This window comes from Rutidosis leptorrhynchoides, chromosome 5 (genome assembly GCF_046630445.1).
Source record: "Rutidosis leptorrhynchoides isolate AG116_Rl617_1_P2 chromosome 5, CSIRO_AGI_Rlap_v1, whole genome shotgun sequence".
Lineage (NCBI taxonomy): Eukaryota > Viridiplantae > Streptophyta > Magnoliopsida > Asterales > Asteraceae > Rutidosis > Rutidosis leptorrhynchoides.
The window spans coordinates 34785175-34857263 of NC_092337.1; the positions used below are offsets into that span (position 1 = coordinate 34785175).

The window sequence follows — 72089 nt, forward strand, 5'->3', positions numbered from 1 at the left end:
TAAGTAGCAATCACAACAGCTTTCATTTTTTGTTGTTCCTGTACAACAAAAATAAATTTGCTTACTAAGGTTTTCGTTTTGTCTTCCTTCTGGGGATATAGGAAATTGAGGGGTGCTATACGTCATTTTTCCTAGGGATTTTGTTTTATTAAAAGACTTTCCATAGGAAACTCAAAAATGAAAAAAAAATGAAAAAAATAAAAATAAAAAAACAACACGTTAGGTCCATGAATTGTGAATAAAATAGTATCACTTGCCTACGTTGAATGTGAAATGTCACCGGATGATTCAGAAAGCGGCATGTTTTTTGACAAATTTGATGCACCTTATCCTGTTATCCACTAGACCACTAGGCATAGTGGTGGAGAGACCAACTTAATTGTTGGATGCAGATATAAGCTCGAGCCTTATGTCTGAAGAAGATGATGATGATGGGGCCTGAGTGGCCTACTATTTTATGTTAGAAAAAGGCCTACTATGTTGCTTCAGAAGTTTGAAATTATTTTATCTTTTTGAATAATTAAATTTTGTCATGATTTATAAAATTTGGGATTTAAAACTTAAAAAATAAATAAAGATGAAAATGAAAGAAATGAAGAAGGGTAGAAAATGAAAGAAGGTGAAGATTGAAGAAGGATGAATGATGTAATTTTGTTCAGAAAAAACTAATTAAGCAATATCTGACAAATATGGGGGGCCAATGATGTAATTTAGTAATTGAAGTAACCTGAAAGTTACATGTTATCATAAGTTAAACGCATACAATAGCAGAGATTTAAAAGTTAAATGCATACAATATGATATCTAAAAGTTGAATACATATAATAGGAATTTGGTGAAAGTTCGATACATTTTCAAATAATTATCCCTATATATATATATATATATATATATATATATATATATATATATATATATATATATATATATATATAGGGGCAGGATCAATGGGGAAGTAACCAATCGGGGGAAGAAAAAAAAATTCGTTTTTTTTGGAATTTTTTTTTTCCGACATCAAGATCACACGAAAATATGAACATTTAGAAGAGACACTTCGTGATGAATGTCATTATTTAGGCGGAAAAACGATCGATAAAAATTACATTCAAGATAATATTGTTCGTGAAGAATATGAACGTCTTTTTTTTTCTTCATGTTTTGTGAAGTAAAATTTAGCCCGATTTAGAGTTTAGGGGTTAGGGTTTGGTGTTTTGGGTTTATTCCATAAACCCAAAACACCAAACCCTAAACCCTAAACCCTAAACTCTAAACCGTTCGTGTTAAAAACTCAATCTAAATCCTAAATCTAAACCCTAAATTTAAACCCTAAACCTTAAATTTCTAAACCCTAATATCTAAACCCTATAAACCTTAATATCTAAACCCTAATATCTAAACCCCAATAGCTAAAAACTCAACATATGCTCGAAAAACACGATAATTGTTATATATTACTTCTTCGAGCGTTTTCCCGCCAAAATAAAAACATTTATCACAAAGTGTCTCTACTAAATGTTCATATTTTCATCTCATCTATAATGTCCGTCCTCTTAGCTAGTTTACGTTCAACATATGGAGTAACCGGTGAAGTAAGACTAACTGATTTGTTGCGATGTTTGAAATACCAATCCTGTATTGAACAACAAAAAAATTCGAACAACATGCAAACGGGTAGTTTACGAGCATGTCTTGATAGAGAGATTATAGACTCTACACTGTTGCTTGTAAGGTATGTGTGACGATCACTCCAAATCCATATGGACAATACGTCATTCATTGATTTCATTGCGAGGTATTTGACCTCTATGTGATACGTTTTGTAACATTGCATTCGTTTGAAAAGGTATTTCATAAATGAATATATAAATTCTAGGTTTTTAACATCTGATGATTCCTACGTATAGACAATCACTATTTAAATGGTTTACAATAATACATCTATTGACAATACAGTCAAAATAAGGTACATGGTAATGGTTTAGTGAATGCAATTTTCTTGTATATAGCATGTATGACTCCCAGCACATATCTTGTATCACGTATAAGCAAACAGCGGAAGACTTCTAGAAACCTGAGAATAAACATGCTTCAAGTGTCAACACAAAGGTTGGTGAGTTCATAGTTTTAATATTAAACATAATCCGTATATCAATGTGGATTACAAAAGTTCAGTTGTTTCATTCAAAACGTTTATCAATATGTTTTAAATAAAAGGTGGACCACAAGATTTCAGTTGTTTCATCCAGAAACGTTTATCAATCGGTTCTACAAAGTTGAGCACCCTGGTAACCAAGCCTTAACATTTATAATAAGTACCCCTCGTTTAACATGCAACCAACATGTACAATACACGCAATCCAACGTGTACTAACTTCAAATAGCATACGCCTGTTTTATAGTTCAGGCTAGAGTTTCTTTCTATACCTGGAACAGACGAGGATGTCAAACCCTATGGATCCATATATAACTACTCGCGCCCACCAGTTCTTATAACCGGCAGTTACTAGTTACCAAAGCTAAGGGATTTTCGGTTCAAACTCGGTGTAGAATTTAGTATGTACTTGTATCCATTGCGTTTAAAATAAAGTGCATGTATTCTCAGCCCAAAAATATAGATTGCAAAAGCAATTAAAAAGGGAGCAAATGAAACTCACGCATATAAATATTGTAAATCAGTTTATAAAGCATTTGCATGTATTCTCAGCCCAAAAATGTAGAGAGTAAAAGGGATCATATGAAACTCACTGTTTAATATTGATATACAATATTGCAGGAAAGCATGTAGATGCATCGGAGATGATAAACACGAGGTTTGATTCCCAAAAATACCCCCGAAAATTACCCATAACCTTCTTGGCAATAACCCATAATTTCCTTAGCTCTAGCTTGCTCGAAAACTTGTTTTGAAAATTATTTGGACAGCACTCCGTCGTAATATTTTATGTACATTATTATTTTTGTATCGCAAAAATAATAACACTAATAATAAAAATAATAAGATTAATAATAATCTTATTAATAATATAATAATAATAATAATAATAATAATAATAATAATAATAATAATAATAATAATAATAATAATAATAAAAAATAATATTACGGAGTATATCTATATTTGTATATGTGTGAGTGAAAATATAGCCAGAAACTCGATCAATTTATAGAACTTTTTCTGAAAAAGCACCCCATGCGATCGCATGGGATTTGTGCTTCAAGGCCATGCGATCGCATGGCACCCTGGGACAGCTCACAAATTTTTAACTTCTTGTTTGTCGACATAATTTTATATTATATATAATAATATAATATATTTAATTTATATAATTAATTATATATTATATTAAATTCACGTGCATAGTTAACTTGTAATTTTTGTTCCGATAAGTCGTATGTCGTCCCTCGACTTATGTCCCGGTTCCGGTTTTTCGAACGTGGTTTCGTACACTGAGAAAACTAGCATTTTACGTTTTACCGCCTATACCTTTGTCAATAATTAGGCTTATTCTTCACTAAATTATATTCTATGAAATATAACTTATACATTTAAGTATCGTGGTCATTCTTCACTAAAATAGTGTTTACTGTAGCAAAGTTACTGTAGTAAAGTCAATTTTTACTGTAGCAAAGTCAATTTCACTGTAGCAAATAGTGATTTTCGAAAACACTGTAGCATTTTGAGTAATGTGGCAAATTGAAAACACTGTAGCAAATTAGTGTTTTACTGGTTCATCTTAAACGCTTTAGTTAACTTATCTAAATATCAATCGAATCAATAAACGAATGTTACTATCGTTTACTAAATAACTTGAAATCATATATATTCAAATAGATATATAAACCAATAAGTTTAATGTACGGTATCATGCAATTAATACTTTGTTACGTTTTCAAGTTATAGTATATATATGTATCTATTTACATATAATGGTTCGCGAATCGTTTAGAACAATCGAAGAGTATTTGAATAGTTTAAAATTTTGAGATTCAACTTCATAGACTTTGCTTATCGTGTCGGAAATGTTAATCATACAAAGATTAAGTTTAAATTTGGTCAGAAATTTCCGGGTCATCACAGTACCTACCCGTTAAAGAAATTTCGTCCCGAAATTTGAGTGAGGTCGTCATGGCTAACAATAAAAATGTTTTCACTTATAAAATTGCGGAAATTAGGATTTTCTTTGATTAAATGCGTAATCTGCCTCGATTGCTATGTCTGATATTTCGCTTATAAATTGACCACTTCCGTTTCATTTATTTTCACCATTCCTATAATCTTCTTCCTTATTTCATACTTACAAAAGATTTGTGAAAATGCTTCATCCAGTTCTGATTCTTGATATTTTCTTGGCTATCATATCATTCATTCTTCTTTTTTATCTGCCACCAGAGGAGGTTATCTTCTTCTACTATTACCTTGGGGTTATATTGTTTTTCATTCTCCCGTGTCTTTATATTGCTATACGCATTGATATACACGGTTTGTAATTTCGGGGTTGTTTTCGGGCTTTATATTTTCCATTATATTTTGGAGCTTCATGCTTTCGTTCTCTTCCCGACTTTAAGTCAAGCGAATAATGGTCCAGAATTCGTAGCTATACATTTCGGAATGAACATAGTTAATGTTCTAAGAAAGAAATTGTAATGGCATGATATTGATTTGTCAAATTACCAGAATATCTGGAAAAGACCGAATCATCAAGAAAAATATTTTCTTGATATGTTTAGAGGTTAAATAGAATGAAAGAGTTATGTAACATGGTTCATGATGAAGGTATGATCTGGAACCTTTATCACGTTCCATTAGAAACTCAGCATGACTTACTGTAATATAATCACGTTGATCAAGTGTCATTATATTATACTAATTCATGCTTCAGTTCCCAACACTACTTCAAAACATTCAAATTTTAAACTTGAAGGTTTCAGAATTTAGAAACTAAAATAGTTTCTTTTATGATGTAATACAGATAGCACGAAGAGATGAATGATTTCAGATAAGAATGCTTATGAAAATATCTTCAGAAATATCGAGGATATTTATAATAAAAGATACGATGATATCTTAGAATTTCTAATATCGAAGAATGATGAAGAAGATTTGTTCGTAACGGATTTTGAGTTAGTAGCAAGGTATTCGTTAATGACTTCAGCAGATACTGAATCATTTGTATTCTTTGAAGGCAGGTTTAGTCTTTGTGATTTATCCACAGCCCTCCTTCATACTTTGCTCAATCCGTTTTCCAGTTTCAAACCTTCTCTTTTTCTCAGCTTTACCACTATACTATTCTTTATCATCAAACTTTTGACTGTTAAGGTCGTTTACAGTTTTTGCTGCTTCATCAGCATTGTTCCAATTTCAGAGAACTAGTTTCATAGTTTGGGGTGTTTTTCGGAAACTTCACATTCGAAGTATGTAATTCGAGGAGGTAGACGTTATATGTACACATATAACTGTTGGCGTAGACGTGCTGCAAGATTTCAAAATACTGATTGCAAATTCCCGATAGTTGGAACGGCAACTATTGTTACAAGATGTGGATGAGTACATGATAGGGTTTCAATGTATATATAGTGATTTCTGGAGAGATTTAAATAGCATAGTGACGGAGTCGCTGGTACATTTACTGCTGATATGGTGGAACATAAAAGGTTCCCCAGTAACAAAAACGTATATGCCAAAGTTATAAGTCTGAAAGGTGGTCGTTGACTAGTTGAATGGGTGATAATGCTGGATACTTTTAAAAAGGAATTGCAAGGTTATTTTCAGTAATAATAATGCCGAAGGATTTATCACAGATACGTGTTAAAGTTTTACATAGGTTTCGAGAGCTTTCCAGATATATGATTATAAGTACAAATCTTTCTTCTCGTAGATATCGTGTAGTTGGTTTGTCTTCTCGTTTGTTCATTAGTTGAAGTGTTTCCAAGAATTTCGATGGGTTTGAACGCAAAATGTAATCATATGATGTTCTAGTACTGTTCTGAATTCAAAGCATGGTTTTTGAAGCATGGTTTTGAAAGATGTAGGAATCTAAGAGTGATGTTTTTCGTTTAATCTTGACTTGGATTCTGATCTATCGAAATCAGAATATGAAATTGAATGAAAATGGTTATTCTGCGATGAACAGATACGTATATCTATAGGTTTGAGCAGTATAGTTAATGATTGCTGAATCAGAATTGAAGAATGTATAGTGTAACATATTAATGTGGAATTTATATATTTCTAGGGTATTACCTACCCGTTAAAATATTCTCATCATTAACAGTTTGTACAAAAGGATTTTCAATTACAATCTTTATGAAAATATATGTATGTATATTTCCTTCAGATGTAATATAGATTTAATGAGTTATTAAACTCATTTGATTTTCGGTTGGAACTAGAAACGAATAATCTCTTCTATATTAAAGATTACATAATCGTCGCAGGATATTTCTCTAATGAAGTTATGAATTAATACTTCATCGTTTATGGTTATTAGTATTCTTCGGTGTCTACGGTGCGTATGAGGTTGATACTCGTGGGACAGATTGTGAGGTTAAGGTTTACGGTGCGGATGTTGTTGTTGGTGGTACTGGTACCGTTGTTGGTTGTGCTGCTGGTTCTGGTGGTGCTACCGGTGCTGCCTGTGATGCCTGCAAATTGTGCATCATATTCTCCAAAGCCACAACTCGAGCGCGAAGCTCGTTAACTTCTTCTATTATTCCGGGATGATTGGCGGTTGGTACGAGAGGATGAATAAAGTTTAAAATTCTAGTTATCATATAATCGTTGCGAAATATCCTAGAAATGAGGGTAAAGATAGTGTTTCGAACGGGTTCGCCGGTAAGTGCCTCAGGTTCCTCACTAAGAGGTGAATTCGGTTGGTGGAAAGGATCGCCTTCCTCTTGTCTCCATTGATTAAGTTGATTACGAACCCATCCCCAATTCATCCAGAATTGGTGATAACTGATTGGTTGATTCATTCCGGTTACACTGCTTTCAGAACTCAGGTGGATTTTCGAAAATAGTGATTTTCGAAATAGTGATTTTCGAAAACACTGTAGCATTTTGAGTAATGTGGCAAATTGAAAACACTGTAGCAAATTAGTGTTTTACTGGTTCATCTTAAACGCTTTAGTTAACTTATCTAAATATCAATCGAATCAATAAACGAATGTTACTATCGTTTACTAAATAACTTGAAATCATATATATTCAAATAGATATATAAACCAATAAGTTTAATGTACGGTATCATGCAATTAAAACTTTGTTACGTTTTCAAGTTATAGTATATATATGTATCTATTTACATATAATGGTTCGCGAATCGTTGAGAACAATCGAAGAGTATTTGAATAGTTTAAAATTTTGAGATTCAACTTCATAGACTTTGCTTATCGTGTCGGAAATGTTAATCATACAAAGATTAAGTTTAAATTTGGTCAGAAATTTCCGGGTCATCACAGTATGAATACCTAATATGAGTAGATTGACTTCTGGACCATCTATTGATACCATCCTCACATAGCACTTTATAAGACGCTTTCAATCTCCTTCGAAATACATCAAGATGATCCTGAAAATCTGACGCACGGTAAGCCTTAACCATTTTCCAATAGTGTCATTCGAAGAATTTCATCTTGTTGGATTTAGTTTTGATGTTCATGAATAAATGACGTGCGCAATGAGCGTGAAACGCTTCCGGAAACACATTTGCAATGTCGTGTGCTATTGAAGCAGCACGATCAGAAATAAAAGTAATCTCTGACATACGATAAACCATACCATAACTCATTAAATGATCTCTTAGGTTGCCAAAAAACCATGACCAAACACTGTTTGTCTCGCCTTCACCAATTCCATAAGCCAATGTCAAAATTCCATTATCGCCATCCATCGCAACAGCAACTAAATTAGTACCCAGGTACCCACCCTTTAAATGTGCAGCATCGACGATGATTATCGGGCGAACATGTTGCACAAATGATCGAATCTGCATGAAATTTTCACAGTAAATCAAATATTATCCATGATGACTTACACACCAGGCGCAAGGCGCAAGACACACTCTTCTGTCTTGCGCCTACGAAGCGTAAGTGAAGGCTTGCGTCCTTGCGTCTTTACAGCCAGTCGCATGGTGTGACTTGCATCCTAATGTACTTGTAGGCGCAAGATGTATCTTGCGTCCTTGCGTATGGTGTACATATTAAAATTGGTTTTTCTAATATATATTTACTTACAACTACGCCAATGGACATGTAACACATCACAAATTTATTTTCTTTGTCAGTAACAAAATTGGTGATGGTCCCCGGGTTGTGGATCTTAAGGTTATGAAGGTAAATTGGAAGCATTCTAAAGGAGTCATCACTACTGCCACGTAACATCTCTATTGCTTGACACTTGGCCCTCCATGCTTGATTGTATGATATGCTCACTCTAAACCGATTGGCTACATCATCACGTATATCTTTTGGTTTATACTCTCGATTAGCAGCCTTGAACGAATCCATAAGAATACTACCCAACACCTTTTTAGTAGCATGTTTATTGATTCCCATAATTTGTGTGCGTGAGCATGTGTGTACGTCATGCAACTTCTTAACCATAAAGTTTTCATTGTGTCTTATTTTGTATGCACTACATTTCCACTCACAATTTGGCAACACACATTTAGCGGTGTACCGAGATTTGTCCGACTTTACAGGCTTTATTTGAAAGTTTTTTTCAAGGCATTTTGTAAATAGCTGGTTTAAGAATTCTTCCTTGTTCTAAAACGTTTGACGAACTTTGACCAAATCAGATACCTGATACGTGGTTGGAATTGGGGTTGTAAATTTTGGGTTTTCTTCATCTTGCTGACTGTGTAGAGTTGGCGTATTCCAGAATAAATCTTGTTTTTCTTCATCTTCTTCATCTTCATCTTCCTCGTCACTTGCTTCATCTGATTCACTAGACGCAACAACAGGTGTAAACGGGTTCTCTATTTTTTTTTTATTTTACACACGTTCTCGGCGCCATGGTTGAAGAAGTCAAATGCTTCTGTGTTTGGAGGTGGTATTTCAGCCAGCTGTTGTTCCAAATGGTATGTTTCGAGGTTTGGTTCAGAATTGTGTATTTCATCCTGTTCTTTTTGCAGATGGTGAGTTTGTTTGTTTGGTTGAGACTCGAGTATTCGGAGGTTTTGTTGGAGATAGTGTATTTGTGGATTTTGTTGGGGCTGGAGTGTTTCTAGGTTTTGTTGGAGATGGTGTGTTTGTGGATTTTGTCCGGGTTGAAGCATTCTAACTTTGTCGACAACATAAATATCAATAGGCTCGTTTGTGACAGCGTGTTTTAAAAACTCAAAAAAATCTTCATGATCATCAGTAATATCAAAAATATGATTATTATCAATATATCTTAGCGAAACAGGTGCATTAGGTGGCAATTCAATTTTTTTAAGAATTTTCTTTAACAATACTCTTCGATTTATTGGTTTTTGTGGAGCAAGTGGTAGTTTTAATCTGGTTCTAAAACAATCAAGAGGCAGATACATAGGTATGTTGTTAACAAATTCAAAATTACCCCCACAACATACATGAACAACAAATGCTTCATCATTACTACAGCTCATTAAGATACAAATTAGTGAAAAAATAGATAAAAGTTGGTACCTTAACGATGCTCTAATGACATGATCTTTTTGGAAATGAAGTGAAATGAAATGATTAATCTGGAGTTCTAGCCTCAATAAATACACAGGTACATAATCTTATCCGTAAAGGTACAAAAAATCTAACAAAATCTTATATAGAAATCAGGAAAAATCCATTCTGATATGACGCAAGGCGCAAAGCCGCAAGGACACAAGTCATAAACCTTGCGCCTTGACCTAATTTATTAACACTAGGACGCAAGGGCGCAAGGACTAATGATCCTTGCGACTTGCGCGGGCAAATTCTCAAAAAAAAAAATAAGGGTTCCAGCTCAGAAAGGGGTAAAAAAATGGGCAAAAAGGTGATAAGCCCTACTTTGATCCTAAAATCAAAGAAGCCCGTTCATAAAATTTAACGATTAACATCCGGCCCAAAAGGGCCCAAACTCATTAGATCAAGAAACCCTAGCATTTTAAATAGTTCATTCACCGTTTCTCACGAACCCTAGCTGCATTCATCTTCCAGAAAACCCTTAAAAAAGCATTTCTTCTTGGAAATACTAACGTGTAAAACCATAACCCTTGATTTAAATAAATCATCGGACATCATCGCCGATGTCTAATTTTCGCCGGATTACAACTGGATTTGTTGTCGTGAGTTGGTGAACGACCGATACAACTTATCTCTGTTTCTGTAATGTTTCTATACTTTAATAAATATATATGTCAAAGATATCTAAAGTCCACAATCATTTAAAATCGGATATGAAGGCTGTACTGATTTTTTATGAAATGAAATAATTAACTGTATGCGCATTGTTTTATAGCCTCAATAACAACAACGCATAGTTGTTCCTCATCACTGTGTTAGCATCAAGAATTTTGCTTGATTAGTTTTTTTTTTATCCATTACGGCTACAAATATTTTTTGTACTATTTATAACGACATTTTCATTTTTAGGGATGAATGGGGCATTTCTCCTCTCGTTATGTCACAAGATTTCAGGGATCGAAAATTGCAGAGAGCTGTAGCAGTCTAGCAGAGCTGTTATATGTTTGTGTAAGTATATTTAGTTTTGTTCCTTTTTTTTTTCTTCTTCCAATTTTCATTTTTTAGTAGGTCAGATAATGGGTCAAAACTACTAAGATTGGTATGCATTTAACAAAGTCAAGAACAAGGATAAGCCCAACCACGCACATAAACTTTATTAGATGTGTTACAGAGTAAGGGTTGATCCATGTTTGGTTGAAACTTGAAACTCAAAGATCTTTGTGCACACTTAAATGTTTAGTCGTAACTAATCATATAAACTTGATTACAAGAACAAGTTTATTATATTAGTCTAATCTACTAAAAGCAATGTAGAAGGTCGTATACATCTTATAAAGATTTAGATGGCAAGGTTTCAACAACTTTGACCATTTTATGAATCATGAATTTAAAGCAACATACTTGTACATAAGCGTCATTGTACTTGATTAACAGAAGATGCACCTCATCTTTAACTATATGATAATCAACCGAATCCACACTAGAAATTGCAGTAGCATTTAAGCCAAATAAAGTAATGTTTCAAAACTACCTCTTTGATGTTTTCATGAACATGTAGATTGTAATCGGGAATGCGAGTAAATTTAGTTCAGTTACGTGTGGATTTACTCTTAGAATCCATGTTTTTCTAGTTAGTATATATAATCTTCGTATTTAACGGAGCAATAAGAGTATATATGGACCGTAGACTAAAAGTGTGTTAAAAATATGCTTTACTTCATCAGCTTAATCGATGAGAGACAAGTGGTGAATTACAACAAACTGAGTGATCTAGTTTAGAAAATTAATCCCCCCTTTAGCTTGTCGGTCTCTTCGGTTGAGGTTTTAATCAATGGTTTAGTTTATGAGTTTCAATTACCTACATCAAATGTTAAACGTGAAATTGTAGTTAAGTTTAAGGAAGCTATTCACGTGTGAGAAAACATTGGTGGACGAAGAATCAGGTGTTACCAATGATGGAACAAAATGGAAGCAAACCATGCAGATGTTGATGTCGGAAGTGCGTATGCTAGAAATCTAAATTCTACAATGAAAGCAAAGGTCGTTGTAACAGTCGAGCCCAGGGATAGGGATTATAGGGTACAACAGTCCAACCACTCTGTAGCATGATATTGTTTGCTTTTTCGATCCATCTAGTCAATTCAACTGGGCCTTCGGGCCCACTAAAGGTTTGGGGTTTGAAGCTCATAAAAGTCTTATATGAACACCCGACATAAGCATCCAGTCCAGTATTAGTCTTGCCTTGATTAGTGGCTCCTTTAGTGTTTCCAGGGTTGTTGTTGACTGCGGCTAGTACAACGGCTACACTTGAGGCAACCAGTTGTCGAATTGTTCCGATGATCATGGCTTTTGGAGGCATTGTCCTTCAAAACAATTAAAGTACATGCAATAAGATTTATAATTATAATTATGATGATTAACTTTTAAACGTATATAATAGTGTTAATTCACGCTAAGACATTTTAAGATGATAAACCAAATATCATAATTAAATCCTTTAAATAAAGCATTCATCATACTATAGTCGGGCATAAATGTACCACAAGTTTACATATCAAAATTTTGCCGTACAATGAAAAAAAAAAAAAAAAATACTAATATCCAAAAATATAAATCCTAAATGAAATGTACCACTCCTACTAGCCTCCATTTGGTTGTTGTTGCAAAGTTCTCCTAAAAGAAAATCGATGCGCTCAATTCGAAAGCCTAAAGTGGCTCTACTTAGCAGATTCTCGCTCGGCTTCCGAACTTCTAGCTACCAAAGTGGCTGTATTTAGCAGATTCATCAAAAATTGATAAACTTCTTTGATTTGATAAAAAATGATTGTTTTCAAAGACTCCAGCTCTGATATCACTTTGTTGAACGTATTTCTGGATCTTAGAGACAATCTAAACTCTAACCTAGGGCAGTAAACAAAGGACAAAGTAATTAATCGAATAAACTTAACTCTCGGGATCGATTATATCAGACCTAGATGTGAAAACTACATTACATCGCTGGCTAAAAGCCAATATTCGGTGGGTAAGTGTTGTAGAAAGATTGCAGATCAACAAGACGGACATAGGGTTGTATATGGTGTGTAACATGACAAAGTAACCCTAGACCCGTATATATACTGTTGACAGTAACTGTCGATGTACTGACTTTGTCAGTCGACCACTGTGTTACGTAGTTGAATGATTATAAACTTACACCGACTTACACCAATCTATCGATGGTGTCTTCACTCGATCGACCGACTGGGTCAGTTTAACTATTGATTTCGAACATTCACGATTATAAACTAACATTCGATAGTCAACGCATAATATTACAAGTCCAACACTACATGATTGAATAAACATACCAGTACAATAGCACTAAGGATTACAAATATGCATCAACACATATGACATGTTTAGTTTGTGTATCATACAACTAATATGCATAGAGATAGAGCTTTGTTTGTGGTCCCTATTTACTGAATTTGATAACAAAAACATAATATCTTATTGGTTTCCTTTTTATTTTTTTGATCAAATTTAATTGGAATGGATCCAAAGGAGATGATCGTTCTGATATAATAGTAGACATTTTAGAGAACGAAGTAGAGCATGTGTTTGGTGAACAAGCAACTATGAATGAGAATGTCGCACCAGCTGATGATATGGATGGGGATTCGACATTGGTGATGAGAATGACTTGAGCGTGTTTGATACTGAATTGGACATACAACTTCAACATGTTGATACTCACGACGACGACAATGGCGACGACAACAATGTCAGTCACAAAAGCAAAAACGTTTATGACCATGTTAAAAATGTGATGCAATGCTTTGTCATCGTCCATACCCACATGGATTGATGACTAGACATTATATATTAATGAGTTTTCAAGTTTATTCGACTTTTGAGGATATCTATGCTTAAGTCGGTCAACGAGCTAATTTGATTAATGGTGATTATCATCTCGTGTGGATTGCAGAAGGGGAATTGGAAACTAGGTTGGACAATCCAATTGATTTAATGTAGATGCGACAATTTTCGCATTAACATTCAACTCTTTTCATTAGGCTTATTATTAGGCGTCCTTGACTAGGTAATAGGAGAGGAGAAAAGAGGAGATGAAATGATAGATGTTAAATATTACTAGACTTAGAAAATGATGTTGTTAGAAACTGGTATCAGTTTATTTTTCAAGTATAATTAAATACATATTATCCTCATCTTTATCTAGTTCACTTCCCATTTCTCAACGTGATTAGCGTTAAATGGTTTGGGTTTATAAAATAATATATTGTCCTTTCGTCTAATGCTAATCACGTTGGGAAATGGGAAATGAATTAGATAAAAATGAGGATAATATGTATTTAATTATACTTGGGAAATAATCTGGCACCACTTTCTAACAACATCATTTTCTAAGTCTAGTAAATATTTAACATCTATCATCTTCTCTCCTCTTCTCTCATCTCTTAACAAGAAGCCTAATGAAAAAAGAGAAGTTGATGGGAAAATTTCCGCAAATCTATTGGATTGTCCAGCCAAATATCCAACTCCCCCTCTGCAATCTACACCAGATGATAATCACCATTAATCAAATTAGCTCGTTCCATGACTTGAGCATTGTATCCTAAAAAGTGAATCAGCTTGAAAACTGCCATTGTTGCTGCCTTTGTTATAATGGTCATGAACGTTTTTGCTATTGTGACAGCCAATAGTCACATTGTTATCATGGTCATGAACGTTTTTGCTATTGTGACTGCCATTGTTGCCGTCGTCAGCATGAACATGTTGAAGTTGTATTTTCAATTCATTAGCAAACACAATCAAGTCATTTTCATCACAAATGTCGACATCCTCGTCCATATCATGAGCTGGTGCGACATTTTCATTCATAACTGCTTGTTCATCAAATGTAATCTTTACTTCGTTCTCTAATACGTCTACGATTATATCGGAATGATCATCTCCTTCTGGATCAATTTCTATTATATTTGATAAAAAAAGAAACCCAGTAGTATGTTTTTGTTATTAAATTCAGTAAACAGGGACCACAAACAAAGCTCTATCTCTATGCATAGTAGTTGTATGATACACAAACTAATATGTGATGTGTTAGTGCATATTTGTAATTCCTAGTTCTATTGTATTTATAAGTTTATTTCAGCCATGTAGTGTTGGACTTGTAATATTATGCGTTGACTATTGAATGTTTAAAATCAATAGTTAAACTGACCTTCCAGTTGAGCGAGTGACAGTCAATCGATCGACTGAAGACACCGTCGATAGATTGGTGTACGTAGGTGTAAGTTGATAGTCGTTTGACTATGTAAGACAGTCGACTAACAGAGTCAGTCGACCAACTGTCGCTGCAGGCAATATATATACGGGTTTAGGTCCAACACACACCCTACGTCCGTCTTGTTGATCTGTAGCCTTTTACAACACTTACTAATGACACGCATAGCGTATCACATGTGCACCACGCGTGCGTCGTACATAACGATATCCCAGCAAGTATTCGAGCGCAAGTAAAATTGCGCTGGATATATTCGGCGCAAGAAACACGAAATGAGGAAAAAGACAGCCGACATAAAGTACCTAGTACTGTTCCTGGGTCCCCTTTTCAAATAGGCAGGCCTGCACAGACAGGAAAGGGTGATACATGATACGTGGCACCAATAAGCAAAGAGTTCTGTTGCTATACTATTTTTAGTATCAAGGTGCGACAAACAGAATCCTCTACGCTACTCATATAACGCAATATCTATCCGTGCTACCAGAATCATAGCACATCATCTCGTCTATTCACGGTTACAAGTAACGTTCCACGAACATAAACCTTAAGTACTAATCCCGAGCCATAAATAACCGGAGAGTTTAACTCAAATGACCCTTAAATCCTCCTTTATTGTTGTCAGGCATGGACCGAACCTGCCACTTCTATTCTATGCTTGATCATTTTCCCACTGAATATTCGCTTTTAGGCGTCGATCTAATCTAGTTTTCACATCTACGTTTGATATAATCAATCCCGAGAGTTAAGTTTATTCGATTGTCATTTGTTTTTCGTCCTAGGGTAGAGTTTAGATTGTCTCTAAGATCCAGAACTACGTTCAATAAAATGGTTTCAGAGCCGGAGTACATACGTTCCTAGATTGTCAAATTCGTGCTTTTATACATTCCTAGGTACATACGTTCCTAACGTAAAGGTTTGAGTTTTTTGGTCAAAACAGGCGTTTAGATCAATTTAGGCTCAAAACTCAAATTTTTCTGATCTGCTCGTTAAGAACACAATCGACCAACAGACTAACACAATCGACCAACAGACTGCCCAGTCGATGTATGGATTTGTTTGTTGAAACTCTATGTATGGATTTGCCCTAAAATTATGAGTTAATAGTTGGATTACTGTGTTTGATTGAAAGATCAATTGCTATGCTTTTGTTTTAAGCTTATTTTAATTACAAAGGTTGTTTGACTAATCTTAGTGATTTGATTTGTGGAATGATTTTTGCTTCAGCATCATAAGGTTATCTAGACAATTGATAAAAAGATTTCAAGTGATTGCATCTTGGTTTCAATTGGTTTTCAAAAGGCTTTTAGTTAAACATACACGTGTTTAGTCATTTCAAGTGATTGTTTTGATTGAAGAGTTTATGTAAATCCAACTTAAGGTCAAATATCAATGATTTACCTAAACATAGTTTGATCTTTTAAGGAAGCATACATTAGTTAATTACTTTAATCGATTAAGGTTTTGTGAAGATTGACGAATCAAATTGGAACTTTATGTTTTTGAATAATTAACGGGTAACAAAGTGTTAAAGGGCAATCCAATACTAAGAGTGGATCAAACAAGTGGAGACGTTTAGTTAATTGATAATTCTCGTTTACTCTACTTTATTTGTTAATTGCAAGATTAGTTTAATATTAAATCCCTATCAAAACCCCCTTCAATTTAGGATAATTGTTAAGTGTTAATCTTGTTTTTATTAGTGTGTATCGCACACACATTGAAACTTTTTGACGCCACTATCGGGGAGGGGTTTCAAATCGAGGATTTTAAAACGTTGCTAGTAGTTGTTCGATCCTTTTGTGAGAATTCATTCTTACAAAAGTTACTTTTATTTGCTATTTTTGTGCGGAAACCGTTTGTTTGTGTTGTTGTGATTGAAGGTTATGTACGGTTTATGAAACTTCGTTCCAACAACGAAGAAGATATAACTAGTCCATTATTCGAACCGGAGAAAGCATATCACGGGCATTATCGATTAAGGGTAGAGAGAACCATATCGGAGAATTTTGAAGAGTCACCAATCTATTTTCGTTGACACTGAGCCAATTATTGAAGTTGAGAATCTACCACCACCACCACCACCACCACCACCAATGGACGATTCAGATAATACTCCAATGTGGAGTGCAAGGTTGGCGGCACCACCGCCCGTTTTACCTTCTATTACAAGACCCCAAATCGTGGCAGAGTCTCAAGAGGTTAAGGGTCAATTCATGACAATGCCTAGAGATGTTATTATGATGTTTATTAATATGATATGCATTTGCATGATTACTTACATCAATTTTGATTCCAAAAAACTAGGGCTCTTCACAATTTAGATAACACTCCAATGTGGAGTGCAAGGTTGGCGGCACCACCACCCGTTTTACCTTCTATTACAAGACCCCCAATCGCTGCAGAGAGTTAGGAGGTTAAGGGTCAATTCATGACCATGTTTAGAGATGTTATTATGATGTTTATTAATATATGATTTGCATGATTACATACATCAATTTTGATTATAGAAAATTAGGGTTCTTCACAATTTGGGGTTTTTGCTTGTGATGTTTAATTGAGATTATATTGATGCCAATGATGATTGAATGATAGTTTAACATGTCTAGATTGTTTAGAATTCAACCTTAGTGTTCTTATGCGTTGAAATCAAATTATATCTGTATTTTATATATATATATATATATATATATATATATATATATATATATATATATATATATATATATATATATATATATATATATATATATATATATATATATATAAAATAAATCAACAGGGACCAACGGATTCAACTTTTATATTGTATGCATAAATATATTTTTATATAATACAGATATAATTTAAAAGAGGGTACAAGAAGATGGTCATGAATTGATTTGTAAGTAGCAAGAAGATGAACACTTTTATATTTGTAAGTAGCAATCACAACAGCTTTCATTTTTTGTTGTTCCTGTACAACAAAAATAAATTTGCTTACTAAGGTTTTCGTTTTGTCTTCCTTCTGGGGATATAGGAAATTGAGGAGTGCTATACGTCGTTTTTCCTAGGGATTTTGTTTTATTAAAAGACTTTCCATAGAAACTCAAAAATGAAAAAAAAAATGAAAAAAATAAAAATAAAAAAACAACACGTTAGGTCCATGAATTGTGAATAAAATAGTATCACTTGCCTACGTTGAATGTGAAATGTCACCGGATGATTCAGAAAGCGGCATGTTTTTTGACAAATTTGATGCACCTTATCCTGTTATCCACTAGACCACTAGGCATAGTGGTGGAGAGACCAACTTCATTGTTGGATGCAGATATAAGCTCGAGCCTTATGTCTGAAGAAGATGATGATGGGGCCTGAGTGGCCTACTATTTTATGTTAGAAAAAGGCCTACTATGTTGCTTCAGAAGTTTGAAATTATTTTATCTTTTTGAATAATAAAATTTTGTCATGATTTATAAAATTTGGGATTTAAAACTTAAAAAATAAATTAAGATGAAAGTGAAAGAAATGAAGAAGGGTAGAAGATGAAAGAAGGTGAAGATTGAAGAAGGATGAATGATGTAATTTTGTTCAGAAAAAACTAATTAAGCAATATCTGACAAATATGGGGGGCCAATGATGTAATTTAGTAATTGAAGTGACCTGAAAGTTACATGTTATCATAAGTTAAACGCATACAATAGCAGAGATTTAAAAGTTAAATGCATACAATATGATATCTAAAAGTTGAATACATATAATAGGAATTTGGTGAAAGTTCGATACATTTTCAAATAATTATCCCTATATATATATATATATATATATATATATATATATATATATATATATATATATATATATATATATATATATATATATATATATATAGGGGCAGAATCAATGGGGAAGTAACCAATCGGGGGGAAGCAAAAAAAAAAAAAATTCGGTTTTTTTGGAATTTTTTTTTCCGACATCAAGATCACACGAAAATATGAACATTTAGAAGAGACACTTCGTGATGAATGTCATTATTTAAGCGGAAAAACGATCGACAAAAATTACATTCAAGATAATATTGTTCGTGAAGAATATGAACGTCTTTTTTTCATGTTTTGTGAAGTAAAATTTAGCCCGATTTAGAGTTTAGGGGTTAGGGTTTGGTGTTTTGGGTTTATTTCATAAACCCAAAACACCAAACCCTAAACCCTAAACTCTAAACTCTAAATCGTTCGTGTTAAAAACTCAAATCTAAATCCTAAATCTAAACCCTAAATTTAAACCCTAAACCTTAAATTTCTAAACCCTAATATCTAAACCCTATAAACCCTAATATCTAAACCCTAATATCTAAACCCTAATATCTAAACCCCAATAGCTAAAAACTCAACATATGCTCGAAAAACACGATAATTGTTATATATTACTTCTTCGAGCGTTTTCCCGCCAAAATAAAAACATTTATCACAAAGTGTCTCTACTAAATATTCATATTTTCATCTCATCTATAATGTCCGTCCTCTTAGCTAGTTTACGTTCAACATATGGAGTAACCGGTGAAGTAAGACTAACTGATTTGTTGCGATGTTTGAAATACCAATCCTGTATTGAACAACAAAAAAATTCGAACAACATGCAAACGGGTAGTTTACGAGCATGTCTTGATAGAGAGTTTATAGACTCTACACTGTTGCTTGTAAGGTATGAATACCTAATATGAGTAGATTGACTTCTGGACCATCTATTGATACCATCCTCACATAGCACTTTATAAGACGCTTTCAATCTCCTTCGAAATACATCAAGATGATCCTGAAAATCTGACGCACGGTAAGCCTTAACCATTTTCCAATAGTGCCATTCGAAGAATTTCATCTTGTTGGATTTAGTTTTGATGTTCATGAATAAATGACGTGCGCAATGAGCGTGAAACGCTTCCGGAAACACATTTGCAATGCCGTGTGCTATTGAAGCAGCACGATCAGAAATAAAAGTAATCTCTGACATACGATCAACCATACCATAACTCATTAAATGATCTCTTAGGTTGCCAAAAAACCATGACCAAACACTGTTTGTCTCGCCTTCACCAATTCCATAAGCCAATGGCAAAATTCCATTATCGCCATCCATCGCAACAGCAACTAAATTAGTACCCAGGTACCCACCCTTTAAATGTGCAGCATCGACGATGATTATCGGGCGGACATGTTGCACAAATGATCGAATCTGCATGAAATTTTCACAGTAAATCAAATATTATCCATGATGACTTACACACCAGGCGCAAGGCGCAAGACACACTCTTCTGTCTTGCGCCTACGAAGCGCAAGTGAAGGCTTGCGTCCTTGCGTCTTTACAGCCAGTCGCAAGGTGTGACTTGCATCCTAATGTACTTGTAGGCGCAAGATGTATCTTGCGTCCTTGCGTATGGTGTACATATTAAAATTGGTTTTTCTAATATATATTTACTTACAACTACGCCAATGGACATGTAACACATCACAAATTTATTTTCTTTGTCAGTAACCAAATTGGTGATGGTCCCCGGGTTGTGGATCTTAAGGTTATGAAGGTAAATTGGAAGCATTCTAAAGGAGTCATCACTACTGCCACGTAACATCTCTATTGCTTGACACTTGGCCCTCCATGCTTGATTGTATGATATGCTCACTCTAAACCGATTGGCTACATCATCACGTATATCTTTTGGTTTATACTCTCGATTAGCAGCCTTGAACGAATCCATAAGAATACTACCCAACACCTTTTTAGTAGCATGTTTATTGATTCCCATAATTTATGTGCGTGAGCATGTGTGAACGTCATGCAACTTCTTAACCATAAAGTTTTCAGTGTGTTTTATTTTGTATGCACTACATTTCCACTCACAATTTGGCAACACACATTTAGCGGTGTACCGAGATTTGTCCGACTTTACAGGCTTTATTTGAAAGTTTTTTTCAAGGCATTTTGTAAATAGCTGGTTTAAGAATTCTTCCTTGTTCTAAAACGTTTGACGAACTTTGACCAAATCAGATACCTGATACGTGGTTGGAATTGGGGTCGTAAATTTTGGGTTTTCTTCATCTTGCTGACTGTGTAGAGTTGGCGTATTCCAGAATAAATCTTGTTTTTCTTCATCTTCTTCATCTTCATCTTCCTCGTCACTTGCTTCATCCGATTCACTAGACGCAACAACAGGTGTAAACGGGTTCTCTATTTTTTTTTATTTTACACACGTTCTCGGCGCCATGGTTGAAGAAGTCAAATTCTTCTGTGTTTGGAGGTGGTATTTCAGCCAGCTGTTGTTCCAAATGGTGTGTTTCGAGGTTTGGTTCAGAATTGTGTATTTCATCTTGTTCTTTTTGCAGATGGTGAGTTTGTTTGTTTGGTTGAGACTCGAGTATTCGGAGGTTTTGTTGGAGATGGTGTATTTGTGGATTTTGTTGGGGCTGGAGTGTTTCTAGGTTTTGTTGGAGACGGTGTGTTTGTGGATTTTGTCCGGGTTGAAGCATTCTAACTTTGTTGACAACATAAATATCAATAGGCTCGTTTGTGACAGCGTGTTTTAAAAACTCAAAAAAATCTTCATGATCATCAGTAATATCAAAAATATGATTATTATCAATATATCTTAGCGAAACAGGTGCATTAGGTGGCAATTCAATTTTTTTAAGAATTTTCTTTAACAATACTCTTCGATTTATTGGTTTTTGTGGAGCAAGTGGTAGTTTTAATCTGGTTCTAAAATAATCAAGAGGCAGATACATAGGTATGTTGTTAACAAATTTAAAATTACCCCCACAACATACATGAATAACAAATGCTTCATCATTACTACAGCTCATTAAGACACAAATTAGTGAAAAAATAGATAAAAGTTGGTACCTTAACGATGCTCTAATGACATGATCTTTTTGGAAATGGAGTGAAATGAAATGATTAATCTGGAGTTCTAGCCTCAATAAATACACAGGTACATAATCTTATCCGTAAAGGTACAAAAAATCTAACAAAATCTTATATAGAAATCAAGAAAAATCCATTCTGATAAGACGCAAGGCGCAAAGCCGCAAGGACGCAAGTCATAAACCTTGCGCCTTGCGCCTTGACCTAATTTATTAACACTAGGACGCAAGGTCGCAAGGACTAATGATCCTTGCGACTTGCGCGGGCAAATTCTCAAAAAAAAAAAAAAAGGGTTCCAGCTCAGAAAGGGGTAAAAAATGGGCAAAAAGGTGATAAGCCCTGCTTTGATCCCAAAATCAAAGAAGCCCGTTCATAAAATTTAACGATTAACATCCGGCCCAAAAGGGCCCAAACTCATTAGATCAAGAAACCCTAGCATTTTAAATAGTTCATTCACCGTTTCTCACGAACCCTAGCTGCATTCATCTTCCAGAAAACCCTTAAAAAAAGCATTTCTTCTTGGAAATACTAACGTGTAAAACCATAACCCTTGATTTAAATAAATCATCGGACATCATCGCCGATGTCTAATTTTCGCCGGATTACAACTGGATTTGTTGTCGTGAGTTGGTGAACGACCGATACAACTTATCTCTGTTTCTGTAATGTTTCTATACTTTAATAAATATATATGTCAAAGATATCTGAAGTCCACAATCATTTAAAATCTGATATGAAGGCTGTACTGATTTTTTATGAAATGAAATAATTAACTGTATGCGCATTGTTTTATAGCCTCAATAACAACAACGCATAGTTGTTCCTCATCACTGTGTTAGCATCAAGAATTTTGCTTGATTAGTTTTTTTTTTATCCATTACGGCTACAAATATTTTTTGTACTATTTTATAACGACATTTTCATTTTTAGGGATGAATGGGGCATTTCTCCTCTCGTTATGTCACAAGATTTCAGGGATCGAAAATTGCAGAGAGCTGTAGCAGTCTAGCAGAGCTGTTATATGTTTGTGTAAGTATATTTAGTTTTGTTCCTTTTTTTTTTCTTCTTCCAATTTTCATTTTTTAGTAGGTCAGAAAATGGGTCAAAACTACTAAGATTGGTATGCATTTAACAAAGTCAAGAACAAGGATAAGCCCAACCACGCACATAAACTTTATTAGATGTGTTACAGAGTAAGGGTTGATCCATGTTTGGTTGAAACTTGAAACTCAAAGATCTTTGTGCACACTTAAATGTTTAGTCGTAACTAATCATATAAACTTGATTACAAGAACAAGTTTATTATATTAGTCTAATCTACTAAAAGCAATGTAGAAGGTCGTATACATCTTATAAAGATTTAGATGGCAAGGTTTCAACAACTTTGACCATTTTATGAATCATGAATTTAAAGCAACATACTTGTACATAAGCGTCATTGTACTTGATTAACAGAAGATGCACCTCATCTTTAACTATATGATAATCAACCGAATCCACACTAGAAATTGCAGTAGCATTTAAGCCAAATAAAGTAATGTTTCAAAACTACCTCTTTGATGTTTTCATGAACATGTAGATTGTAATCGGGAATGCGAGTAAATTTAGTTCAGTTACGTGTGGATTTACTCTTAGAATCCATGTTTTTCTAGTTAGTATATATAATCTTCGTATTTAACGGAGCAATAAGAGTATATATGGACCGTAGACTAAAAGTGTGTTAAAAATATGCTTTACTTCATCAGCTTAATCGATGAGAGACAAGTGGTGAATTACAACAAACTGAGTGATCTAGTTTAGAAAATTAATCCCCCCTTTAGCTTGTCGGTCTCTTCGGTTGAGGTTTTAATCAATGGTTTAGTTTATGAGTTTCAATTACCTACATCAAATGTTAAACGTGAAATTGTAGTTAAGTTTAAGGAAGCTATTCACGTGTGAGAAAACATTGGTGGACGAAGAATCAGGTGTTACCAATGATGGAACAAAATGGAAGCAAACCATGTAGATGTTGATGTCGGAAGTGCGTATGCTAGAAATCTAAATTCTACAATGAAAGCAAAGGTCGTTGTCACAGTCGAGCCCAGGGATAGGGATTATAGGGTACAACAGTCCAACCACTCTGTAGCATGATATTGTTTGCTTTTTCGATCCATCTAGTCAATTCAACTGGGCCTTCGGGCCCACTAAAGGTTTGGGGTTTGAAGCTCATAAAAGTCTTATATGAACACCCGACATAAGCATCCAGTCCAGTATTAGTCTTGCCTTGATTAGTGGCTCCTTTAGTGTTTCCAGGGTTGTTGTTGACTGCGGCTAGTACAACGGCTACATTTGAGGCAACCAGTTGTCGAATTGTTCCGATGATCATGGCTTTTGGAGGCATTGTCCTTCAAAACAATTAAAGTACATGCAATAAGATTTATAATTATAATTATGATGATTAACTTTTAAACGTATATAATAGTGTTAATTCACGCTAAGACATTTTAAGATGATAAACCAAATATCATAATTAAATCCTTTAAATAAAGCATTCATCATACTATAGTCGGGCATAAATGTACCACAAGTTTACATATCAAAATTTTGCCGTACAATGAAAAAAAAAAAAAAATTACTAATATCCAAAAATATGAATCCTAAATGAAATGTACCACTCCTACTAGCCTCCATTTGGTGGTTGTTGCAGAGTTCTCCTAAAAGAAAATCGATGCGCTCAATTCGAAAGCCTAAAGTGGCACTACTTAGCAGATTCTCGCTCGGCTTCCGAACTTCTAGCTACCAAAGTGGCTGTATTTAGCAGATTCATCAAAAATTGATAAACTTCTTTGATTTGATAAAAAATGATTGTTTTCAAAGACTCCAGCTCTGATATCACTTTGTTGAACGTATTTCTGGATCTTAGAGACAATCTAAACTCTAACCTAGGGCAGTAAACAAAGGACAAAGTAATTAATCGAATAAACTTAACTCTCGGGATCGATTATATCAGACCTAGATGTGAAAACTACATTACATCGCTGGCTAAAAGCCAATATTCGGTGGGTAAGTGTTGTAGAAAGATTGCAGATCAACAAGACGGACATAGGGTTGTATATGGTGTGTAACATGACAAAGTAACCCTAGACCCGTATATATACTGTTGACAGTAACTGTCGATGTACTGACTCTGTCAGTCGACCACTGTGTTACGTAGTTGAATGATTATAAACTTACACCGACTTACACCAATCTATCGATGGTGTCTTCACTCGATCGACCGTCAGTCGACCGACTGGGTCAGTTTAACTATTGATTTCGAACATTCACGATTATAAACTAACATTCGATAGTCAACGCATAATATTACAAGTCCAACACTACATGACTGAATAAACATACCAGTACAATAGCACTAAGGATTACAAATATGCATCAACACATATGACATGTTTAGTTTGTGTATCATACAACTAATATGCATAGAGATAGAGCTTTGTTTGTGGTCCCTATTTACTGAATTTGATAACAAAAACATAATATCTTATTGGTTTCCTTTTTATTTTTTTGATCAAATTTAATTGGAATGGATCCAAAGGAGATGATCATTCCGATATAATAGTAGACATTTTAGAGAACGAAGTAGAGCATGTGTTTGGTGAACAAGCAACTATGAATGAGAATGTCGCACCAGCTGATGATATGGATGGGGATTCGACATTGGTGATGAGAATGACTTGAGCGTGTTTGATACTGAATTGGACATACAACTTCAACATGTTGATACTCACGATGACGACAATGGCGACGACAACAATGTCAGTCACAAAAGCAAAAACGTTTATGACCATGTTAAAAATGTGATGCAATGCTTTGTCACCGTCCATACCCACATGGATTGATGACTAGACATTATATATTAATGAGTTTTCAAGTTTATTCAACTTTTGAGGATATCTATGCTTAAGTCGGTCAACGAGCTAATTTGATTAATGGTGATTATCGTCTCGTGTGGATTGCAGAAGGGGAATTGGAAACTAGGTTGGACAATCCAATTGATTTAATGTAGATGCGACAATTTTCGCATTAACATTCAACTCTTTTCATTAGGCTTATTATTAGGCGTCCTTGACTAGGTAATAGGAGAGGAGAGAAGAGATGAAATGATAGATGTTAAATATTACTAGACTTAGAAAATGATGTTGTTAGAAACTGGTATCAGTTTATTTTTCAAGTATAATTAAATACATAGTATCCTCATCTTTATCTAGTTCACTTCCCATTTCTCAACGTGATTAGCGTTAAATGGTTTGGGTTTATAAAATAATATATTGTCCTTTCGTCTAATGCTAATCACGTTGGGAAATGGGAAATGAATTAGATAAAAATGAGGATAATATGTATTTAATAATACTTGGGAAATAATCTGGCACCACTTTCTAACAACATCATTTTCTAAGTCTAGTAAATATTTAACATCTATCATCTTCTCTCCTCTTCTCTCATCTCTTAATAAGAAGCCCAATGAAAAAGAGAAGTTGATGGGAAAATTTCTGCAAATCTATTGGATTGTCCAGCCAAATATCCAACTCCCCCTTTGCAATCTATACCAGATGATAATCACCATTAATCAAATTAGCTCGTTCCATGACTTGAGCATTGTATCCTAAAAAGTGAATCAGCTTGAAAACTGCCATTGTTGCTGCCTTTGTTATAATGGTCATGAACGTTTTTGCTATTGTGACAGCCAATAGTCACATTGTTATCATGGTCATGAACGCTTTTGCTATTGTGACTGCCATTGTTGCCGTCGTCAGCATGAACATGTTGAAGTTGTATTTTCAATTCATTAGCAAACACAATCAAGTCATTTTCATCACAAATGTCGACATCCTCGTCTATATCATGAGCTGGTGCGACATTTTCATTCATAACTGCTTGTTCATCAAATGTAATCTTTACTTCGTTCTCTAATACGTCTACGATTATATCGGAATGATCATCTCCTTCTGGATCAATTTCTATTATATTTGATAAAAAAAAAGAAACCCAGTAGTATGTTTTTGTTATTAAATTCAGTAAACAGGGACTACAAACAAAGCTCTATCTCTATGCATAGTAGTTGTATGATACACAAACTAATATGTGATGTGTTAGTGCATATTTGTAATTCCTAGTTCTATTGTATTTATAAGTTTATTTCAGCCATGTAGTGTTGGACTTGTAATATTACGCGTTGACTATTGAATGTTTAAAATCAATAGTTAAACTGACCTTCCAGTTGAGCGAGTGACAGTCAATCGATCGACTGAAGACACCGTCGATAGATTGGTGTAGGTAGGTGTAAGTTGATAGTCGTTCGACTATGTAAGACAGTCGACTAACAGAGTCAGTCGACCAACTGTCGCTGCAGGCAATATATATACGGGTTTAGGTCCAACACACACCCTACGTCCGTCTTGTTGATCTGTAGCCTTTTACAACACTTACTAATGACACACATAGCGTATCACATGTGCACCACGCGTGCGTCGTACATAACGATATCCCAGCAAGTATTCGAGCGCAAGTAAAATTGCGCTGGATATATTCGGCGCAAGAAACACGAAATGAGGAAAAAGACAGCCGACATAAAGTACCTAGTACTGTTCCTTGGTCCCCTTTTCAAATAGGCAGGCCTGCACAGACAGGAAAGGGTGATACATGATACGTGGCACCAATAAGCAAAGAGTTCTGTTGCTATACTATTTTTAGTATCAAGGTGCGACAAACAGAATCCTCTACGCTACTCATATAACGCAATATCTACCCGTGCTACCAGAATCACAGCACATCATCTCGTCTATTCACGGTTACAAGTAACGTTCCACGAACATAAACCTTAAGTACTAATCCCGAGCCATAAATAACCGGAGAGTTTAACTCAAATGACCCTTAAATCCTCCTTTATTGTTGTCAGGCATGGACCGAACCTGCCACTTCTATTCTATGCTTGATCACTTTCCCACTGAATATTCGCCTTTAGGCGTCGATCTAATCTAGTTTTCACAACTACGTTTGATATAATCAATCCCGAGAGTTAAGTTTATTCGATTGTCATTTGTTTTTCGTCCTAGGGTAGAGTTTAGTTTGTCTCTAAGATCCAGAACTACGTTCAACAAAATGGTTTCAGAGCTGGAGTACATACGTTCCAAGATTGTCAAATTCGTGCTTTTATACATTCCTAGGTACATACGTTCCTAACGTAAAGGTTTGAGTTTTTTGGTCAAAACAGGCGTTTAGATCAATTTAGGCTCAAAACCCAAATTTTTCTGATCTCCTCGTTAAGAACACAATCGACCAACAGACTGCCCAGTCGATGTATGGATTTGTTTGTTGAAACTCTATGTATGGATTTGCCCTAAAATTATGAGTTAATAGTTGGATTACTGTGTTTGATTGAAAGATCAATTGCTATGCTTTTGTTTTAAGCTTATTTTAATTACAAAGGTTGTTTGACTAATCTTAGTGATTTGATTTGTGGAATGATTTTTGCTTCAGCATCATAAGGTTATCATAAGGTTATCTAGACAATTGATAAAAAGATTTCAAGTGATTGCATCTTGGTTTCAATTGGTTTTCAAAAGGCTTTTAGTTAAACATACACGTGTTTAGTCATTTCAAGTGATTGTTTTGATTGAAGAGTTTATGTAAATCTAACTTAAGGTCAAATCTCAATGATTTACCTAAACATAGTTTGATCTTTTAAGGAAGCATACATTAGTTAATTACTTTAATCGATTAAGGTTTTGTGAAGATTGACGAATCAAATTGGAACTTTATGTTTTTGAATAATTAACGGGTAACAAAGTGTTAAAGGGCAATCCAATACTAAGAGTGGATCAAACAAGTGGAGACGTTTAGTTAATTGATAATTCTCGTTTACTCTACTTTATTTGTTAATTGCAAGATTAGTTTAATATTAAATCCCTATCAAAACCCCCTTCAATTTAGGATAATTGTTAAGTGTTAATCTTGTTTTTATTAGTGTGTATCGCACACACATTGAAACTTTTTGACGCCACTATCGGGGAGGGGTTTCAAATCGAGGATTTTAAAACGTTGCTAGTAGTTGTTCGATCCTTTTGTGAGAATTCATTCTTACAAAAGTTACTTTTATTTGCTATTTTTGTGCGGAAACCGTTTGTTTGTGTTGTTGTGATTGAAGGTTATGTACGGTTTATGAAACTTCGTTCCAACAACGAAGAAGATATAACTAGTCCATTATCCGAACCGGAGAAAGCATATCACGGGCATTATTGATTAAGGGTAGAGAGAACCATATCGGAGAATTTTGAAGAGTCACCAATCTATTTTCGATGACACTGAGCCAATTATTGAAGTTGAGAATCTACCACCACCACCACCACAAATGGACGATTCAGATAATACTCCAATGTGGAGTGCAAGGTTGGCGGCACCACCACCCGTTTTACCTTCTATTACAAGACCCCAAATCGTGGCAGAGAGTCAGGAGGTTAAGGGTCAATTCATGACAATGCCTAGAGATGTTATTATGATGTTTATTAATATGATATGCATTTGCATGATTACTTACATCAATTTTGATTCCAAAAAATTAGGGCTCTTCACAATTTAGATAACACTCCAATGTGGAGTGCAAGGTTGGCGGCACCACCACCCGTTTTACCTTCTATTACAAGACCCCCAATCGCTGCAGAGAGTTAGGAGGTTAAGGGTCAATTCATGACCATGTTTAGAGATGTTATTATGATGTTTATTAATATATGATTTGCATGATTACATACATCAATTTTGATTATAGAAAATTAGGGTTCTTCACAATTTGGGGTTTTTGCTTGTGATGTTTAATTGAGATTATATTGATGCCAATGATGATTGAATGATAGTTTAACATGTCTAGATTGTTTAGAATTCAACTTTAGTGTTCTTATGCGTTGAAATCAAATTATATCTGTATTATATTATATATATATATATATATATATATATATATATATATATATATATATATATATATATATAAAATAAATCAACAGGGACCAACGGATTCAACTTTTATATTGTATGCATAAATATATTTTTATATAATACAGATATAATTTAAAAGAGGGTACAAGAAGATGGTCATGAATTGATTTGTAAGTAGCAAGAAGATGAACACTTTTATATTTGTAAGTAGCAATCACAACAGCTTTCATTTTTTGTTGTTCCTGTACAACAAAAATAAATTTGCTTACTAAGGTTTTCGTTTTGTCTTCCTTCTGGGGATATAGGAAATTGAGGAGTGCTATACGTCGTTTTTCCTAGGGATTTTGTTTTATTAAAAGACTTTCCATAGAAACTCAAAAATGAAAAAAAAAAAATGAAAAAAATAAAAATAAAAAAACAACACGTTAGGTCCATGAATTGTGAATAAAATAGTATCACTTGCCTACGTTGAATGTGAAATGTCACCGGATGATTCAGAAAGCGGCATGTTTTTTGACAAATTTGATGCACCTTATCCTGTTATCCACTAGACCACTAGGCATAGTGGTGGAGAGACCAACTTCATTGTTGGATGCAGATATAAGCTCGAGCCTTATGTCTGAAGAAGATGATGATGGGGCCTGAGTGGCCTACTATTTTATGTTAGAAAAAGGCCTACTATGTTGCTTCAGAAGTTTGAAATTATTTTATCTTTTTGAATAATAAAATTTTGTCATGATTTATAAAATTTGGGATTTAAAACTTAAAAAATAAATTAAGATGAAAGTGAAAGAAATGAAGAAGGGTAGAAGATGAAAGAAGGTGAAGATTGAAGAAGGATGAATGATGTAATTTTGTTCAGAAAAAACTAATTAAGCAATATCTGACAAATATGGGGGGCCAATGATGTAATTTAGTAATTGAAGTGACCTGAAAGTTACATGTTATCATAAGTTAAACGCATACAATAGCAGAGATTTAAAAGTTAAATGCATACAATATGATATCTAAAAGTTGAATACATATAATAGGAATTTGGTGAAAGTTCGATACATTTTCAAATAATTATCCATATATATATATATATATATATATATATATATATATATATATATATATATATATATATATATATATATATATATATATGGGCAGGATCAATGGGGAAGTAATCAATCGGGGGGAAGCAAAAAAAAATTCGTTTTTTTTGGAATTTTTTTTTTCCGACATCAAGATCACACGAAAATATGAACATTTAGAAGAGACACTTCGTGATGAATGTCATTATTTAGGCGGGAAAACGATCGACAAAAATTACATTCAAGATAATATTGTTCGTGAAGAATATGAACGTCTTTTTTTCATGTTTTGTGAAGTAAAATTTAGGCGTTTTAGAGTTTAGGGGTTAGGGTTTGGTGTTTTGGGTTTATTCCATAAACCCAAAACACCAAACCCTAAACCCTAAACCCTAAACTCTAAACCGTTCGTGTTAAAAACTCAAATCTAAATCCTAAATCTAAACCCTAAATTTAAACTCTAAACCTTAAATTTCTAAACCCTAATATCTAAACCCTAATATCTAAACCCTAATATCTAAACCCCAATAGCTAAAAACTCAACATATGCTCGAAAAACACGATAATTGTTATATATTACTTCTTCGAGCGTTTTCCCGCCAAAATAAAAACATTTATCACAAAGTGTCTCTACTAAATGTTCATATTTTCATCTCATCTATAATGTTCGTGAACAAAGTTTTTTCAATAAATGAAAAAAAAAAAAGTTTTCGCTTCCCCCCGAATGGTTACTTACCTCTTGATCGTACCCCTATATATATATATATATATATATATATATATATATATATATATATATATATATATATATATATATATATATATATATATATATATATATATATATATATATATAATAAATCAACAGGGACCAACGGATCCTAGAATTTTGAGACAGCATTTGTTTAATTTGTTGCTTAAATATGTTATTTAATCCGTTCATATAAACCTTTTCTATCCGAACCATTGCACGAATCTTCATTCATATTGATACAGGTCAAATCTTGAAACCCTTTGCACTTGTTAGATCCATTTGTATACGTGACGCTCAAAGTGAACTGACTGGCAGGGTACCCATCCCAATTTTGCAGGCCACCCACAATCCCGTTACAGGGATGTGGTCTAGTCACTTGTTGAACTCGGGACATCTTTATGTGCCCATTTCTTGGATATATAAACTGATGAACCGATTTTTTTTTTTTTTTTTTTATTTGGAAAAAGACAATCTTTGACCTGCAGATAGATTGAAGCTGGCTGGTCGGACAAACATACATTTATTTACATGTACTTCTTTACTTTTATAAGGGTAAGATGCAATGTTGGTATGATCATGATGTAAATTTGGGTTATAGATTACAAATAATGCAGGGTTAAGATTGTATGACCCTTGTACATCAGCATCCCTTTAACTTTTGACAAAAAATAGTTTAATAATCGCTGCTTTATTTTTTATTTTTTAGTTCAATCACTTTTAAGTTTTGGCTCCAACATAATACAAAAAAAGGGCGGGATCTAGAGGTTGATAGGTTGGGTACGTCTCTTGTTTTTCGTTTAGTTCTTTTTCGCTTGTTGATTTCACTTAGTTCATTTGGTTTGTTTATTGGTATTTTCGTGTAGTATTTGATTTAGTATTGGTTAGTTTGTTTTAAGGTTTTCGGGTTGTTAGCGAGGCTCGTTTATAGATAGTTTTCGTTTAGATGATTGTTTTCTAGGTGCGATTTCCCCGTTTCGCCCGTTCTTTGTACTCTCTGTTGAGGGTGTTTTCTTTTAGAAAACAACCTCGTTACTATATGAGTTTTCGTTATTTTGCCCAAAAAAAAAAACATAATACAAAAAAAAAATGGAAGTAAGGAAGATCAAGTGCGACTATCCGTATACTTTCTGTACAAAAAAAATGGAAGTAAGGCGTTTTCTTTTAGTAGTTCAAATCTAGGTCATGCAATATGGTATATATGTTGTGGTTAGAGGACCAAATCATACCTCGTTTTCACGGTTTAGGCTGCTTCCATTTCGCTTGCCGCTACTACAGGAATGGAAGGAGCCTAAACTGTGAAAACGGAGCAGACAACATATAATATATGGCCAAAAGAGTAACATAAGTAAATCAACATACCACTTCCACAATAACATAATTTGCAAAAAAAGAAAGAGAAGTAACAAGAGATGCTTCTAAGTTTCTTTGACTTCTTTCTTCACTTCAAGGCAAGTATTGATACAATTCCCCATTGTCTTTGTCTCAAGAAAAAAAAGAGAGAAAGAGACGCAGAATATTCCGACACAAAAAAGCTTAGATTATTTAAAATGTGTACAAAATCAAGTTACGATCTTTATGGATAATATGGATGATTTAAAGCACAATGATACAATCAGCATATAAAAAGTTTGGTATAGGGACGTAATTAAGAAAAGCAAGTTGGACAGTTTAAGATTAATAGGGGATGCACAGGTGAAATCATGTGATCAGTGAAATCATGTGATGAACTTATCAGAGGTCTTCGTATCAGTCAACATATCTTCCAAATCTAAAGTAAACTGATATGCGCACACTTTTTTAAGCTTCAAAATCAAACTTCTCTCTACATCTTCCGACACACTTTCGGCAGAAAGAAGCCTTTTTTCCAAGTGTTGTTTATAATACTTCTCGAAAACGTCTCTCTCTTGAAGAAAGCAGACAAGGATCATCACTTTGTCTAGTACATTCTCCAGATCCTCTTCACTAACCCCGTTAAGTCCTTTCCTCAGCTTATCATCCACATACAACGAGATGAATTCGGGTGACTGAGTATTCAAATTGTCAAGGTATTCAAAAGACAACTTCAAGTCGTTCTGAAACATTTGGTCATTGTTAAATGCAACATCGATGATCTTACTATGTTTATCTTTTTCATCTAAGAGTCGTCGTACATTTCTTGTCTAGTTCTTCTAAAAACAACGCCCCTTGAGATGCTTCAATTGTCGTTGCTATTCTTTTTAGATGAGCGGTCATAGTTGACACAAGCCCAGAGTATAGTTCTTCTCCAAAGTCATTCAGCACCATCTGGCAGGCATTCCTAGACATATCGTATACATACACAACACGAACATCTTCAATTTCAGCATTTAAGCACATATACACCATAATAACAAATACAACATACTTGAATGTAACCAATGTAGCAATAGCTCAGTGGTACCCGATACCTTTGAAGCTGAGGCTCACCATGTGAAAGCTTTGCCATAAAATAGACGCAGGTTCAATCCCCACTCGAGGCAAGAATTTACAACTCTTGTGGCAGTGGGATGATGGTTGCTCCTGTCACATGTGTGGGGACCTGGTGGAGGTACTTTTCCGGCATCCGACTCTTTCGGGGTGAGTCTGGTGGGTTTCCAAAGGAAACACAGGGCCGGGGTGTCCCTGCCAAACGTACACCTTTTTGCCATAACATACTTGAATGTATAGTACAATTATAAGTGTATATACGGGTCGTTTATTAAAAAGTGTGTTCAAAATATGCACCACTTCATCAGCTAGATCATATGCAATAATCCTCTAACATACAGCAATAATGTAACTTTATCCAAAAATTAAAAAAGTGATTAGAATAACATTATAAGCTACGAGTATATAAATATGGTCAAATAGTAAATAACTAGATGTGTATTACTATTACAGAAGAGATTATGCGATCCATACAAAACAAAATGCATTTATTCTCTAACATATAGCTAAATCAAAGCTATATCCAAACACTAACAAAATTATTAAAACACATAAGCTATAAGCAATTGAAATATGTCCTGATAGTTAAAAAAAAACAGATGAATGATACTTACTGAACTTATATACAGTATCTACAGGCAAGGCTCGGTTTCATTAAATAAAATTATTTAATTGCATAGCGCGATAGCTAATAATCATTTAAACACTTATAAATAGTTATAGTGTTACTTATAATCAGATTATGTATAAATCAAATAATGACATACACACGTAGCACTTACAAATTAGTAACATACTAAAATTACCTAGATCAAAGAATAGAAAGATCAATAATAACCTGTAAAGTTCTTCAAAACGAAGGCTAAGGCTGCCGGTGTTATTATGATTATAAATTTCATCAATTGCATCTTCAATTACTTTCCATCTTTCTTCAGCATATTTTGGATCCACAACATCACGATGTTTAAACGCTTCCATTAGGAAATTTCCCTTTTCCGGTGAACACATGCTGTACCAAATCGATTAATTCTCAAATTACACTTTGCAAAACCTACTATGATTGACTATTGATAGTATAAAACCTACTATGATTGACTATTGATAGTATTTATTAAGGATTATTACGTACAGACTTTGAAAATTACACTTTGCAAAACCTAAAGTCAAACCCAAAGTTGAACTTATGGCTATAATAAAATACTCTAGAATTCTATATTCTATATTCTAATAATAATGTGTCGCGTGTTTAAACATCTTTCTTAATGGAGTATATTTTAATTCATAAATGAAATAAACTTGTGCTCTATTGATATTGACATATTGTTTATGCACTTTCAGGTATATCTTATTGATGTAGTAAGGTATGGTTTGATCTGATCACAACGGATGATGAATTTGGTGTGTGAGATGATGAAGTATGTTTGTTGGCGATTTACCAAAGGTAGTAAAAGAGTTTCCTACTTTACATTATCAAGATACGAAGATACATTATTGTGAGTTGAATATGATTCATTTGAGTAAGAGTAGAGAGTGTGCTCTATCGAGGGATCGTGTCTCCTCCTTTATAGAATAACTTTAGGGTTTCTCCCAGCTTCCAATGCTTTGATCGGTCTCCAAAGTGATTCTAAAAAGATTTGGTTGACTTTTCATTCGGTTGACTGGGAACGTTCACAAGACTAAGAAAGTAAAGCTGGTTTATTCCTTTTTGTCTTCTGGGTGGTAATATTTGAAAAGAGTATCCCGCTCATAACTTTCCTTTTACCTAGGCAATCCTGTGACTTCATCTCAAGCTTTCGGTCTTGGTAAGCATGATACCTTTGTTTTTTTGGACATCAGTTTGAGATTACCCAGGGGGACTTAACCACCCACGCATTTATCTTCCGTAGTTGCATAACCTGGCCCCAGCTACTGCACTGGAGGAAACTCGGACCAATCCAAGGGCGTGATACCTTTGTGAATCGTTGCCTTCAATTAACTAGCTTTTATTAGCTAGCTTCGTATAAGCTCAGAAGATGGGATACGCTATTAGATATATAGAGTAATAAATAAATACAATGATATTATCCTTATCGGTATTTTTAACATATATTTTACTATCATATAAAAACTACAGTAATAGTTTAGAAGTTATTGCGTTGTCATGTCTCATGCTAAATTGTTTTCTTTAACCATATGTATTGAAAAATAAAATTGTTCAATTTGATTATTTGCTTAGATTCTAATACTTACATTAGTACATAAGTAAGCAAATCAATGAACAAGACAATGACGATATCGGTTGTCTTTGAGTTCTATTCTTGTTCGGTTTTCATTTTATAGTGGTAGTTGTGTTTAGTTTCTAGCTTTAGTATGACCTATTTGGATGACTTGCTGTTTATGTTAGGCTCCTATTGATGTATTGGGTTTGTTTGCCCGATTTGAGTATTCTTGATCGGCTTGGGTTACAGATAGTTTTTTTTTTGTTTGCTTTTTAATTACGAGACACGTTAAAGCTATTTTGTGTCGTTAGATAGATTCTTTCATCTGAAAGTTTATTGATTATAAAGTTTATGTTTTTTTAGAAAACAAGAAGCAAATTAATTAACGCAAAGAATTGAATAGAAGTACTTGGAAAAAACTCACAATGTCGTTGTATATAATAAACGTTATATAAAAAATTAGTGTTTTAATATAATAATAATAATAATAATAATAATAATAATAATAATAATAATAATAATAATAATAATAATAATAATAATAATAATAATAATAATAATAATAATAATAATTTTAGTTTGTGTTAAGTGTTCGCGTTGCCATTCTAAAAAAAATAAATAATTAAATAAATAAACATAGTAGTCCTTTGTAGAGGATTGATCCCCTAATATCCATATTCCTTACTGAAGTTGATGTTATTACAAGGCTACGATTTGCTAATCGATTAATGTTTTTTTGGATGAATTGTTAATGAGTTCACAACAACAACTTCAGTCATATTTAAAATTCATAAAAATTTGATTCTACCATTTTCATGTCGAGAAGAATCCCTTAACGAATTTTAAACATGCCTGAAGTGTTAGTGAGTTCATAATGAGAGGAGAGGAGGAACCCTTAACGAATTTTAAAGCTTGTCGAGCTCACATCGATAATATATTGTTGGCATTGCAAAGCTCAACCAACTCTTATCTAACTTGGTACCTCGTAAGGTTAACATTTTTATGTTGTGTTTGTCTTTCGATGCATTATCATGTCGTTTATCTCAATGTCCGCTTTGTACGGAGTAATTAGCTTTATCATGTAATCAGTGGACCATGTTCCATTGTCGTGAAATCGTTGGACCACGTTCTATTAGTTTATATGTGAATCTTAGGCTCCGTTTGACTCACGAAATTTAATAGAATTCTGTGAGTGGGCCTTAGATTTATCTTTGATATCATTTTCATTTAAAGCACTATTATAGTAACAGTTATTCGTTAAGAAAATGTATTCGTGCATATATAAATTATTTTTAACATTGGACAAATTCAATTCGTGTGATATATCAATGCAAACTCAAACAAAATTAAACTAAATTATCTCAAAATAAATAAATACTTCATCAAATATTAAAAATAAAAATAATAAACATGAAAAAACAAGATTTTATAATTTATAGCAATAAATACATTAAAATCCTAGAACCACTTCGAAAAAACAAAAACAAATCGAAGATTACAATCATATCAAACAGGCCCCAGATTATCTAAAAGGAACAACGTTAACACTTCAACATCCATCAATTAATTATTATTTATAAAAACAACTAATTAATTAGTGACTAGTACTCCGAAATTTTGTTACCAACAATTCGAAAACGAAAACCGAGAAGGTTTAGGCTCAAAATTCCTTCTCCGTTGCAGATCATGTCTCGACGGTTTTATTAATTTTAACAAAAACTCTTTCAAGACCACGTTTGTTTTCTTATCATCCATCCGATTTAACTGCTCGGTGATCGATTTCCGGCCGAGTTTCGGAAACGAAGCCCGGTGACGTGCGCACCGGAATGAACCGGGATGATTCGTCGGAGAACAGAGGCAGATTCTCCGTGACGTTGACGGTGACGGTGATGATGAATGTTTGCGAGAAGATTCCATTATCGTTTTTGTGGTATGTGTGCATGAGATTTGATATGTTTTGATTGATTCAGAGTGATTATAGCAGGGCAGTTTGTTTTCAGTGCGAAACTATAGGATTTTATATTTACACTTATACCCCATCTACTATAGACAAGTTTACTCAAATACCTATAAACTTAGTTATTTATTTATATTTATATATTTTTTTTTTTTTTTTTTTTTTTTTTTTTTTTTTTTTGAAAGGCAATGTTAGTGGTTAGCTCACGAAGTTAATTCACGTGTATCCAAAATGAAATCTGAAAGGTTCCGCGGCATCGCGCGGACCTCTTTTTCTAGTAATTAACAATTTTTGCCTCCTTCAAAATATCATACTATATCGTATGATATAATATAATGTTGTATGACACCTGACACCAATTATGCTACGTATATTAATTATATAATTAAAATTAAATTAAAATTCTACTCCAGTACTATAGTAAAAGAGTAAAAGATTGGTCATAGTATATAGTGAAGAAATCATCGAATCAAATCAAATAGCATATTAAAAGATTGCCTATGATAATAGAAATTAATAAATTAAATATAAATATATAAAATAAATTGGAAAATTTAATATATTTAACAGATTTTTTAAAAGAACTGTTTATCACTAATGTATAATTTGATAGGAAAAGAATGCAAGTAAGACGACTTGTGACACGGCTTTTTTGTCATAATCAACACACTACCAACACGCCGTAGCGTGGCGTGTTGAGGGCAAATTCTCCTTGAATGCTTGTTGTTGGCACGTGAAATACATTGGCATGGTGACTAACTTATGCGAAGTACTTCGTAATTCATGATTATTAGCATTAATTTGATATAATTTTGATACTTTTTATTCTTTTTTTTTATCTCACTTTCAATTGTATCTTGACACATCACTTTAACACGTTACTCAACACGCCAACTCACTACTATTTTTTCAACACATTTGTCACGAACTGCCAACTATTACACCCCAACAACCAACACACTAAAAAATCCTTTTATTATTACAATAGGTCTAAGCAATAAGACGATTTATAGATTGAACTTATAATATAGGATCATTTATAAACTAGTTCCATAATATAAGGGTAAAACTAAAAATTGGAAATTGATGTACTCCAATTAACCACTTCTACCTTTTGCTTTATAATTTGGGAATATTTGTTAGTTACCTGTTAAACTCATGGTCTAGTGATAAAGTCAAAAAAGTCATTTATAAAAGTTCATAATAAACAAAACAAAAAAAAAAAAAAAAAATGAAATTATCACATAAGTAAGAGTAGTGGCCAAAAAGTGCAAAGCAAACCAATCAAAAGTTGTGGGATCATGTCTCTCTAACTCCCAAACATGATACTATGATAATATGACACCCAGCCACCCATACTCATCGCCACGTCATTTCGTATAGTCCTCTTGGATTTGTTCACCAATTTCTTAGGTTCTGTGGCATCATTATAATAAAAGTAAATTATATTGATATATTTCAAATACTATATCTATATTGATGTGGAGTTGAGTCACGTAAGAGAACGAAAGTCAGGATATGATACCCAACTTTAAATGGTAATGATGTAGAAGAAAACGAATGAGGAACTCATATACGAAGTATCATCTATCTATCTATATATCTATGTATATTGTTCAAATGAGAATAATAAAAATGATAAAAATCACGAATCAATAAATTATAATGTTTTTCATTCATATTCATAAGAAACTTAATCAAATGTGAATAATGAACTAGATGGACATTAAATGCAAAATACTTTGAGGAAACTTCAAAGTTAACGTTAAAATCAAATTCCTATTTTTTTTATTAACATATTCACAATTTATTACAGAGAATATGATCATGTAAACGTTTATTCAAATGTGCCATTTTTGTGATTTTTAACTTTTATTTTGTCAATAATATAAAAATTAAAAATTTATGTATAATTTCATCAATTTGGTACGTTACATATATTACATATATAAACTCCCTATAACTTTTTTTTTTTTTTTAAACGGCGAATTTGCATCAGCGGATCATTTATTTCAACGACCCTCATCATTTGCACCCACACACGCTAGAAGGAAACTCCTACACGGATTGCTTGACAACTAATCGCGAGACCTGGGTTGCTTGGCAACTAATCGCAGGAAATTGGAGAGAAAACCTTCCGCCCCCAGAAATTGAACCCGGGTTGCTTGGCAACTAATCGCGGGACCTTCCACACCGAGGCTTGATACCGTTGAAGCAAACGTTCATTGGTACTCCCTATAAATTGTTGATTATGCAGTTTTCGCGATTTTATTAGTTCTGACCATTTGAACAAAAACAAAAACAACAACAACAACAAAACCCAATACCACATAAGTGGTGTATGGGGGAGGTGAGATGTAGACAATCCTTCCCCTATCAAGACAAGTCATTTCTGCATCCATAGTGAAAACACTCTCAAAAGTAGAGAAAGTCATCCCTCTCTCTATTCGACGGATAGAGAGATTGCTTCCGAGTGGACCTCCGGCCAATAAGTAGGAAAAATTAAAAAAAAAAAATTAAATTAAATTAAAAATAAAATTGAGACGCCATGAAAATGATAAAATCAAATTTCCATGGGTTTTAAATTCTGCCTGAAATTTAATTTAGGCTCTAAGAGTCAGTCAAAACGCAAATAAATCGACGCTTGTTGTCGACTCAATAACTAGAGCAGTTTGACCATTTGAACCTAACTCATATATACATATACTCATGATTTAAGTGTGACAAAATTATGCCGTTGGTCCCTGCCGTTTGTTCCATATTTCACATTAGTCATTTAATCTTCTTTTTTTTAAAAAAAAAAAAAAAACTTGGTTGATCACCCACTTTTTGTTAATTACGCCGTTGGTCCCTTCATTTAACGATCATCAGCTCATGTACGTTATGTGATAACATATGCTAACCACGTGATGGCCATTTTTGATATTTAATTATAATGTATCTGTATATGTATATTTTCAGCCCAAACCCATCCCATTTTCATCTAAATCGTTATACGCTCCATCAAGAAGTCCAAGAACCCTAATGTAAAATCTGAAACAAACGTGAAGGACCAACGACGTAATTTTGTCTTTATGGGTATTAGTGTATATATATATATACTAATGAACTTAGTATTATTAATGGTTTTTGATCATGTCACAAAATGAGTATAAATGACACAATCTTTTAAAACCAACAAATGAATTTAAAAAAGTTACGTTAGAAAATGACACCATATCTTTAAGACTTTTTTCTCCGTTGATCCTTCAATTATACACGAAATTGCAATCCGAGTCCCTCAAGTTTTTTATTTTTATTTTCGAGTCCTTAAAATTGCAGAATTTTGCAATCCGAGTCCCTCCGTCAGTTTGTCGTCTAAATTAGCCGTTAACCCTTGACATGTGCCATGCATGTTAGGGTAAAATCGTCTTATTACTCTTTTCTTCGACTTTTTTGCTCCGTTAGTCCTTCGTTTATAGACAAAATTGCAATCTGAGTCCCTCAAGTTTTTTTTCTCTCATCGCTTTTTATCTTTATCTTCATCTTCACTCTCTCCTTCTAATCAACACCCAGCACATGTTCAGACCCATTAAAATTAAACCATGTTGCATCGATTATTGACTTAAGATGCTATCGATTGCAATGGTAGCCGGAACCATCACTGAAATACCATATTTGAAACTAGAACTGAATTTGGTTTTTTTCAAAACCAATTATAATATATGTTAGGACCCCGAAGTTGTATAGTGTTAATGTGAAATAAGCTTAATTGAAGGTTCCTTAGAAGAGGGCTATATAAGGAACCTAAGTAGTCCTAATTAGATAGCCATTGCATTGTAACTGAGTTCTAGAAGCTGTGGAATGTAATTGTACCGATTCTCTCTAATACCGAGTCTCATGCTTACAAACCGAATCTCTCTTTATCTTATCATTTCTCTCAATCTCAACATGATCTGACCTATCATTTGGTATCAGAGCCTTATTTTGGTATCAGAGCTTCCAGGAAGTGATTCTACATCACTATATCGATCCAGAGATTGTAGATTACAGAATCTGAATACTCTCGGTATTTTGAATCACATTCGGTATTATCGAATTTGATAATCTGACGTTCGGATTCTTGTGATAAGTTCAGCGAAGGTGCATTAGGTATTTTAGAAAGAGTTTCGATCATCATTACAGCTTTTTAACTTCAATTATGGAGAATCAAGTTGATTTTTAGAGTTTGTGGCTAAAACTCTCGGTATTGCTTAATTCAAGCTTGATTCTGGATTTTTGTTAAGATTTAAGGTTTCAGTTGTGTTTGTGAGGTGTTAAATCACATTTCCGACGGTTCAATTTCTTCAATTCATCAAGTTTTGAAGATTTGATCAACACTCGGTATCGTAACTGTCATACCGAGTCTGCTTCATTACTTAAATTCATCTTAAGTGTTGCAGATTGTGGTGTGATTGTGATTCTATCACATTCGGTTTGATTATACGCAGCTACTTGGTGTGATTTGAGAAAGGATTCTATCATATTTCTAAGTTTTAAACTTAGACTCGGTATTGTCAACTGCTACAGTTGACATTCGGTATCCTATACATTCGGTATCTTTGATATTTTGTGTGATACTAACGTGTTTCCTTGTGCAGCAAGGTTACAGAATCTAATTCAAAAGGATTGAATTGAGTTTGAACTTCAAATTCATACAGAATCTGACTACCGAATCAAATACAGAATCTGAGTTTCTGTATCACTTAATCCATTGTTTTAAGTGGTTACAGGCTACAATTCTTGTGATTACCGAATCTATACTGAATCTGGGTGTGTCTCTTGTATTTCTGATCAGTTTTTTTTACAGAATCTGATATACAGAATTTTTACCGAATCTGCTACAGTACCGAATCTGCTAAAGTACTGAATCTGACACAGAATCTGACATTCTGATCAGATTGTTGTAATTTTTCATCTTAGATTTGTGTAATACAGAATCTTTACCGAATCTACCTCATTTTCAAGATGTCTACTCAAGATACTTTGATCATTGGATCAGATTCCCGTCCTCCAGTGTTGTTTGATGGAAAGTACACTCAGTGGCTTCACCGTATCACTCAGTACATAGACTGTAAGGGTGAGAAAGCAAAGTACATTTGGGCTTCTCTGAGAGATGGTCCAGTTGTTGATTATCATCCGGATACTGGTATGCCAATTCCAGTCTATGAACTTTCTGGTGATAAGCGTGAGAGAGCTCAGGGTGACATAGAGGCAAAGAATATTGTTATGCAAGCTATCCCGTATGAATTGTTTGAAAATGTTGATAGCAACACAACAGCAAAAGATATATGGGATGAGATCAAACGACAGCAAGAAGGTTATGACATGTCAGACGTTACTAAATTGAATAAGGCTCTGGGATTCTATGAAGATTTCAAGCAGGAAACTGATGAACCACTCAAGGATACCTATCGTCGTTTCAATGGTGTTCTCAATGAGTTGAAAAGGTGCAAGATCATAAAAGTAAATGCTGAAGTCAACATGAAGTTTCTCAAAAAGCTCAATGATGATTGGCTTCCTTATGGAACCATTGTTCGATCTACTAAAGAGATTGACAACTTGACTATTCATGAGCTTGTTGGAGTTCTTATGCATTACCAACCTGAAGTGTCTAAACTTCAAGAAGGAAGGAAAGAGTCTTCTCCGGGCGATCCACTTGCCCTAATTGCCAAAAATAAGAGTAAATCGTTGACGTCTTCCAAAAGCTTGTCCAAGAAAGTGCTTGTAGAAGAATCAACTGATTCAGAAGATTTGAATCTTTCTGATGTTGATGATTCTCACCTTGAATTAGTCAAGATGGCAGCCATGTTCACAAAAGCCTTGAACAAACACAAGTTTAAAGGCAAATCAAGCAATCAACGCAAAAACTCGTCATCTTCCTCGTACTACAAGAAAGCTGATCAATCTAAACAACAACGTGCTGATGATTCCAAGAAGGAAGATTCAATTTGTTTCAATTGTGGAAAAGCTGGTCATTACTCTCGTGAGTGCAAGATGCCTAAGAAGAAGGACGCAACTTACTACAAGAAGAAAATGTTGATGGCTAAGATTGTGGAAACTGGGGGAGAGCTAAAACCGGTTGATGATACTTGGTTTAACTGGACTGACAATTCAGATTCAGAGGTGGAACATGCAAATGTTTGCAAGGTGACAAAGCTCATCAAAGCTAAGGAAGCAATGGAGAACTCTGACTCAACATCCGATGATGATGAGGTATAATCAACTGAAATCTCACCTGATTTTATAAAAATACAAAATGACTTGATGAAGAATCTGGTCTCATTGTCAAAAGAAGTCAAAGGCTTAAAATCTGAAAACAAGGTTTTAAAAGATAAAATCAAAATGAATGAGACCAGACCTTCCTCATCCAAATTACAAACGGATGTGCAACAATTGACTCTCCAACTCAACTCTACGGAAACTGAGTTGGAAGATCTAAAAAAGACAATTCATCCAATTAAAGTTGAAAGAACTGATTATCGTTTAAAATCGGAACGACTTGCAGAAAAAGTTCAATTTTTAGAAAAAGATCTTTCTGATTTGAAAAACCAACATGAACCCACACTTTCAAAACTAAACAAGAAAATCGTTCAATTGGAAAACACCATAATTGAAAAGAACACTGAAATTTCTTTATTGTCAAAAGAATCTTTTCAAATGAAAGCTCAACTTGCTCGATATGAGGAAAAACTCTATCGAACAGAGCAATCGAAAGCTATCATGGATATGGAACTTTCAAAACAAACGATTTTCATGAATAGACCAAAAACGATTCATGGTGAAAAGTGGGGTTTGGGTTACGAAGATCCGAAAATTTTGGAAGATGCTTCCAAAAAGATTCCAGGATTATATCATTCTGATTATTTTCAAGCCGGTTTACCATCGCATTTTGTACATGCTTCTGATGCTGATTTTGATGATATTATTGTAAATCGTAAATCTAGGAAATACCATCAAATTAGCTTAATGTATGAAAAAATCAATGCTAAGATAGGTAAATCGAATCCTGATTTCTTGAAAAATCTTGTTGAAACTGAAAAAAACATGCAACGTGAAGATTATGTGCCTAAGCGTAGACTGGTTTATATCCCAACACTCATGCTAGAGAAATACATTTTAATGCTTGAGAATGAAGTGTTTAACAAACCTAGTTCTAGCATTACTGCAATAGATGAGGTGTTTGATGAACCAATTTTTGATGTGAAACCAATTCTACCAACTTTACCTGCATGTCCAGATGATGTTTTCCGTGAAGACCTAGCACATGAACTAATTGTCTTCTTTGAGACAGATTCTCTAGGTCAAAATTCTTTAGATGAAAAAGTAGAACCTCAGGATGAACCGAACATTGAACCTTTGATAGATTTTGAAAGTCAACTTGATCCTTTGCATGATTATTACTTGCATTTGCCTGCTGTACGTAATTTGAATCGTATAGTAGCTCAACTTGAACAGGAGAATATTGACTTGCAACTTAAGTGCCAATCATTAGAACAAATGCTTGCTTTGTGTGATAAATTGCCTTCACTGCCTAAGAAAGAATGTACTTATGCTTTTAAGGAGGGTGAAGTGATAGTTTCTGCTGAAGAATTATGTCTTGAGATTAAAAGCTTAAAACAAAAGATAATTCAAATGAAACAGGCTAACACACTTAAGCAAACGTCTAATGTTGCAACCAATGTGCTTGAATGTACTGGTGGGATTACTAAGAAGGGGAAGGGAACAACAACATCTAAGGATGTAAAACCCATTACTATTCTTAAAAATCCTCTACGTTCTCAATTTGGCAATCATGGTTCGAAAGTTGTTTCTACAACTCAGTATATTGTTAAAAAGGTTCATTCTCCAAATGGTTCTGTGTTAACTGAAAAGATTCCTATGATTCCTATGACAAAAACTTCAAAAGCGAGTCTTTTAAAGAAATCAGTTAAGTCCACAACACACACAAGTTCTAAACCTGATTTAAGTGAGTATGATGCAAAAGAACGTACAATCAAATTGGAAATTTTGCAAAATCAGTCATCTCATGTGTCAACTGAAAAGTTTGGACGTCTAACTAACAAAGGTGTTTCTCGTGTCACAGGTCATAATCCAAACTTGAATTACAAATCTGTATGAGTTCCTAAGTCCACGACTAAGAAAGTAGCAACCAAACCAAAGCAATCTGCTAGTCGGCCTAGGAAATCATCTCATGTTTTTCAATTTTCGTCTGTGAACAAAACATCTACTTGGAATAAATTGTGTGTTAAGACTTCTGATAACGATGTAAAGATTGATATTGCGTATGATGCTTCATGTAATGTGGTTTTAAGTGATGCTTTATTGTCTAAACTGCATGATGCTTTACGTGATTATTTCATCATTGATCCAAAGTTTGTTGTTAATCAAAAGTTTATTGCTGGTACTAACCGAAAAGGACCCAAGAAACTTTGGGTACCTAAACTCTAGGGAATTTACATTTACAGGGTTTCGATGTCTGTGTTTGGTATATCAATTCCGGTTGTTCTCGACACATGACGGGCGATAAATCCTTGCTTGTCAACTTCATTGACAAATTTCTAGGAACGGTTACATTCGAAAATGATGAGATTGCAGCAATAACGGGTTACGGAGATTTTGTGCAAAATGGCATAACAATCAAACGGGTTTCATATGTTGAGGGTTTGGGGTGCAGTTTATTTAGTGTGAGCCAATTCTGCGATGGAGATCTCAAAGTTTTGTTTGAACGTCGACAATGCTCGGTGCAATCCACCGAAGGGAATGATCTTCTTGTTGGTAAACGTTGTGCTTCACTATATACTATATACCTCAATGATGCACCATCACATGCAACCATGTGTTTGGCCACTCGTTCTACCAAAGAAAATTCATGGTTATGGCATCATCGGATGTCACACCTGAATTACAAGGGTATCAATCGATTAGTCTCTAAAGATTTAGTTGATGGTATTCCAACCTTTCAATATGATAAGCATCATGTGTGTCCATCATGTGCGATGGGTAAGCTGAAACGGACTAATCATCCGCTTAAGCAAAACCCCAGTACTTCATCGTCTTTGCAATTATTGCATATGGACTTATGTGGACCCATGCGTATTTCTAGCCTCGGTGGCAAGAAACATGTGCTTGTCATTGTTGATGACTATTCCCGGTTTACATGGATTTTTCTTTTGCGAACTAAGTCAGAAACCCCCGCCATTATCATTGAATTCATTAAAAAGATTCAACGCTCTTTTAACAAACATGTTAAGAGCATCAGAACTGATAATGGGACGGAATTTAAGAATGACCCGCTTGATAGTTATTTGAAATACCAAGGCATTGAACATCAGTTCTCTGCTGCTCGGACCCCCCAACAAAATGGAGTAGTCGAACAACATAATCGTACGTTGTGCGAAGCAGCACGAACGATGCTTGCATACTCCAAATTACCTCCAAAAATGTGGGGGGAGGCCATTTCAACTCATGCTATACCCAAAATTGTTGTATTGTAAACAAACATTTTGATAAAACTCCATATGAGTTATTATATGGTAGACGCCCGAATGTCAAATATTTCCGTGTTTTTGGTTGTATATGCTATGTGCTTAACGATTTTGACAGCCCCGGAAATTTTGATCCTCATGGCGATCAGGCCATATTTCTTGGTTATTCCTCGAACAAAGTTGCTTATCGTGTTTATCATAAGTGGACAAAGATGATTAAAGAGAGCATTAACGTCAAGTTCGATGAATTTTCAGGAATGGCTTTCGAACAACTCCGTTCAAAACCCGATCCTAACCTGGCTACTACTTCTTTCGCGCAAAACTCAATTTTCTCGAAGAAGGGTGTTCCTACGGTTACATCAGAGGAACTGGATATCTTGTTTGATAGTCTTTATACTCCTCAACGGGATTCAAATGTTCAAGCCGTACCGGTTACACCATCACAGTCAACTACTGTGGAGACTCTTCAAAGTCTTTTTGATGAAGATTCAACACCAACTAATTCACCTGTTGCTTCTTCATCCTCCCTCCAACCTCCTGTTATTGATAATCTTGAACAAGATCAAGATTCATCATTTGATACAACTCCAGCTGTTTCTCCAGATACTCTATTGAATCCATTAGATACTGTTACATCAGATCAAGCAGATCAAGGCTCAACGTCAACAACGGTTGATGTTCTGATGGATACAATTGATGTACAATCTCTTCCACATACCCGATGGACTAAAAGTCATCCAATAGATCTTATTATTGGTGACGCATCTGCTCCAGTTTCAACTCGAAGGGCTACTCAGAATATGTGTCTATTCACAGCCTTTCTTAGTAAGATTGAACCAACAACGGTTGCTCAAGCTTTACTAGATCCATACTGGGTAGTTGCAATGCAAGAAGAGATCAATCAATTTGAACGATTGAAAGTATGGCGATTAGTTCCAAGACCAACGGGTCAACGACCAATAGGGGTTAAGTGGATTTTCAAGAACAAGAAGGATTCTGATGGAATTGTGGTTCGAAATAAGGCACGTCTTGTGGCCAAAGGATATCGACAACAAGAGGGCATTGATTATGACGAAACGTTTGCTCCGGTTGCTAGGATTGAGGCAATTCGTCTTTTCCTTGCATTTGCTTCTCATATGAAGTTCACGGTGTTTCAAATGGATGTCAAAACTGATTTTCTGAATGGTTATCTTCAAGAGGAAGTCTATGTTGATCAACCAGAAGGCTTTGTCGATCCCATTCATCCAAACCACGTTTACTACTTGGAGAAAGCTTTATACGGTCTGAAGCAAGCACCGCGTGCATGGTACGAGATCTTAACAAAGTATTTGCTGGACAATGGCTTCTCTCGTAGAACGATTGATACAATGTTATTCATCCGTAAAAACCACGGTCACATTCTCTTGGTTCAAATTTACGTTGATGATATTATTTTTGGTTCCACGTCCCCGGCCTTATGCAAAGAATTTGGTGACCTTATGGCCAGCAAATTCGAAATGAGCATGCTTGACCAGTTAACTTTCTTCTTGGGGTTACAAGTAAAACAATTACCAAATGGGATTTTTATCAGTCAAACAAAGTATATCAATGATATGCTAAAACGTTTTAAAATGACTGCTTTAAAACCAATGACAACCCAATGAAGACTTTACTGCATGCTGATACTAATGGGGAACCCTTTGATATTACGCTTTATCGAAGCATGGTTGGTTCTTTAATGTATCTGACTGCGAGTCGACCAGACATTACACTTGCCGTAACTGTCTGTGCCCGCTTTCAGTCCAACCCTAAGAAATCTCACTCCAAAGCGGTTGTTAGGATTTTTCAATACCTTAAAGGTACACCTAACCTTGGGATCTGGTATCCTCATGGATCCGATTTCAATCTCACTGCTTATACTGATGCGGATCATGGTGGTTGCCATGTTGATAGAAAGAGCACATCTGGATCAATTCAGATGTTGGGGAATAGACTAGTTGGTTGGTCATCCAAAAAGCAGAACTGTGTGTCTTTATCAACAGCTGAGTCTGAGTACATTGCTGCTGCTCACTGTTGTTCACAAGTTTTGTGGATGCAAACTCAACTCTTGGACTATGGCTTTAAGATTTCTAAGACCCCGATCTATTGTGATTCACAAAGTGCTATTGCAATAACAAGCAACCCGGTTCAGCATTCTAAAACTAAACACATAGATATTCGTTATCATTTCATTAAGGACCATGTAGAGAAAGGGGATATAGAGTTATAGTTTGTGCCTACTAAAGTGCAATTAGCTGACATGTTCACTAAACCTTTAGATGAACTTAGGCTAAATTTCTTGATCAAAGAGATTGGCATGGTAGAATATAGTGCTTGATATTCCTTAGATCTGTTGGAACTTATGTTTTGGGATCTTGTGTTTAGGGGGAGTAGATACTTTCTAGGGGGAGCCACTAAGTTTCAGTGCTTTAGATAATTTTTCTTTAAGGGACTGCCTTTAGATTAATGATAACTTCCTAGATATATTTGTTCAATGGTTACGCAAGGGGGAGGTAACTCATTGAGATCCTATTTCAAGGGGGAGTTAATTCATTTTCTTGGGAATATAATCAAAATGCTGATTTACTTTCTTGTATATCACATTTTGAGGGGAAGAAAATGGGAGAAAATGAGAAAATAATTCAAAAATATTGTTTTTCAAAAGTGAATTCAAAATTTCTTTGTTTTTATCTGAAATAATTCACTATGGCTTGTATACATCTCAGTATGCAACCCGTGTCAACAATTGGTATCACTGAAGATTTGTATTTTGTATAAAATTCAAAGTTCTTTTAAGTACAAATCTTATTTTGAAAAATTCATAAAAATTGGAAAAGATAAAATTCAAAAATATTTAAATTTTACTGAATAAATGCTATTTTTAGCATTTTACCGAATCTGACAACCAACAGTACAGAATCGGTAAGTTCAAAGTTTTCAGAAATTGTCTCAGAATTGTTTTTCATGAAAAGATTGAAATGGATTTCAAGAGGAAAAATCAATTTGTCAAAATTTGGAGTTAAATTGTTAATGTTTTGAAAAATTGGACTGTATTCGGTATTTTAGGCCCATTCTGTAAAGCCCATTCGGTATTTTACTTTCGGTATCTATAAAAGGAGAGTCAAAGTCAAACATTACTCTCTTACTGTTATTAATCACCTACCGAGTCTGTTGATTATACCGAATCTGCCTAATTCTACCGAGTCCGTCATTCTGTTTCTTCAAATTCTTGTTAATTGTTCATTTTAATCAATGTTTAAGATATATAATTGTAGATCTGAGATAATTAAGTTTTTATCAACCAGAAAAGATCAAAATAACTGGATTATGACCTTTAATTTTTGAAATCTTGTTGATTATACCGAGTCTGAGTCGATTTCAATTAATCTTTGATTAAACTCAATTGATTTGGAAAATCAACATGAAATCTTGTCTAATCTGAGTTAAATTGACTGATCTATTATTTGACCGAGTCTGATTACATGTTTAATTGCTTATTTGATGAATTTTGTATCTACCGAATGTGTTCTTATCCTGATACCGAGTTTGTTCATACAATTAACATGTTAATATACTTGTAATTGAATGGTTAATTGATCATGGTTGTGATATTACTTGATATATGATAGAATATTCATGTTTGAGTGACTTTCTGTTAATTGTTGAAGATACCGAATCTGGTTTTCTTTCTTGATACCGAGTCTGAAATTTGGTACCTTGAAATTTTCTGATTTTTATCTTCAAACACTTAACATGTTTATTCTATATCTTTCTGATATGAAAACTCAAGCTTATTTGGTTACAGAATCTAAAGTTTTCATAACTACCGAATCTGCTTGAAATGTGTTTAAAAATTGACTAAGTGTTGTTCTGAGTCCTTGTGTTATATAATTGACTTTGCATGATGATTTTGTACTAAGATGAATATCATATGAATGTCATGGTTGTCAATTATTTGTTCATATTTGAGAATAAAAGACTTTTATATTCTTGAAAAATCATAAAAATCTTAAAATTTAAAAATATAAAAAGGATTTCAAAGACAAATAAGAATAGAGATATATGCTTTTTGTTAAATATCTTGTGGTCTTCTATTTCTTATTTATACAGCTAAATGGCGAACAATCACTTCATCAACTCTGAAACCAGCATACCCTGTAACTACTGGATAACAATTCTAGAGAGGCACACACTGTGGCCTGCTCTCAATACTACTGCCAGTGTAGCTGTAACATATCTGGAGTTACTTAATAGAACAATTAGGTTTGTGGAAGCTACACAACCTACTACTGAAAATCCAGAGGGAACACAAGCTCGTTTTGAATTTCAACTAAGAGGAGTTCAAGGGAGGAGGAGTTTCACTAAAGCTGATTTCAGGAGGGTCTTCAGACTTCCTCTTGTACAGAATGCTCCTGCTTTTCCTGCTACTCAGCAAATGATGACTTCTGTCTTTGATCTTGGTTATGTTAGAGCTACCAACGTTCCACCAGCTAAGTTTCAGAAGAAATATATACACTCAAGGTGGTATGTGATCTTCTCAATCATCAACAGATGCTTGCTGATGACAAGGAGTGGATCTGATAGCTTGACTGTGCCAATGCTGAAAGTATTCTACTCTTTCATAAGAGTAGAGGCTCCTGACTATGCTAAGCTTTTATGGGATCTGGTTCAAGCTCAAGTTGATAAGCCAAGGGGTTCATACATCCCTTGCGAAAGGTTTTTCTGTATCTTTATCCATGATGCTATAAATGCTTGCAGAAATGCAAATATATTTGTACCAGGTACACATGAATTACAGATGAAAAGGTTTAGAGAGCTGAAGATGAACACCCCTATGGTGTCTGATAATCAATTCACTGCGCCAATTCCAAATTGGCTAGTGAGGCTAGCTGAACCCCAAGACGCTCGTATGCGTTCTTATTTTCAGGCTGTAGGAATACCTCTTCCGAACCCGGTACAACAAGAACAAGTTGAACCTGCCGTGGTTCCAGCCCCAGAGGTTGTAAAGGAACCTGTAGTTTAACCACCCGGGCCAGCTAATCCTCCACTTAGGGTGAACCTCAAACGATCTAGGGTAGCACACCAAGCTCAACCCGTGAGGATCAGGGAACCTAGTCCAACTAGGATTGAACCAACCCTTTCCACAACACCCGAAGTAAGCAGTGACACTTCAGCAACAACATCTGAATCATCTCCTGAACATTCTCTTAAGAGAACTCGATACATGCCTGATGAGATGATTCAGACTCCGCCAACCCAACGAGTAACTAGATCTAGGACTTCGACACCCATTGTCCGCCAAAAAGTTACTCCAACCATTGGTGATACGTATCAAGACCAAGAGCCAATTAGGTCACCCTCACCTATCTCCGTATCACATCCAAGAATAACAGTAAGCCCTACGCTAAATGAAGCGCAAGCTTCGGTACGCAAGAGATCTAAACGCACGGATGGTAAAAAGACCACTAAGCCCATCCAATCTAAACAGGACTTAATAATAAATCCTACAAAGTAAGGTGCTTCAGCATCTAAGGAAGTAAAGTCTTCCTCTGCAGTAAAGTCTGCGTTGACTCAATCGATTGAGGAAACTCAATCATTGAAGTCCAGAACGGCCGAAGGGGAGCCGAAAAATCTTGAAAAGGCACCCTGCGTATCGGCTGGAAATCCTCCTGTACCTCAACGTACAACAGGGTCTCGAGGTCCAGCTTATCTTGATGAGGAAGATCTGCCGCATCCCATGGAAACGAGTCAACATGACAATCCTTTGGGATATTTATCAGACTTCCAGCAGACTGTTCCCTTGGTTCATGAAAGTGATCCATTGGTTCAAACCACTTCTCTTCTGGATTCTGAATCTCAGGGTCTGGAGGAAGAGTCTTTAACTGAAAGAGATGTGCCACCTCATGGTATATCAATGATTTTAGGAGTCGGGGATAGCAATATCTCTGCGAGAACTAAACCGACGGGTAGTCCTGATACTTTGTCAGAGTCCCATGAGACCAAAGTCATGGAGGCGGATGCTTCGAAAGAAACTTCGCCGGTGACAACTCCGGTTGTTACCCAACCTCCATCAGAATGGGATATCACGAATCTGACTAGTAGTATGTATAGCCCTACATATAAGAATAATACCGCACAATCATCCTTACCTGCCCTCACGGCAACTCAAACACTTCCACCAACATCGCCTTCAACAGTTGCTGCTGATGCTGCTTTTGTTCATGGTTACACTGTTGTTTCACCAACTAGGTCACCTTCTCGAAGTTCAAATAGATATGGATTACAGTATCTCTCTGACAATGAGGTGGAGGAGCTCTATCTTGCTGAGTTTGCTAAACGAACTGATCTTGATGAAGTTCGCGAAACTATGATGATTTATCTTGAGCAAGCAAGGATAGTGTATCCTTTATCTCCATGCAAGTCACCTGGACCAATTCACATGCCTGATCATGATGATTTCGATCCCGACAATCTTCATGAGGGGGAGAATAGACAGGGTGGTTATTGGTCCAGTGTTTTTCAAAGATCAACTTATGAAGCTGGTACATCCAGTCAACAGAAGGAAAAAGATGTTGTTGATATATCTGATTCCAGTGATGAAATTGAAGAAATTCAGTGTGAAAGTTTTCTAGATGAATCGGAAAGTCAGAGAGAGGGTGATTCAGGAATGTTAATGACTATGGATTTAGCTGATCAATCAGAGAAAAAGTTAACTCAAGAGGACAATCAAAACTTTGACAACATTGAAGATATTTTGAAGGGGTCATCAAGTGTCGCCAATGAATTCAATGATCATCAATTTGTTAATTTGACATCTCCAAATGACGAATTTGGAATACACTTCGAAAAGGAGATTTTCTCTAATGGCAAAGAAGATACCACGACTCCTCCCGATTTGAATGTTCCTTTTCAAATTGCAGAGATTGTTCTTGAACGTGATGCTAATTACCAACTGAGTGAGGATGAAGAGAAAGATATTCTTCGTTCACCATTCATTGAACAACAAGCATATAGAATTTATGGTGATTCTGATCTCGTCCTTTCTGCATCAATGAGTGTTCTGGGTGCATGGAAATTTCATAAGAAACCAGAATATCTCAAAGCTTATCTGAGTGTTCGTGATAAATTCAAATTGAAGAATGAAGAGAAACTTCAAATTCAGCGGAGTTCAGAGATTAAAAGCATAAATAAGATTTTGATGATTAATAAGGATGGAGTGAAGATGCCATTGTTTCAAGTTACAAGAATGGATGATGAGGATTACCAATTCTCAGAAGCGGATTTTGATAAACTGAAGATGGATGACATTATTTTCATTTACAACTATCTGATTAACTTGAATGAATCTGCAACAATTTATCATGCTAATGCAATGAAGGCAGTCTACAGGTTTATTCTTGATTCGATGAGATGGATGTCAGTTCATGATTTTCAGTTGGGATTGGAATCTGGACACAAAAAGCTCGGAATCAAACCACCAAATCAAGTGATTGAAGAGCTAAGATACATGTCCTTACTTGAAGTGAGCGACTGTCCATATGGATTTGTATTTATCAATTCTCACTATACAAAGATCTTCATCAGAGTCTCAGATTTCAGAAGATACTCAGACGGAACGTTGATGTATGCTTTCAAGTACATGAGATGGAGATTGATCAATAACTGCTATTCAACTGAAGATATTGAGATTGTCAAATACATTCTCACAAGATTAAAAAGTTGTCTCAAAACAAGAGTGAACATACGAAGATATGAGAATCTCAAGGGATTCAAATCCAAAGTTCACTTCAGAGGAACAAAGTTCCTTTAGATTACAAAATAGGATTATGTTGAAAAGTTCACATTTAACACTAAGGGGGAGATTGTTAGGACCCCGAAGTTGTATAGTGTTAATGTGAAATAAGCTTAATTGAAGGTTCCTTAGAAGAGGGCTATATAAGGAACCTAAGTAGTCCTAATTAGATAGCCATTGCATTGTAATTGAGTTCTAGAATCTGTGGAATGTAATTGTACCGATTCTCTCTAATACCGAGTCTCATGCTTACATACCGAATCTCTCTTTATCTTATCATTTCTCTTAATCTCAACATGATCTGACCTATCAATATAACAACCTATTTCTGATTTCATTATTTCCACACAAAATCAAGCAATCCACCTTTAAAACCATGAACACATCTGAGATTTACAAAATAAAACAAAAAGCATATGGATGTATTCGTATGGATATAATACAGAAAAAAGCATATGGATATAAAATAGAAAAGCATATGGATATATACAACAAAAAGCATATGGATGTGTATACCTATAGATATATAGAGCAAAAAAAATTCCGCAAATATTCTATTCAATACCCTCACGTGTAACGACCCGGATTTTTCCGATCGTTTTACACTTATAAGATTAATATTTACATAAATTAAACCTTACCAACATGATAAGAAATCTAAATTGTTGAGACTTATGTTTTTGAAAAGAGTTTTACACAACGTTTGACCGTCCAATTTGACCGATGATATTACGAACTATATAACATACGATAATTATACGTTTGTGTATATATATATATTTTTATATATTTAACATGATCTAAGAATGTTTTAACATCTCATTGTGTACTAATAACAATGAGTTATAAGTATATTTTGAGACTACTAACTTAAGTTTTCAAAACGATAACTATATGTGACGTTCTTCGACTTAAATACTTAAAACTTATAATGCTTATACATGTATCATATAGATATGTATTTTATCACTTTTAAAGGATTTATATACATAAAACAATATAAGTATATTTACAAAAGATAGCTATATTTGAATCCTCGTTCCGTTTTCTCAAGATTTTTATACGTATATCTAGGGTATATGTACCCGTATCATACCCAGCTTCTATACGTATTTACTATTGGTATATACACATCACAATCACTTTATTAGCAGCCATGAGTCAGACAATTTTGGATCTTAGCATGCATGATTAATCAATTTGGCATATTACAAGACTTTTGCACAATATTACAAATTTATACATCTTTTCACCACCATTTATACTCCATTCCATTTTCATTTTTACTACACATTTTCTCTAACCAAAAACACACTCTTAGGAACCTTAAGTGTTCTTCACAATCTCAGAAAATAACCATGAAGATCTAGCTTCAAAAACAAGCCTTAATCATCATAATAAATTCCTTACAAGAAAACTTCAATAATCCTTCCAAAAATACAAGTTTACTTCCAACCTTTCAATCCAACTCCACCACTCTTTTGATTCTAGGATTTTTCTCATATTTTATAGTAACTTTGTCCAAGTAACTTGAGGTAGTAACCTTGTTCATAACCTTATTCGATTCATATTTATATAGCTATCTTATTTTGTGTTGTAAAATTTTAACAACAAGAACATAGTTTGAATGATTTCAAACTTGTTTGCAAACTAAATAGATCCTTCTAACTTAACTTTTAAAACACTTCAAGACCTATAATATATCATAATAATATGCTAACTTAACAAGATATAACTTGGTTTTACAAAGAACATCTTAAAAACTGAATCTACGTCGTCGGAGTGCAACCGGGGGCTGTTTTGGGTTGGATAATTAAAAACCATCTTAAGCTTTGAATTGGAAGTTCATGTTCTGGAAAAATGATATTTCTTATGAATATGTTAACACATAAAAATTTCATGGTTTAACTCAAAGTGTAAGTATTTTTAGAAAAATGATCATTAAATGTTGTTTTTATGATGGAAAATGATCACTTTCATAAGTTTCACCAAAGTTTGACCTATAACTTGTGATTTCGAATACAACCTAAGGTATTTTCAGTTCATATTCTTAAAATTTGACTCGATCCAAGGAAGTGGCAAGTTGAACCAACAAAAACGGAGTTGTAATGAAGAAACTACGACTAAAACAAGATCGGGTATCCGAAGCTAGTTTAGCTACGAAAATATTTGGAGAAAAATTAAATTAATCATATATTTCTAATTAATATGATATTTCATATATATTTACTTATGATTTGATTTTATATATTTCAGGACCACCCGTAAACAACACGAGAAGATTAATCATAAGACCTCATGATTGTACGCAACACGTCATTTGACAACACGGTACTTTATGTACGCAACACGTCACTTGAAAACATGGTACCATGGGTCGAGATTAATTTTGATCAATACGAATACGATGGGGTCTTTATTTATTTTATTTAAGCAACTAATTGTGGACCACTAACATCGGACTGCTAACTACGGACTAAGAAAATATTAAAAGTATTAAAAGTATATATATATATATATATATATATATATATATATATATATATATATATATATATATATATATATATATATATATATATATATATATATATATATATATAACGATTACTTGAAAAGAAAATATGTTGATATATTATATATATGGTTAGGTTTGTGATATCAATCGGAGACCAAGTCGTGTTTATTACCTTCAAGGCAAAACGTGAGTATATAGTCCCACTTTTAAACTTTAAATATTTCGGGATGAGAATACATGCATTTTATGATTTACGTTATGGACACAAGTGATTAAAAATATATATTCTACGTTGATTTGTACCACTGGCATACTTCCCTGTAACTTGGTAACTACTATTTACATGAGGTATTGTAAACGCGAATCCTGTTGATAGATCTATCGGGCATGACAACCCCAACCGGACTGGACGAACAGTATTCAACAGTTGCATAGTACTTCGTTTCGGTAACTACACTTGGTACGGTGTAGTAAGATTTCATAATAAAGGGAATATGCGACGTTGATTAAATGTTAAGTATGGTTATCAAGTGCTCAACAACTTAGAATATTTTTATTAAAACGTTTATATATGAAATCTTGTGGTCTATATTTATAACGCTGCCGGCATTAAACCTATATCTCACCAACTTTATGTTGACATTTTAAGCATGTTTATTCTCAGGTGATAACTAAAAGCTTCCGCTGCAACATGTTGAATTTAAGCAAGATCTTGAGTATGCATATTTGTGTCAAAAATAAAACTGCATATCGGTGGATTTGTAATGTAAAATATGTTGGAGGTCGTATTGTTATTATCACATGTAAAGTTTGTAAGTCTAAGATTATCGCTAAACGATAATCATTATTAAGTTGTTTAAACCTTGTATTTGTAATAAAAGCTATGGTTTGTATTGTAAAAACGAATGCAGTTTTTGAAAAATGTCGCATATAGAGGTCAATACCTCGTGATGAAATCATATGTTATTGTATTCGTCCTTATGATTAAGGTCGGGTTATGACATGTGGTATCAGAGCGTTGGTCTTAGAGAACCAGAAAATTTGCATTAGTGTGTCTTATCGAGTTTGTTAGGATGCATTAGTGAGTCTGGACTTTGACCGTGTTTGATTTCGAAAACTATTGCTTATCCTTGTTGGTTAAAAAAATTAATATGTAAATATTATGTGGTACTAACGTGCTAGTTGTTATGTGATAGATGTCTGGCTTAGAACTTGTTATCACATTCAGCGACTCCGAACCAGAATCTTCAGATGGTGTTCCAGTCATTAACCTGTCCGATTATAAAAACGATACCTTTGGGGAAGACTCAAAATTTTCGGATGAATCAATTGAAGAGGAACCGGAAAGTGATCCTGAGGAGGAAGAAATACAGGAAATTACGAAAGACAAGTTCGAACGAGGAAAGAAACGAAAGGCTACTAAAATGGAAAATCCAAATCCCGAGTCTAGAGAGGATGTTGTGGCACCAACTCCACCAGATACTTCCACACCTATTCTCGCTATTCCTATTAGTTCTATCCCGACATCCAGTTCTTCGGTTCCTCAGCCAAAACGCAGGGAGACAACCAGGATAACCTTTAAGCGATTTCTTTGAACACAAACGCTTTGGGTTAAATGATGCGCTGTTGTTTTAAACCATGGGATCATATAACGTTTTGTATAATATTACTAGTGTGGTTTGCTTAATGTTTGATGTAAGATAAGCATATGTAAAATAGTGAAGTGTGAAATGCAATAATTTTCCATGGTTGAGTATTATTTGGGTGATAGTAATTGATTTCTGTACTAAGCTATTAAGTATGAACTTTAACGGGTAGGTACTACCCTAGGTATAATTATAAAACGCTAATAAGAAGAAAAGGCTTTTATAATAATAACTGGTTCATATTATTAATAAGCTACGATGTACTATAAATATATACTACATCTATAATATTCCATGTGAATAATTATTTTTTTCTATTTTTATTGAAGATTATGGCGCGATTGAACCGAATGACGGAACAAGAAATCGAGGAACTCATCAATCAGCGAGTGGACGACAGAATGTTATGGGTCGAGGCTGCGAGAGGTGCTGCAGTTAACCCAAATCCTCGTGTGGGATGTACTTACAAAACTTTTCAAGGTTGCAAGCCCTCATCATTCAGTGGAACAGAAGGACTAGTCGGTTTAACCCGGTGGATCGAAAAGATTGAGTCTGTGTTTAAAATCAGTGGTTGTATTGAGAAGGACATGACCAAGTATGCATCGTGCACCTTACAAGATAGTGCACTCACATGGTGAAAAAACTATGTGAAGGCCGTAAGAGGAGATGTAGCTTATGATACTCCCTGGGAAGAATTCAAAAAATGCTAATCAACGAGTATTGTCAAGGAACGAGGTTAGGAAGTTGGAAGCTGAATTACGAAGCCTGAAAGTTGTTGGTACTGAACTCACCAACTACAATCAGCGATTCATGGAATTAGCTTTGCTATGTCCTGAATTGGTACTAACCGAAGAACGGAAGATAGAACTGTACAAAGATGGTTTGCCTAAAAATGTCAAAGCAAATGTTATAGCATCGAAACCCAAGACTATTCACGAAGCCATCACCATGGCGAACGAGTTGATGGACCAGATTATTCTGGATAAGAACACCGATGTCAAGACATCGGGAAACAAAAGAAAGTGGGAAGGTAATCATCAACAATCCAACAAGAAACAAAAAACCACGCAAGGTGCGGGTAGCGGTTCGAACTCAGGTTACAAAGGACGAAATCCTTTATGTAACAGATGCCACAAACATCACTCTGGTTATTGTAATGTGGTGTGCGAAAATTGTAATCGAAGGGGTCATCTTGCTGAAGATTGTCGGATTCCTGTTACAAATACAAATGGCACCAAGACTCCTGCCACTAATGCAAATAGAACTGCCTTGGCCACTGTTACCTGTTATGGGTGTGGGAAACAGGGTCATTATAAGAGCCAGTGTCCGAATCCTGAGAAGAATAATGGATCTGCACGTGGAAGAGCATTTGTTATTAATGCTAGAGAGGCGTGTGAAGACCCGGAGCTTGTTACGGGTACGTTTACCATTAATAACTTATCCGCATCTATTATATTTGATACTGGTGCCGATAGAAGTTACGTGAGTAGAGACTTTTACGCTAAATTGAATTGTTCATCATTACCTCTAGATGCTAAGTACATGATTGAGTTAGCTAATGGTAAACTAATTAAAGCCGATAAAATTTGCCGTGATTGTAAAATAAATTTAGCCGGAGAAATATTTAAGATTGATTTGATACCCGTAGAATTAGGAAGTTTTGATGTAATAGTCGGCATGGACTGGATGTCCAAAATAGGAGCTGAAGTTGTGTGTGCCAAGAAGGCAATTCGCATTCCTCGTAAGGATAAAACGCCAGTAATGATTTATGGAGAGAAGGGTAACTCAAAGCTAAAACTCATTAGTTGTTTGAAAGCTCAAAAGTGCTTGAAGAAAGGGTGTTATGCTATCTTAGCACATGTTAATAAAGTCGAAATGAAGGAAAAAGTGAAGAGCATCAATGGCGTGCCTGTGGCAAGAGATTTTCCTGAAGTCTTTCCGGAAGAGTTGCCGGGATTACCTCCATTTAGATCTGTAGAATTTCAAATAGATCTAGTACCAGGAGCTGCACCAGTAGCTCGTGCTCCATATAGACTTGCACCATCTGAGTTAAAAGAACTTCAGAGTCAGTTAAAAGAATTACTGGACCGTGGATTCATACGACCAAGTACTTCACCGTGGGGAGCTCTGATTTTATTCGTCAAGAAGAAAGATGGATCTTTTAGGATGTGTATAGATTATCGTGAATTAAATAAGTTAACTATCAAGAATCGATATCCACTACCGAGAATTGACGACTTATTTGATCAACTGCAAGGATCATGTGTGTACTCGAAAATCGACTTAAGATCGGGCTATCATCAATTACGTGTCAAAGAAGAAGGTATTCCGAAAACTGCTTTTCGGACACGTTATGGTCATTACGAATTTTTGGTTATGCCGTTTGGGTTGACTAATGCGCCAGCTGTATTCATGGACCTCATGAATCGAGTTTGTAGTCCGTATTTAGATAAGTTTGTTATCGTTTTCATTGACGATATTCTTATCTATTCTAAGAGTGAGCAAGAGCATGAGCAGCATTTAAGGTTGGTATTAGAATTGTTAAGAAAAGAACAGTTATACGCCAAAATTTTCTAAGTGTGCATTTTGGTTGAAAGAAGTGCAATTTCTTGGCCACGTTGTTAGTAGCAAAGGAATTCAGGTTGATCCAGCTAAAATTGAGGCCATTGAAAAATGGGAGACTCCTAAGACACCAACGCAGATACGCCAATTTTTGGGTTTAGCTGGTTATTATAGAAGGTTTATTCAAGATTTTTCCCAAATAGCTAAACCATTAACAGCGTTAACGCAAAAAGGGAAGAAGTACGAATGGACTTCTGAGCAGGAGAGTGCATTTCAATTACTGAAGAAGAAGTTGACTACAGCACCTATTTTATCGTTACCTGAACGGAACGATGATTTTGAGATATATTGTGACGCTTCGCGACAAGGTTTTGGTTGCGTACTTATGCAACGAAAGAAAGTTATTGCATATGCATCTCGTCAATTGAAGATTCACGAGCAGAATTACACGACGCATGATCTAGAACTGGGAGCAGTAGTGTTTGCATTGAAGATATGGAGACACTACTTATATGGGGTTAAATGCACTGTGTTTACCGATCATAAAAGCCTTCAACATATCTTCGATCAGAAACATCTGAACATGAGGCAACGTAGGTGGGTCGAGCTGATAAACGACTACGATTGTGAGATTTGCTATCATCCCGGGAAAGCGAATGTAGTGGCCGATGCTCTAAGCAGAAAGGAACGGGAACCAATTCGAGTACGAGCGATGAACATAAAAATTAGCATGAATCTTAACTCACAAATCAAAGACGCTCAACGAGAAGCTCTTACTAAAGAAAACATAGGAAATGAAATAATGAAGAAGTATGAGAAGCAACTCCTTATACGGGAAGACGAAATTCGATATTTTGCAAATCGTATTTGGGTACCGAAGTTGGGTGGATTAAGGAAATTGATATTGAATGAGGCACATAAGACAAGATACCCGATACATCATGGAGTTGGAAAGATGTATCAAGATCTTAAGACGCATTATTGGTGGCCTAATTTAAAGACAGATGTTGCAACATATGTTGGGGAATGTTTAACTTCAGAACACCAGAAGCCGTCAGGGTTACTTCAACAACCATAAATCCCAGAATAGAAATGGGACGGTATTACCATGGATTTCATCACAAAGTTACCTAAGACTGCCTGGGGTTATGACACCATTTGGGTAATAGTTGATCGTCTCACCAAATCTGCACATTTCTTGCCTATAAAGGAAACGGATAGAATGGAGAAACTATTACGATTATACATAAAGGAAATTGTTTCAAGGCATGGAATACCTATTTCCATTATATCCGATCGTGATAGTAGATTTACATCAAAGTTTTGGCAATCACTACAGGAGGCCCTGGGAACTTGTTTGGATATGAGCACCGCATATCATCCACAAACTGACGGGCAGAGTGAAAGAACAATTCAGACTCTTGAAGACATGCTCAGGGCATGTGTGATTGATTTTGGAAACGGATGGGATAAGTATCTACCATTAGCAGAATTCTCGTATAATAACAGTTGTCATGCGAGCATTAAAGCTGCACCATTTGAAGCACTGTATGGAAGGAAGTGTAGATCCCCTATCTGTTGGAATGAAGTAGGAGATCAACAATTAACTGGTCCCGAGATCATACACGAAACGACTGAGAAGATAGTACAAATCAAGGAGAGATTGAAAACAGCCCATAGTCGCCAAAAGAGCTACGCGGATGTCCGAAGGAAACCATTAGAGTTTCAGATCGGTGACATGGTTATGCTAAAGGTGTCACCTTGGAAAGGTGTAATACGTTTTGGAAAAAGGGGTAAACTGAACCCAAGGTATGTAGGCCCGTTCAAGATCATCGAACGCATCGGACCGGTAGCCTATCGACTCGAGTTACCACAACAACTCGCCGGAGTACATAATTCATTTCATGTCTTAAACCTCAAGAAATGTCTTGCAAAGGAAGATCTCACCATTCCTCTTGAATAAATCCAAGTCGATGAGAAATTACAATTCATAGAAGAACCAGTCGAAATCATGGACCGTGAAGTTAAACGGCTCAAGCAGAGCAACATACCAATCGTTAAGGTTCGTTGGAATGCTCGAAGAGGTTCCGATTTTACTTGGGAACGAGAGGATCAGATGAAACAAAAGTACCCACATTTGTTTCCCGAGAACGCAAAATAGGTACAACTTTAAAATTTCGGGACGAAATTTATTTAACGGGTAGGTACTGTAACGACCCGGATTTTTCCGATCGTTTTACACTTATAAGATTAATATTTACATAAATTAAACCTTACCAACATGATAAGCAATCTAAATTGTTGAGACTTATGTTTTTGAAAAGAGTTTTACACAACGTTTGACCGTCCAATTTGACCGATGATATCACGAACTATATAACATACGATAATTATACGTTTGTGTATATATATGTATTTTTATATATTTAACATGATCTAAGAATGTTTTAACATCTCATTGTGTACTAATAACAATGAGTTATAAGTATATTTTGAGACTACTAACTTAAGTTTTCAAAACGATAACTATATGTGACGTTCTTCGACTTAAATACTTAAAACTTATAATGCTTATACATGTATCGTATAGATATGTATTTTATCACTTTTAAAGGATTTATATACATAAAACAATATAAGTATATTTACAAAAGATAGCTATATTTGAATCCTCGTTCCGTTTTCTCAAGATTTTTATACGTATATCTAGGGTATATGTACTCGCATCATACCCAGCTTCTATACGTATTTACTATTGGTATATACACATCACAATCACTTTATTAGCAGCCATGAGTCAGCCAATTTTGGATCTTAGCATGCATGATTAATCAATTTGGCATATTACAAGACTTTTGCACAATATTACAAATTTATACATCTTTTCACCACCATTTATACTCCATTCCATTTTCATTTTTACTACACATTTTCTCTAACCAAAAACACACTCTTAGGAACCTTAAGTGTTCTTTACAATCTCAAATAACCATGAAGATCTAGCTTCAAAAACAAGCCTTAATCATCATAATAAATTCCTTACAAGAAAACTTCAATAATCCTTCCAAAAATACAAGTTTACTTCCAACCTTTCAATCCAACTCCACTACTCTTTTGATTCTAGGATTTTTCTCATCTTTTACAGTAACTTTGTCCAAGTAACTTGAGGTAGTAACCTTGTTCATAACCATATTCGATTCATATTTATATAGCTATCTTTTTTTGTGTTGTAAAATTTTAACAACAAGAACATAGTTTGAATGATTTCAAACTTGTTTGCAAACTAAATAGATCCTTCTAACTTAACTTTTAAAACACTTCAAGACCTATAATATATCATAATGATATGCTAACTTAACAAGATATAACTTGGTTTTACAAAGAACATCTTAAAAACTGAATCTACGTCGTCGGAGTGCAACCGGGGGCTGTTTTGGGTTGGATAATTAAAAACCACCTTAAGCTTTGAATTGGAAGTTCATGTTCTGGAAAAATGATATTTCTTATGAATATGTTAACACATAAAAATTTCATGGTTTAACTCAAAGTTTAAGTATTTTTAGAAAAATGATCATTAAATGTTGTTTTTATGATGGAAAATGATCACTTTCATAAGTTTCACCAAAGTTTGACCTATAACCTGTGATTTCGAATACAACCTAAGGTATTTTCAGTTCATATTCTTAAAATTTGACTCGATCCAAGGAAGTGGCAAGTTAAACCAACAAAAACGGAGTTGTAATGAAGAAACTAAGACTAAAACAAGATCGGGTATCCGAAGCTAGTTTAGCTACGAAAATATTTGGAGAAAAATTAAATTAATCATATATTTCTAATTAATATGATATTTCATATATATTTACTTATGATTTGATTTTATATATTTCAGGACCACCCGTAAACAACACGAGAAGATTAATCATAAGACCTCATGATTGTACGCAACACGTCATTTGACAACACGGTACTTTATGTACGCAACAAGTCACTTGACAACATGGTACCATGGGTCGAGATTAATTCTGATCAATACGAATACGATGGGGTCTTTATTTATTTTATTTAAGCAACTAATTGTGGACCACTAACATCGGACTGCTAACTACGGACTAAGAAAATATTAAAAGTATTAAAAGTACATATATATATATATATATATATATATATATATATATATATATATATATATATATATATATATATATATATATATATATATATATATATATATATATATATATATATATATATATATAACGATTACTTGAAAAGAAAATATGTTGATATATTATATATATGGTTAGGTTTGTGATATCAATCGGAGACCAAGTCGTGTTTATTACCTTCAAGGCAAAACGTGAGTATATAGTCCCACTTTTAAACTCTAAATATTTCGGGATGAGAATACATGCATTTTATGATTTACGTTATGGACACAAGTGATTAAAAATATATATTCTACGTTGATTTTTACCACTGGCATACTTTCCTGTAACTTGGTAACTACTATTTACATGAGGTATTGTAAACGCGAATCCTGTTGATAGATCTATTGGGCCTGACAACCCCAACCGGACTGGACGACCAGTATTCAACGGTTGCACAGTACTTCGTTTCGGTAACTACACTTGGTACGGTGTAGTAAGATTTCATAATAAAGGGAATATGCGACGTTGATTAAATGTTAAGTATGGTTATCAAGTGCTCAACAACTTAGAATATTTTTATTAAAACGTTTATATATGAAATCTTGTGGTCTATATTTATAACGCTGCCGGCATTAAACCTATATCTCACCAACTTTATGTTGACGTTTTAAGCATGTTTATTCTCAGGTGATAACTAAAAGCTTCCGCTGCAACATGTTGAATTTAAGCAAGATCTTGAGTATGCATATTTGTGTCAAAAATAAAACTGCATATCGGAGGATTTGTAATGTAAAATATGTTGGAGGTCGTATTGTTATTATCACATGTAAAGTTTGTAAGTCTAAGATTATCGCTAAACGGTAATCATTATTAAGTTGTTTAAACCTTGTATTTGTAATAAAAGCTATGGTTTGTATTGTAAAAACGAATGCAGTTTTTGAAAAATGTCGCATATAGAGGTCAATACCTCGCGATGAAATCATATGTTATTGTATTCGTCCTTATGATTAAGGTCGGGTTATGACATCACGTGTGTGTCTCCAATATTTATTTTGAGTTCTAAGTGGGTTTCACAAACCCACATGTATCTATCACTGACGAAATTACATATTGTTGACACGGGAGAAATTGCATCACACAAAATCGAAGATTTGGATTAACGATTTGGATTTGCATCTTGATTTTTCGAAATTCATGGTTACGTGATAACAGATTGTTGAATAAATAAAATCAATTGAGACGGGGTTTCAAGTTTATCAAGTTCAAACCTTTAAGATCTAGTTTTCAGATCCGTGATTCAGATTTGAGTTTTATACCCTTCGATTCAGATCTGGATTTTATACCTTGGCCTTTCAAAAAAAAAAAAAAAACTTGAGGGACTCGGATTGCAATTTTGTCTATAAACGAAGGACTAACGGAGCAAAAAGGTCGAAGAAAAGAGTAAAATGACAATTTTACCCTCACATGCATGACACATGTCAAGGGTTAACGGCTAATTTAGACTGCAAACTGACGGAGGGACTCGGATTGCAAAATTTTGTAATTTTAAGGACTCAAAAATCCAAAAAAAAACTTGAGGGACTCGGATTGCAATTTTGTGTATAATTGAAGGACTAACTGAGCAAAAAAGTCTATCTTTAACAATCAAACTATAAGCTCATCGGCATATATCTACACTTGTTTCACCTGATCAGATGATGTAGCAGCAACCATAAGTTTTGTATACTTTCGATGCCTTCTTTCTCGAGCATATAAAACCCATAGCAACAACGAGAACATAACAGCTGCAGATACCATGGCTAAACCAATATAAACCCACCTGCTGTATTTTATGAGCCCGGGGCAATGATCCGTGTGAATCACGGTGAATGTGTCCCTAACAACAGTGCAATTCAGTAAGCCAACTAGATACGGGCCGTATTTTTTCAACCCTGAGCTCACGTTGGCTGCAGCCGACATCTGGTCATACATCGTTGGGGTTAACCGTCCCACATTCGTGCACATATCTTTTGCAGAAACTTGGCATACATAATCTTTCCATACCTGTAAACAAAGTGTACATTAAAATCATTGAAGTTAAAAGGTGCACTTTGACTTGTAAGACCAAATTAAACCTTACTAGAGTCAAATTTGTTATAAACCAAATTATATTAAATCCGATATGAATTTCTATCTTTATTTAATAATTTTAGCAAGTGCAATTTACAAGATTCTGAAATTAGTTTGGGTCAGAAGTCAATGTTGCATAATGGTGCAGTTTGACTTATGAGGTCAAACACATGACCCTTACGGCTATAGTTTTAGTGCATCAAATCATTGTACAAGGTGGTTATTTTTTTTTACTTACAAAATGGGCAGTTATCAAGTTGTACAATATTTAAAGCGTGTTAACGATAGCCCTTACATCAGAGTATGGGGTTGGATTACTCGCCCTCTCAGGTAGCCCGAACAGGGAAAACCTTCTACCTTTTTTAACGACATCACTTAAGGTCGTCGTTAGAAATATCTTTATATCATATATGACAAAAATTGTAGTTGCTTTGACTCAAGAGTCGAAGTTGAATCAAGAAGGTTTTAGTTTAGAAAAGCTACCTGTGTTGCATTACTGACGTCCAATTCACCAGGTTGACATTTCCTATCAGTTGCATCAGCGTTTAGCGGGTTGCAAAGGGTGGGAACCAACGGTCCAGATTGGTTGTAATACGGGAAACCAGGTATGGGTAGTGGACCATTATTGGCAACATATGTAATGATTTTGTTCACTATTTCTACCAACTGAAAAGTCACATTTTTGCTCTGAGATAAGGTTTGTTGAGCTGTCGCATTGTCTACGCACGGAAGAATTTCATCCAATGCGGTATGAGCCGTAGGGTTTCGAACCCATTCATCCATTGCAACACATGTGTCTCCCATAATGCTGACATCACAATATCATCTATTTCGTTAGTAGACAAAAAGGCGTTTAAATGTAAATTATTTGTGTTTTAGGATATGGACGTACATGTGAAGCGTGAGAAATATGCCACATAAGATAAATGTAGCTGTGATAAGAATCCAACCAAATACGACCAGTCTGCAAATTTGATCAACACGTGAACCGTGATGCCAATAAACAAGCAAAAACATGCTGAAATAGTGAAATACATACACTTGTGATTACCACTTACATGTAAACAAGATCTTGCATCCCGAATATGGAGGTCCCTAAAACCAGTACTCAAGAACATAAGTTGTTTACAAGAAGATTAATTAAAGTTCAAATTTTTGAAGCTAAACTTTAGGTTTAATAAGTATATATCGAGAGCTATAAGAAGCATGTATTCTAAAAAAGATAGCATCTTTAGCAACAAAAGAACTATAAAAAAAGAAAATAGATAAAACCACGAAAATATGAGATTTCGGACTTACAAAAACCAAGGAGAGCTACAAGAAGCATTACAGCAGCGATAATTATGAGCGCAAGCCTCCTACAGACAAAACAATAGCATTAAACAAGCCAAACTTCACATAATTAACTGCTTGAAAAAAAATGTGGTACCATGAAGTATGTACTTACACAGTATTCAGAACATTTTGTATATCTTTTTGATTCTGTTCGGTGTCAAATTCGAGGTCTCTAGCAGCTTTACTTACCATTCTATCAACTCGATCTATGTTATTCTTTATATCTATAGGTAAAGAAACTTGATCTACTCCAATACCCTTTGCCGTAGCTAGAATATCCAACACGTTGTTGAGGTTATAACTAATATTTTTCGATTGCATCACAACGTAGCCCAACGTATCAGTAGTACTACTATGAAACTTTCCTTGACCCGTGTAGAGAACCACGCATCCAACACTAAAATTAAAAGTTACAATTGGGGTTTTATATTAATTAAAGCGGATGTTACACAAAATTTAGGTGACTAATGATTAAATTTAGGTGACTAATGATTAAGAGAATAATTTAACTCTGAATGATTCGGCACTGAATGCTAAACCATTCAATATCATGTCATTAAGAGGTCAGAAACAAGTGTGTTAAATGCTGAATGGTCCATCACTAAGAGCTGGACCATAATCATATGTGAATTTGCAATATAAAAAGATTTTTTGTTTTATGTGTGGTGAATATGTGCTATAGGCCAACCCGACCCGTCCATTTTGCCACCTCTACCCTTAGAATGGAAAAGGTCAAATGGGCCATGAACTCAACATTAATGGAGAAAGAAAATAATCATGTGTGAATTTGCAAAATAAGGGAATTTTTGTTTTAAGTGTGTGGTGAATATGTGCTATAGGCCAACCCGACCCGTCCATTTTGCCACCTCTAATTAAGTCCAACAGTTGCTCACATTGCAGCAATGGTAAAGAGTGTGAGGAAGGTAACTGAGATTGCGTAAGCAGTTCGAGAATAGCCATATGGGTTTCTTCGACAACATCTGTAACTACAACAGATTACGAGCAACGATATGCCGAATCCCACGAACCAAATTGCGGCAATGCTAAACAAGGGAGCAGCTGAATATGATACTGACTGCATTAATTTAATATGTTAAATATAAAATAACAGGATTATACAATATTTGAACAAACGAAAGACCATATGGAATAACAGAGATGACAAAATGGGTCAAAAATTAAAACATATATCTAACAATTGTTCTACTTTATTTGCAACAAACTTAAGAGCCTTTTTATTAGTAAATAGGTGATATTACTATCATGATTGTGCATCAATTGTTGTATTTGTAACATTGAACATAAAAATGCACAAATTGTGATGAATTTATCATAATTTCTTATTGAAACATCACTATAATGATAATTGTTTGGGTTGGTAACTTACCCATTTGGGTTTGTTAAAAAAAAGGGACCAATTTGGGTCCTACCCGTTTGGACCCAATCCCAGCCCGACCCGATTTCCAGGTATACTTACCGCAAAGTAATGATCATCAGTAATGTTCCATCCACCAACATAATACTTAAAATGATTAATAGGGTCTTTCCTTCTGGTTCTTTTTCCAGCCAATATCATTGACGAATTTTCACCATTATTACTTCCTGCTTCAAGGACAATACAATGAAATCCAACCGTTAGCAGCAATAACAACATTGATTTGACTGAAAGCATGTTCTGTTTCATCTATTTTGATGATTATCTTTTGTTGGTATTGGAGTTCCAATCGATTTTAACAAAAATGGGAAGTCTTTTGTGTTTTTTGATTATTAGTGTTTTGATAAATGTAGAAACGTTGAGATGAATGCTTTCATATTTTGTATAGAGTGTTTTTGAATAAATGGGTAGACAATTTTAAAGTTTGAAACTTTTGTCTTGTTTGACTATTACTCTTTATAAAATCATTTGACAACAAGAATACACAATTTTGGTATAAAATATAATATATTTTAAAATTGACAACTATAAAATTCCAAACCATGGCACCTTTTGCTATATGACTTGAAGAATTTTGCAAGATTGGTTGTAAAAAATGCTTAGGCATTATACGTTATTGACAAACAATTGGATAAACCTATGATATTCTATAGACAACAGTTGGGTTCTTTTGGCATCATGCATGTATGCATATGTATATTCAATTATCTGATATGAGGAACTATAGTGAAGATAACTGATAGTGTCTAAAACAAAAGTGCTATATTTA

The 72089-nt window shown here is 34.5% G+C and overlaps 2 protein-coding genes and 2 long non-coding RNA genes across 6 annotated transcripts; 2 read left to right on the forward strand and 2 right to left on the reverse strand.

Moving 5' to 3' along the window:
- The first annotated feature begins 10191 nt into the window (after positions 1-10191).
- LOC139850735 (uncharacterized) lies at positions 10192-16266 on the forward strand. Its single transcript, XR_011760115.1, has 3 exons — positions 10192-10323; positions 10591-10689; positions 16190-16266. It is a non-coding gene; the product is annotated as an uncharacterized lncRNA (long non-coding RNA).
- A 6079-nt stretch (positions 16267-22345) lies between these two features.
- On the forward strand, positions 22346-36209 carry LOC139850533 (uncharacterized). Its single transcript, XR_011760059.1, has 3 exons — positions 22346-22515; positions 22784-22882; positions 35435-36209. It is a non-coding gene; the product is annotated as an uncharacterized lncRNA (long non-coding RNA).
- LOC139850350 (cullin-3B-like) lies at positions 33207-35271 on the reverse strand. 3 transcript variants are annotated; one of them, XM_071839932.1, is made up of 4 exons: positions 35179-35271; positions 34935-35147; positions 34097-34291; positions 33207-33947 (listed from the first exon to the last, which is right to left on the reverse strand). In XM_071839932.1, the coding sequence occupies exons 2-4, from the start codon at positions 35102-35104 to the stop codon at positions 33782-33784; spliced, it is 531 nt and encodes a 176-aa protein (XP_071696033.1). In that variant the 5' UTR covers positions 35105-35147; positions 35179-35271; the 3' UTR covers positions 33207-33781. The 3 variants fall into 3 exon arrangements, 1 of the variants encoding a protein (XP_071696033.1); XR_011760002.1 differs by lacking the exon at positions 34097-34291; XR_011760001.1 differs by lacking the exons at positions 34935-35147; positions 35179-35271 and having other exon boundaries at positions 34078-34612.
- A 31903-nt stretch (positions 36210-68112) lies between the features above and the next one.
- Positions 68113-71569, reverse strand: LOC139848519 (uncharacterized). Its single transcript, XM_071838248.1, has 8 exons — positions 71363-71569; positions 70779-70960; positions 69998-70282; positions 69850-69908; positions 69609-69645; positions 69443-69514; positions 69034-69358; positions 68113-68484 (listed from the first exon to the last, which is right to left on the reverse strand). Exons 1-8 carry the CDS (start codon positions 71567-71569, stop codon positions 68113-68115), a joined length of 1539 nt encoding a protein of 512 aa, XP_071694349.1.
- Between the last annotated feature and the right edge of the window lie 520 nt (positions 71570-72089).

Excerpts from the sequence above, each read along its gene's own strand:
- LOC139848519 (XM_071838248.1), bottom strand. The coding sequence starts at position 71,569 with ATGAAACAGAACATGCTTTCAGTCAAATCAATGTTGTTATTGCTGCTA. Across the intron at positions 70,961-71,362 it reads CTGATGATCATTACTTTGCG|TCAGTATCATATTCAGCTGC; the intron begins GTAAGTATACCT and ends AAATTAATGCAG. Across the intron at positions 69,359-69,442 it reads ATATTTCTCACGCTTCACAT|CATTATGGGAGACACATGTG; the intron begins GTACGTCCATAT and ends TTGTGATGTCAG.
- LOC139850350 (XM_071839932.1), bottom strand. The coding sequence starts at position 35,104 with ATGTGTTCACCGGAAAAGGGAAATTTCCTAATGGAAGCGTTTAAACAT. Across the intron at positions 34,292-34,934 it reads CGTTTTGAAGAACTTTACAG|GGACACCCCGGCCCTGTGTT; the intron begins GTTATTATTGAT and ends TACGTTTGGCAG. Across the intron at positions 33,948-34,096 it reads TATGGCAAAGCTTTCACATG|GAATGCCTGCCAGATGGTGC; the intron begins GTGAGCCTCAGC and ends CGATATGTCTAG.